Source organism: Gossypium hirsutum, chromosome A11, assembly GCF_007990345.1.
Source record: "Gossypium hirsutum isolate 1008001.06 chromosome A11, Gossypium_hirsutum_v2.1, whole genome shotgun sequence".
In the NCBI taxonomy this organism is placed as follows: domain Eukaryota; kingdom Viridiplantae; phylum Streptophyta; class Magnoliopsida; order Malvales; family Malvaceae; genus Gossypium; species Gossypium hirsutum.
The window spans coordinates 29,974,421-30,046,509 of NC_053434.1; the positions used below are offsets into that span (position 1 = coordinate 29,974,421).

The 72,089-nt window shown below is 34.8% G+C and overlaps 3 protein-coding genes across 10 annotated transcripts; 2 read left to right on the forward strand and 1 right to left on the reverse strand.

Annotated features, from left to right (window-relative positions):
• The first annotated feature begins 25,587 nt into the window (after nt 1-25,587).
• Nucleotides 25,588-30,192, forward strand: LOC107897105 (upstream activation factor subunit UAF30). Of its 7 annotated transcripts, none has more exons than XM_016822463.2 (8): nt 25,590-25,663; nt 25,768-26,108; nt 27,922-28,036; nt 28,145-28,319; nt 28,662-28,709; nt 28,981-29,028; nt 29,528-29,691; nt 29,851-30,192. In XM_016822463.2, exons 2-8 carry the CDS (start codon nt 25,783-25,785, stop codon nt 29,968-29,970), a joined length of 996 nt encoding a protein of 331 aa, XP_016677952.1. In that variant the 5' UTR covers nt 25,590-25,663; nt 25,768-25,782; the 3' UTR covers nt 29,971-30,192. The 7 variants fall into 7 exon arrangements, with proteins under 7 accessions (XP_016677945.1, XP_016677952.1, XP_016677967.1 ...); XM_041081791.1 differs by having other exon boundaries at nt 25,616-25,663; nt 29,858-30,192; XM_016822456.2 differs by having other exon boundaries at nt 25,588-26,108.
• A 9,315-nt stretch (nt 30,193-39,507) lies between these two features.
• On the forward strand, nt 39,508-44,053 carry LOC107897095 (protein misato homolog 1). Of its 2 annotated transcripts, none has more exons than XM_016822445.2 (10): nt 39,508-39,631; nt 39,739-39,824; nt 39,930-40,031; nt 40,238-40,283; nt 40,427-40,502; nt 41,113-41,476; nt 41,747-41,996; nt 42,323-42,565; nt 42,689-42,808; nt 43,200-44,053. In XM_016822445.2, exons 2-10 carry the CDS (start codon nt 39,753-39,755, stop codon nt 43,391-43,393), a joined length of 1,467 nt encoding a protein of 488 aa, XP_016677934.1. In that variant the 5' UTR covers nt 39,508-39,631; nt 39,739-39,752; the 3' UTR covers nt 43,394-44,053. The 2 variants fall into 2 exon arrangements, with proteins under 2 accessions (XP_016677934.1, XP_016677928.1); XM_016822439.2 differs by having other exon boundaries at nt 43,205-44,053.
• Nucleotides 44,054-45,566: 1,513 nt separating this feature from the next.
• Nucleotides 45,567-47,474, reverse strand: LOC107958570 (LOB domain-containing protein 36). Its single transcript, XM_041081793.1, has 3 exons — nt 47,367-47,474; nt 46,986-47,176; nt 45,567-46,720 (listed from the first exon to the last, which is right to left on the reverse strand). Exon 3 carries the CDS (start codon nt 46,694-46,696, stop codon nt 45,773-45,775), a length of 924 nt encoding a protein of 307 aa, XP_040937727.1. The 5' UTR covers nt 46,697-46,720; nt 46,986-47,176; nt 47,367-47,474; the 3' UTR covers nt 45,567-45,772.
• Nucleotides 47,475-72,089: the final 24,615 nt, after the last annotated feature.

Consider the following 72,089-nt stretch of genomic DNA (forward strand, 5'->3'; position numbering starts at 1 on the left):
ACTTTAAGAAAAATCTGGTATTGTTGGGCTAAACTAAAAATTTTGAAAATTTTATGGATAATAGATAAATGAGTCTTCTGTCAAGAAAAATTTATGGCAATTGATTTGGAGTTTCGTAGCTCCAGTTATAAAAACTTTAGTGACTGTTGCTCAGGAAGTCAGCTTATAGGGAAATTGTAATTATATTGTAAACATTAATGAAAATTTGCTAATGAATTATTTATTGATTTTTCTAAAGCTTACTATAATCTATATGTGTGAAAGTCGAATCCATATGTATTATATTCTGAAAGTAATACTTGAATAGTCGATTAATGACTAGTTAAAATTTGTTGAACTTAAGCTCAAGAGCATAGGGGGCAATTTCAGATAAGGGAAAAGAGAAAGTAACCGAGTAGCCACTCCGCAACTGTACCAAATATCCGAGGTAAGTCTTTGAGTAATGGAACTTAGTTTATGATTTGATTAAGTCATGAAATATAAGCATAACAAATAAACGGTGATATAATGATTCTACTTGAATTATATATTGAGGTGATTAGTTATACTTGTGACGGGTAGCCGAATGTGTATAGAGATCATGTTATAAAGCCAATCAAAATCATGCTCTTTGTATGTGGCTATTGACCCGAAATTGGTAAGGTTTGATAAGTGTCTTGTGTTTGAGCTTTAGTAATGAAAATGAAATATGGATGTGTCATGATTTATTGATATATGTGCATGATTATTCGAATGATATCCGAGCTAAGTCCCGAAGGCTTTTGTGCTAGTGACTATATCCGGGCTAAGTCCCGAAGGCATTTGTGCTATTGACTATATCCGGGCTAAGTCCCGAAGGCATTTGTGCTAGTGACTATATCCGGGCTAAGTCCCGAAGGCTTTTGTGGTATTGACTATATCTGGGCTAAAACCCAAAGGCATTTGTGCGAGTTGCTATATCCGGCTAAATCCCGAAGGTACTTGGGTTTGGAATTGAGCGATCTTGCTGTAATAATTTCAATTAATACGCTCATAAAATCCAAACGATAAGGTATGTTTCGTATATGCATCGGAAAAGTTAATTCCTTTTTAGATAGTATTCGCTCTATTTGTTAGCAACTTCCGACCTTTAGTTCGGTTTGATCCCCTGTGTATGAGTATACTAGTTGAAGTGTGAAGTAAGTATGATTTTGGGAATATGCGTATATGCAGCTATTCATTTAGTCATATGAACGCTATACTTTAGTCGTAAATAATTTCATTACTTGAACTTACTAAGCATTAAAATGCTTACTCTGTTACTTTGATTCTCTATTTTATAGATTTTGTTTGTCAGCTACCGGACTCGGAAGTGTCAAAGTCGAAGTCATCCACACTATCTAAGCCACTTTTTGGTACTCTTTTAGTTCAATTTTGAAAATGGCATGTATAGGGCTGACCCTTGTTGTTAATTAAGTACCCTTTGGTAATGTGTATTCGTATAGCCATGCGAAAATGGCTCGTATATTTCGAAGTATAACATTATGGTCTTGTGATATGGTTATTAAGTGGTGTGGAAATGTTTGGTAATGACTAGCCATTGGAATGGCCAATCATGGTCCTATTGGTGCTACGTACGTCATGACTAATCGGGATTACCCTTGATAATAATGTATGTCAATTTGCTATTTGATTCATGGAAAATTATGAAATAGGTAAAATTTACCTTAAAATAGATGCTGACAGTAGCAGTGACGTAAGTTGGAAAAATCACTAAAAATAGTAGGAATGGAATTAAATAGTGAATAAATTATGTAATCGAATCTTGATGAGTCTATTTTCATATGAAAGAAACGATACCATATGAGCCGTATTTTATGAGATGTTTAAGTTTTCGTGAAACAGGGCCAGAGCATTTTCTAGATCCCCTATTCTGATTTTGAAAATTTACCATAAATTAACCAGAGACAATTAGAAGTCATGCTTTATATGTGTAGATTCCTTTTTGAGTCTAGTTTCATTAGAAACAAACGGCATAAGTATTGAAGCTCTGTACACGGAGATATCTAAGTCGTAATGCATGAAGGTCAGAGTAGTCGAACCCTGAAACAGGGGAGACTTTAACTAATAAACTGTACTAATTGGCTCGACTAAAAATTCTAGAAAAAAATTGTAGATGGACATATGAGTCTAGTTTCAGGAAAAATTTACGGAATCAGTTTTCGAGTTTTGGAACTCGAGATATGATTTTTAAAGTAACTGTGATGCAGTTAGCCAGCTTGTCTGGAAATTTTAAAATGAACTATGTAAGTAAATGAATTAAGTCCGTTAACACCTCGTGTTCGACTCCGGCAACGGTCTCGGGTACGGGGCGTTACAATTTTATTAGTATCAGAGCCACGGTTTAGTCGATTCTAGGACTACCGTAATACGTTCGGGTTTAGCTATACATGCCATGATGTGTTTATTGATAGTGTGGTGATTTCTGACAGTTAAAAATGTGTTTACTTATAGTAATGGATCCCGATCCCAACCGAGCGGTAGCTGATGATGTTGAGAGTGTAGCGCCTGCTCCCGTGCAAGGGACAGCACCGGCAGACTCTCAACCTATTGCTAGTAATCAGAATGATGAAGCTAGACAGGCTTTTTATAGCGTAATGAATGAGTGGTTCAATCAGTACATTCGAACTAATACGGCTGTTCCACAACCCCCGTTCCCGACCAATACAACCCCTGCACCTGCGATACCTCCGGTAACTGACCAGATAAGGTTAAATAAGCCCCCAGTTGACAGAATCTGAAAACACGGGGCTACTGAATTTAAGGCTACAGGCAGCGATGATGCCAAGCAAGCTAAATTTTGGTTGGACAACACTATTCGGGTACTTGATGAACTATCTTGCACACTCGATGAATGCCTAAAGTGTACTATCTCCTTGCTATGTGATTCTGCCTACTATTGGTGGAATACGTTGATTTCTGTTGTGCCCAGAGAGCAAGTAACTTGGGAGTTTTTCCAAACCGAGTTTCGAAAAAAGTATATCAGCCAGAGATTCATTGATCAAAAACGGAAAGAATTTCTTGAACTTAAACAAGGTTCCATGTCGGTTACTGATTATGAACGAAAGTTTGTAAGGCTTAGCCGGTACGCTCGAGAATGCATTTCTTCAGAAGCTGTAATGTGTAAACGTTTCGAAGATTGACTGAACGATGATATAAAACTGTATGTTGGCATTTTAGAAATCAGAGAATTTGTGGTACTTGTCGAGCGAGCTTGCAAAGCCGAAGAGCTTAGTAAGGAGAAAAGAAAAGCTGATATGGGAGTAAAGGAGTTTCGTAAGAGATCTTCGGGAAAACCCTTCCAACAGTCTTCGAAGAAAGTTAGAGATGATTTAGGCCGGTCTAAAGGCACTTTGGGCTTTTCTAGACGAGATCGCGATCGACCTCCTGTGAGTACGCGAGTCACTTCAGTTGCCAGTGTTGGAAATGATCGTCGGGACAGGACAGAGTGCCAGTATTGTGGTAAATGGCATTCGGGGAGTTGTAGATTCCATGACTGCTCCTGTTATAAGTGTGGATCAGCTGACCACTTTATTAAAGGTTGCCCGAGATTGTCTAAACAGAATGTAAATCAGAGTGCGAACCTGAGTGCTACTACTGCTCGAGGTAGACCATCTAAAAATGCGGGGAATGCTAGTGGCGGTCAGAGAGGATCTAGAGACGTTACCACCAGATCTGAGGCTCGTGCTCCTGCCAGAGCTTATGCTATACGTGCACGCGAGGATGCTTCTTCGCCTGATGTTATTACCGGTACATTCACTCTCTTTGATACTAATGTGATTGCATTGATTGACCCTGGTTCTACTCATTCTTATATATGTGAGACTTTAGCATCCAACAAGACTTTACCTGTTGAGTCTACTGAGTTCGTTATTAGAGTGTCTAATTCCTTGGGTCATTGTGTGCTTGTTGATAAGGTGTGTAAGAAATGTCCCCTAGTAATTGAGGTTCCTGTTTTTTGGCAGACTTGATGCTTTTACCGTTTGATGAATTTGATGTTATTCTCAATTTGGATTGGTTGACCGTGCATGATGCGGTTGTGAATTGCAAAAGCAAGACTATTGATTTGAGGTGTGCAAATAATGAGATAATTCGAGTTGAGTCTACTGTCTTGGATGGATTGCCAACAATAATATCCTCGATGTTAGCTCAAAAATATGTGAGAAAGGGGTGTGGAGCGTATCTTGCATACGTACTTGATAATGAAGAATCATGAAAGAAACTTGAGTCGGTACCAGTGGTTTTTGAATATCCGGATGTTTTTCCCGAAGAATTACCAGGGTTACCACCTGTTCGGGAGGTAGAGTTTGGCATCGAACTTGTACCTGGGACTACACCGATTTCGATAGCTCCGTATCGTATGGCACCAACGGAATTAAAAGAATTGAAAGCTCAGTTGCAAGAGTTGACGGATAGAGGTTTCGCTCGACCAAGTTTCTCACCTTGGGGTGCACCAGTATTGTTTGTGAAAAAGAAGAACGGAACCATGAGGTTGTGCATCGACTATCGTTAGCTGAATAAAGTGACAATAAAGAATAAATATCCATTACCGCGTATTGATGATTTGTTTGATCAACTAAAGGGAGCCTCAGTGTTTTCAAAGATAGATTTGAGATCGGGCTATTATCAGTTGCGAATTCGGGATTCGGATATACCCAAAACTTCTTTTAGAACGAGATACGGTCACTACGAGTTCTTAGTGATGTCGTTTGGGCTCACTAATGCCCCTACGGTATTTATGGATTTGATGAATCGGATCTTCATACCGTTTTTGGATCGGTTTGTAGTTGTGTTTATAGATGATATTTTGGTCTATTCGAGAAATGAAACCGATCATGCTGAACACCTGGGGTTAGTGTTGCAGATTTTACGGGATAAGCAGTTATATGCTAAGTTCAGTAAGTGTGAGTTCTGGTTAAGAGAGGTGAGCTTCTTGGGTCATATGGTATCTGCATCGGGTATTCGAGTTGATCCGAGCAAAATTTCAGCCATACTTAACTGGATGCCCCCGAGAAATATTACGAGGTTCGGAGCTTTTTGGGATTTGCCGGTTACTACAGACGGTTTGTAAAGGGTTTCTCGATGATAGCCACACCAATGACGAAGCTACTTCAGAAAGATGTTAAGTTCGAATGGTAAGAAAAATGTCAGAAAAGTTTCGATCAACTAAAAACTTACTTGACTAAAGCTCCAGTGCTAGTGCAGCCTGAATCAGGCAAAGAGTTTGTCATTTACAGTGACGCATCCTTACTTGGGTTGGGTTGTGTATTGATGCAAGAAGGTCGAGTTGTAGCGTATGCGTCGAGGCAATTGACGCCACATGAGAAAAATTATCCAACCCATGATCTCGAATTAGCTGCCATCGTATTCGCTTTAAAAATATGGAGACATTACTTATTTGGTGAGAAGTGCCATGTATTTTCGGATCAGAAAAGTCTCAAATATTTGATGACTCAAAGAGATTTGAATTTGCGACAAAGACGTTGGCTCGAGTTGTTGAAAGACTATGAGCTTGTCATTGACTATCACCCGGGAAAGGCTAATGTGGTTGCGGATGCTTTAAGTCGTAAATCACTGTTTGCTTTACGAGCGATGAATGTACACTTGTCTATTCTATCCGACAATGTGTTAGTAGCAGAATTAAAGGCCATACCATTATTGATTCATCAAATTCGTGAAGCTCAGGAAGTCGATGATGAATTGGTTGCAAAACGGGCTGAATGTGTTTCAAATATGGAATCAGAGTTTCAAGTTAATGATGACGGTTGTTTGAGGTTCAGAAGTCGTTTGTGTGTTCCAAGAAATTCAGAACTTATTTCGATGATTCTGAACGAAGCTCATTGTAGCCAAATGTCGATTCACCCGGGGAGTACGAAAATGTACAACGATCTGAGACGTCAGTTTTGGTGGCATGGTATGAAACGAGACATTTCTGATTTTGTTTCGAAGTGTTTAATATGTCAACAAGTGAAAGCGGAACATCAAGTGCCTACAGGTTTACTTCAGCCGATCATGATACCTGAATGGAAATGGGATCGAGTCACGATGGATTTTGTATCTGGGTTGCCATTGTCGGCAAGTAAGAAAGACGCGATTTGGGTTGTTGTTGATAGACTGACAAAGTCAGCTCATTTTATTCCTATACGTACGGATTATTCCCTTAACAAGCTAGTTGAAATGTATGTATCTCAGATTGTAAGGTTACATGGAGTACCTATTTCCATTGTGTCAGATAGAGATCCGAGATTCACATCGCGATTTTGGAAGAAATTGCAAGAAGCTTTGGGTACCAAGTTGCATTTTAGCACTGCATTTCATCCACAGACTGATGGACAATCCGAGCGGATAATTCAGAAACTCGAGGATATGTTGAGATGTTGCATCCTTGAGTTTAGTGGTTCATGGGAGCGGTATTTACCTTTGATTGAATTCGCTTACAACAATAGTTTTCAATCAAGTCTTAAGATGGCACCTTACGAGGCTTTGTACGGTCGTAAATGCCGTACACCATTATTTTGGACCGAGCTCGGTGAAAGTAAAATTTTCGGAGTTGATTTGATTAAAGATGCTGAGCAAAAAGTAAAGATAATTCGCGAAAGTCTGAAGGCAGCATCAGATCGTCAGAAGTCGTACGCGGATTTAAAACGAAGAGATATTGAGTATCAGGTGGGAGACAAAGTGTTTCTTAAAGTTTCACCTTGGAAAAAGATACTCAGATTTGGCCGTAAGGGCAAACTGAGTCCGAGGTTCATTGGGCCGTATGAAATATCCGAACGAGTTGGTCCAGTGGCATATAGATTGATTTTACCCCCTGATCTCGAAAAGATTCACAACGTTTTTCATGTTTCGATGCTTCGACGTTACAAATCTGATCCTTCGCACATAATTAATCCCTCCGAGGTTGAAATTCAATCCGATATGAGTTATGAAGAAGAACCGATTCGTATCCTAGCTCGTGAAGTGAAAGAATTACGAAATAAAAAGGTTCCTTTAGTAAAAGTGTTATGGCACAAGCACGGGATCGAAGAAGCTACTTGGGAAACCGAGAACTCTATGAAAGAACGATACCCAAACCTATTTACCGGTAAGATTTTCGGGGACGAAAATTTCTTAAGTGGGGGAGAGTTGTGACAGCCCTAAATTGACCCTAGTCAGAAAGTGGTTTCGGGACCACAAAATCGAGTTATAAAAATAAAGAACCGTTATTTTCTATGTTTATTGTGCATGAACATGCATGTGTGAAAATTTCAATCTTTAATTTATTCATTTGAATGTGAATCTTTTTAATAGGACTTATGTGAGACAAATGTGAAATGGGATAGGTAATCCTAGAAGTGGTTCAATAATGCATGTAATCAAAAGGGTGGACTTGCATGTCAATTTCCCCACTTTGATAGTAGTGGCCGGCCATGACAATGAGGATAAGCAATATGTGATGGGTAATAATAATAAAATAATGTATTAATGGCGTAATTTATGAAAAAAAAAAGAAAAAGGGTGTTAAACTAATTAAGTGAATAAAACAAAGAAAAGAAATAAAGTGTTCATCTTTTAACATCTTTGGCCGAAAATTTTAAGAAGAAAGGGGAAGGGGAAACAAACATTCGGCCACTCCTTCTAGTCTTGAATAAGGTATGTAATTCATGGTAGCTTTTGAAATTGTTGAATGTATTAAGCTAGTTACTAAGTCCCTTAGTTAGCCCATGTCCAAATTTTGAATCTTGTTGGTAACATGAGTAATCGGTTATGAGAAAATGTTCAAGAAATGGTTGTTGTTCACGTTATTTGGATGAAAAAAAATGGTAGTTAGGTGAAGTAGAGTCTAACAAATGAGCACATATGTGCATTAGTTGCTAAATGGAGAAAAATCGGCTAACAAGTTGTGTACTAAGGCCGAATATGATTTTGGATATTATTGGGCAATGTATGTGTTTTGAATTGATGGAATGGAGAGGATGCTTTAATTGTGTTATGAACAATTATATGTTAAATTAAGGTTTGCTAAGCTAGCTATTAAGGTGAAATGCAAATGTTAGTATTTGATTGCTAGTGTATATATGTGTATTAGCCGAGTTTTGAACTTGAATAATGGTTTGAGCACCATGTGTTGTATTGAGATTGTTTGAGTGAATTTATAGATATTTATATGATGAATTCGATTGTTGATATACATGCTTAAATAAAATGTATACAAAGAATGTGTGAAAGAGTGATTTGGTAATAATCTGCTTGGGGACAGCAGCAGTAAGGTGATTTTGGAAAATCGCCATAAATTGTAGGAGTTGAGTTAGAAGCTGAATAAATTATGTCATTAAATCTTGAAGAGTCTAGTTTCTTAGAAATGAAACGATAAAAACAAAAGAGTTACCGATCTTGAGATATTTGAAGTATTGTGGGGCTGAGTCAAAATGACTACTAGATTCCCTGTTCTGTATTTATAAAATCAGTATAAATTGTACAAAAATGGCCCTAAGATAAAATTTATATGCTTAGACTCCTTAATGAGTATAGTTTCAAATGAAATAAATAAGAACATATTTTGAATTCTGTACAATGAGAAATTTAATTCGTAGTGAAGAGTAGTCAGTTTAGTCAAACAGTGAAACAAGGTGAACTTTAAGAAAAATCTGGTATTGTTGGGCTAAACTAAAAATTTTGAAAATTTTATGGATAATAGATAAATGAGTCTTCTGTCAAGAAAAATTTATGGCAATTGATTTGGAGTTTCGTAGCTCCAGTTATAAAAACTTTAGTGACTGTTGCTCAGGAAGTCAGCTTATAGGGAAATTGTAATTATATTGTAAACATTAATGAAAATTTGCTAAGAATTATTTATTGATTTTTCTAAAGCTTACTATAATCTATATGTGTGAAATTCGAATCCATATGTATTATATTCTGAAAGTAATACTTGAATAGTCGATTAATGACTAGTTAAAATTTGTTGAACTTAAGCTCAAGAGCATAGGGGGCAATTTCAGATAAGGGAAAAGAGAAAGTAACCGAGTAGCCACTCCGCAACTGTACCAAATATCCGAGGTAAGTCTTTGAGTAATAGAACTTAGTTTATGATTTGATTAAGTCATGACATATAAGCATAACAAATAAACGGTGATATAATGATTCTACTTGAATTATATATTGAGGTGATTAGTTATACTTGTGACGGGTAGCCGAATGTGTATAGAGATCATGTTATAAAGCCAATCAAAATCATGCTCTTTGTATGTGGCTATTGACCCGAAATTGGTAAGGTTTGATAAGTGTCTTGTGTTTGAGCTTTAGTAATGACAATGAAATATGGATGTGTCATGATTTATTGATATATGTGCATGATTATTCGAATGATATCCGGGCTAAGTCCCGAAGGCTTTTGTGCGAGTGACTATATCTGGGCTAAGTCCCGAAGGCATTTGTGCTATTGACTATATCCGGGCTAAGTCCCGAAGGCTTTTGTGCTAGTGACTATATCGGGGCGAAGTCCCGAAGGCTTTTGTGCTATTAACTATATTCGGGCTAAGACCCGAAGGCATTTGTGCGAGTTGCTATATCCGGCTAAATCCTGAAGGTACTTGGGTTTGGAATTGAGCGATCTTGCTGTAATAATTTCAATTAATACGCTCATAAAATCCAAACGATAAGGTATGTTTCGTATATGCGTCGGAAAAGTTAATTCCTTTTTAGATAGTATTCGCTCTATTGATTAGCAACTTCCGACCTTTAGTTCGGTTTGATCCCCTGTGTATGAGTATACTAGTTGAAGTGTGAAGTAAGTATGATTTTGGGAATATGCGTATATGCAGCTATTCATTTAGTCATATGAACGCTATACTTTAGTCGTAAATAATTTCATTACTTGAACTTACTAAGCATTAAAATGCTTACTCTGTTACTTTGATTCTCTGTTTTATAGATTTTGTTCGTCAGCTACCGGACTCGGAAGTGTCAAAGTCGAAGTCATCCACACTATCTAAGCCACTTTTTGGTACTCTTTTAGTTCAATTTTGAAAATGGCATGTATAGGGCTGACCCTTGTTGTTAATTAAGTACCCTTTGGTAATGTGTATTCGTATAGCCATGCGAAAATGGCTCGTATATTTCGAAGTATAACATTATGGTCTTGTGATATGATTATTAAGTGGTGTGGAAATGTTTGGTAATGACTAGCCATTGGAATGGCCAATCATGGTCCTATTGATGCTACGTACGTCATGACTAATCGGGGTTACCCTTGATAATAATGTATGTCAATTTGCTATTTGATTCATGGAAAATTATGAAATAGGTAAAATTTACCTTAAAATAGATGCTGACAGCAGCACTGACGTAAGTTGGAAAAATCACTAAAAATAGTAGGAATGGAATTAAATAGTGAATAAATTTTGTAATCGAATCTTGATGAGTCTATTTTTATATGAAAGAAACGATACCATATGAGCCGTATTTTATGAGATGTTTAAGTTTATGAGATGTTTAAGTTTTCGTGAAACAGGGCTAGAGCATTTTCTGGATCCCCTATTCTGATTTTGAAAATTTACCATAAATTAACCAGAGACAATTAGAAGGCATGCTTTATATGTGTAGATTCCTTTTTGAGTCTAGTTTCATTAGAAACAAACGGCATAAGTATTGAAGCTCTGTACAGGGAGATATCTAAGTCGTAATGCATGAAGGTCAGAGTAGTCGAACCCTGAAACAGGGGAGACTTTAACTAATAAACTGTACTAATTGGCTCAACCAAAAATTCTAGAAAAAAATTTGTAGGTGGACATATGAGTCTAGTTTCAGGAAAAATTTACGGAATCGGTTTTTGAGTTTTGGAACTCGAGATATGATTTTTAAAGTAATTGTGATGCAGTTAGCCAGCTTGTCTGGAAATTTTAAAATGAACTGTGTAAGTAAATGAATTAAGTCCGTTAACACCTCGTGTTCGACTCCGGCAACGGTCTCGGTTACAGGGTGTTACAGGGAATGGATTAAATCAAAGCCATACAGCTGTAGAGAGTCACACAGCTTGTTATACACGATCGCAAGAGAAGCGAACGACAAATCCACACGATCTGAGTAAAGAAACATGGCCTGTAACATCCTGAAATAGGGCCTAGTCAGAATAGTGGTTTTAGGACCACAAATCCTGTGTTAAAATAATTATTTCATGATCATTATAAGGTCTAGGATATGAAAATAAGCATGTGTTAAAGTTTCATGAAGAAATTCTAAGTGTAAGATATTCAATTGGAAATTAGGGACCAAATTGAATAAATTGCAAAACTTGGATTCTAGAAGTAATTTGTATGAAATTGATTTGGAATATTAATTAGAGGTCCTTAAAGAGTAATTTTCTCAATTTCTAAGTTTTTGGATTAAAATAGGCATGCATGGAAAATTTTAGAAGTTTAGTAAGGAAGGGCATTTTGGTTATTTGGTAATAAACTAAATAAAAAGCGAAAAATCAAGCTAAAATCATCTCATTTTCTTCTCCATGCTACCAAAATTCTAAGGGTCTCCATAGCTAGGGTTTTCCAACATTTCAAGCTTGATAGTAAGTCAATCCTAGCCCCGTTTTTAATGGTCTTCGTATTTTTGAGATCCTCGTAACTTGCTCTTTCTATTTGTACCCATATCTCATGCTAGGGTTCATGTTTAGAAAATTACCCATGCATGATATGTTTGTGTTTTGATGATTTATGAAGGAATACGAGAGTTTAAAGGATGGTAAACAACTTTTACTAAGCGGTTTTTCAAGGAAATGGCTTAAAGGACTAAATTGTAAAAGTTTTGAAAATGGGTAGAAAAATATGGAATGAAGGAAAAATATGGGCTGCTGTGAGTGTGAATAACATTTGGCTAGGCTTGGGTAGCCAAGGAATTACATGCATTTCATTATACAAGCCTTAGGACTAAATTGTAAATATTGTAAAAGGTTAGAGGCAAAATGGTCATTTTGCTCAGGGGTGAGTTTTAATCTTAAAACAAAAAATGTGATGTATTAATAATCAAATTTTATTGATATAGACCCCAAGGAACCAATTCCGGAGGTCGACCGTACAAAACGAAAGGTTTCAGAATAACCGAAATTCGAAACTGAAGCGATTACCAGGGAAGTTCGTATAACCCGAAGTAAAATCTTAATATACTTAAATATGTATGTTCTTAAATATATGAAAATTTAGATATTCAGTGCATGAAAATCCATGAAATATGGTAATGTAATTGAAAAGATGATAAATGCCCGGTTGAAAATGAAAGGGAAATCTGATGGATAAATTATGGCTTACATGACATGAGATCCTACATGTGTTGCAGAAAAGGATTTAGCCCGAATGGATAATCTGATGATCTCAAATAGAAAAGGTCTAGCCCGGACAGGTGTTCCTTGAGTGGTCGAGCCTCCCGAAGAATATGGGTGCATTAAAGATTTAGCCCGAACGGGTAATCCGACTGAGGACTAAATTTAGCCTGGATTGGCAATTCAGATCCGAGCTTATGAGAGAAATTGTCATAAAAAGGATTTAGCTTGGACTGGTAATCCCGACATTACTCTATGAGTTACAACTACGGGGAATTTAGCCTGGACTGATAATCCCGCCGTAAGATGTAAGGTCCGCAAGAGTGCATTCTTGATATGATCATTTGTATGACTTGACGGTTATTGGGCTATCCATTGAGATTTCCAAGAAAATTCAATAGGATTAACCTGAGAAATAAAGAATGGAAATATTGGATTGATGAGCTTATCTAAGACTAATGACATGATGTATTGTTATGAGACTAACTTGATGATTGAGTGCATGTGATAGGGAAACTATTTCATGCTTGTTGGAATTATTGCCTAAATATGGTTGTATGCTAATTAATCTGTAAGTTTACTTTCCAGTTATCTGGGCTTACTAAGCATATAAATGCTTAGCCCCTTCTCTTTTCCCTGTCTTACAGAGCTCGTAGACCCGTGAAGATTGGAAGACGGTTGGAGAATCAACACACTATCGATTTATCCCGCTTTGGTATATAGATACTTTTATTTTGTTTAATGGCATGTATAGGGTTTTTGGTCATTTTGTTCTATATGTCATTTGGCTAGCCAATGGAAGGGCTTAAATGGTGTACTTATTCTTTTGTATATGGCCATGAGATATAGCTTATATTGATGTAGGTTGTAAACCTACTAATGATGCATGTTTATGTTTAAATGTTTCATAAGATAGTATGATGAGGGTTATCATGGATGGATGATTGAAATGGGACCTAATAATTTGAGAGAGTGGACATAGCATATAATGGTATATGGTTGTAATATGGCTTAAGTGTAAAATGAAAAATGTGCTATGTTAATCCCTAATACGAAAAGGATAATTTAGCATGTACTAAACTAATGAAATGAGGTTAACATGCAATGGGATATGCCAAGGTTGTTGAAGAGTATAATTAGGCCATGTTAAATACCATTGAAGTCTTTAAGTGTGTATGGATGATAGAGGGTGACCAAAGGCTTGGAAAATTTCCCTAAAAAGGTCTACACGGGTAGACACAAGGGTATGTGTCTAGGCCATGTGTGACACATGGGCAGCCCCCATGGACGTGTTGCCTGGCCGTGTGTCTCCTGCACCTAAAATTTTAGGTTAGTTTGCATGGTAGTAACACACGACCAGAGACACGTCTGTGTGTCTCAACTATGTGGAGGACACGGCCTAGCACACAGAAGTGTGCCTTAGCCGTGTGCCTCAAAATGAATGATGATGTCATAAACAGAATGTCTGGGTTTTCGGACATGAGCGAGGGCACGGGAGTGTCTAGGTCGTGTGAGGGACACGAGCCAGGGATGTAACGCCCCGTACCCGAGACCGTTGTCGGAGTCGAACACGAGGTGTTAACGGACTTAATTCATTTACTTACACAGTTCATTTTAAAAATTTCCAGACAAGTTAGCTAACTGCATCACAGTTACTTTAAAAATCATATCTCAATTTCAAAAACTCTAAAACCAATTCCGTAAATTTTTCCTGAAACTAGACTCATATGTCCATCCACAAATGTTTTTCTAGAATTTTTGGTCAGGCCAATTAGTACAGTTTATTAGTTAAAGTCTCCCCTATTTCAGGGTTCGACTACTCTGATCTTCATGCATTACAACTTAGATATATCCCTGTACAGAGCTTAAATACTTATTCCGTTTGTTTCTAATGAAACTAGACTAAAAAAGGAATCCATACATATAAAGCATGACTTTTAATTGTCTCTGGTTAATTTATGGTAAATTTTCAAAATCAGAACAGGGGATCCAGAAAACGCTCTGGCCCTGTTTCACGAAAACTTAAACATCTCATAAAATACGGCTCATATGGTCATTTTGTTTCTTTCATATGAAAATAGACTCATCAAGATTCGATTATGTAATTTATTCACTATTTAATTCTATTCCTACTATTTTTAGTGATTTTTCAAACTTACATCACTGCTGCTGTCAGCATCTATTTTAAGGTAAATTTTACCTATTTCATAATTTTCCATGAATCCATTAGTAAATTGACATACACTATTTTCAAGTATAATCACGATTAGCCATGACGTACGTAGCCCCAATAGGACCGTGATCAGCCATTCCAATGGCTAGTCTTTACCAAACATTTCCACACCACTTAATAACCATATCATAAGACCGTAATGATATACTTCAAAATATACGAGCCATTTTCGCATGGCTATACGAATATACATTACCAAAAGATACTTAATTAACAACAAGGGTCAGCCCTATACATGCCATTATCAAAATTCAACTAAAAGAGTACCAAAAGGGCTTAGATAGTGTGGACGACTTTGACTTTGACACTCCCGAGTCCGATAGCTGACGAACAAAATCTATAAAACAGAGAATTAAAGCAACAGAATAAGCATTTTGATGCTTAGTAAGTTTTAAGTAATGAAATTATTTACAACTAAAGTATAGCGTTCGTAAGACTAAATGAATGATTGCATATACGCATATTCCCACAATCATGGTTACTTCACGCTTCAACCATTATATTCATGCACTCAGGATCGAACCTAACTAAAGGCCGGAAGCTTGTTAATCAATTAAGCGAATACTATTTAAAAAGGAATCGACCTTTCCAGTGCATATACGAAACATACCTTATCGTTTGGATTTATGAGCGTATTAATTGAAGTTATTACAGCAAGATCGCTCATTTCCAAACCCAAGTACCTTCGGGATTTAGCCGGATATAGCAACTCGCACAAATGCCTTCGGGACTTAGCCCGGATATAGTAACTCGCACAAATGCCTTCGGGACTTAGCCCGGATATAGTCACTAGCATCTTAGTCCAGTTATCATCCGAATAATCATACACATATATCAATAAATCATGACACATCCATATTTCATTTTCATTACTAAAACTCAAACACAAGACACTTATCAACCCTTACCATTTTCGGCTCAATAGCCACATACAAAGAGCATGGTTTTGATTGGCTTTATAACATGATCTCTATGCACATTCGGCTACTAGTCATAAGTATAACTAATTACCCCGATATACAATTCAAGTAGGATCATTATATCACCGTTTATTTGTTATGCTTATATGTCATGACATAATCAAATCATAAACTAAGTTCCATTACTCAAAGACTTACCTCGGTATCTTGGAACGGTTGTGGGTTGATTACTCTATTGCTTTCTCTTTTCCCCGATCCAACTTTGATCCCCTTGCCCTTGAGCTTAATATATATACAAGTAGAAGTATTAAATATTTTTACCAATAAGGTTTACTTGTTAATCACATTCGGCAATCACATATCAAACTCATTTTACTCATGTGGCCGATTATACTTGGTCATACATACACATAATTAAGTTATTTAACACCTAACTCACATAGCCATAGTGTACAAAATCTTAAGGTCCAAATATGAATACCCCCAAGTTCTCATGACTTAACCCCTAACCACATTCTGCCGAAAATCCTTTGAATTTCTAATAGCACACACACATATAATCAATTTGGAGACTCTATTAACCGAACATACATCCGGCAATAGTCTATAGCTCTCTCGGCCACTCATTTCACAACTTAACAAAGCTTCAATTCGAAATCATTAGCGAGTATCAATTAACTTAAGCTACCTTTAAACTTTTACTTATCACCTCATGCCAAACCATCAAAATGAACTAATTATAATTATATAAGTACTACCAAAACCAAAACCTATGCATAATATTATTTCTTATGCCCAAACCAAAGACCACATTTGGCAACTCATCCACCATTCTACCAAGCACAACCGATTACCCATTCTCTTCTTAAATCTAAATTCGGCACCTCCAAACAAAATGAGTTAAGAATCTCAACTTTCATGCTAACATAACCAGCAACTTAACACATCCACATATCTAACATGCTAATAGCATCAAGGCATCAACTAAAATTTTTAAGCTTCTTAGCCGAATCCTAACTCTCCAACAACCCCAAATCCAACCATGAGTTAGATAGAATTTAGACTAATCATCCAAGGGATGTATAAACTTCCAAAAGTAACATTGAACATACCTTAATCTAGAGAACCACCTTGGCCGAATTTTTCTTCATCTTCTTCCTCTAGTTACGGCAATAGAGGAGCAACCTAAGCTAACTTTGGTTTCTCCTCCTACTAACCACTATTATTTTATTACCCATATCCTTTATTTTATTATTTTTAACACAAAATGTTAACATAACATATTTATAATATGTTTTAACCCATAGCATGGCCGGCCACCATCTAGATTTTGGCTAATTTGACATGCAAGTACAAGCATTTTCTAACATGCTTTAATAGGCCACTTTAACATTTGCCTAGCACATTTCTAAATTTTCTCACACAAGTCCTATTTGATAAATTTCACATACTATATACGAAATTTAAGCATGAAATTTTCACACGTGCATGTTCATATATAATAAGCATTAAATATGACTGTTAATTATTTTCTTATGGCTCGGTTTTGTGGTCCCGAAACCACTTTCCAACTATGGTCAATTTAGGGCTATCACAAGGGACACAGGCGTGTGCTTGGCAGTATGAAAACTCCTGTAGGTTTGAAATGGAAATAAATCAAAATAATTCAACACGGGTGGGGCACATGGGCATGTCCCCAAGCACACGGGCGTGTGCTTTGCCTCCACACGGGCGTGTGAGGTATAACCCTAGGAATTTTACAAAAATTTTCTATAGTTCTCGATTTAGTCCCGGATTGCTTTTAATGTATGTTTTGGACCTCATAGGTCCAAAATGGGGACACTATGATGTTGTTTGATTGGTTTTAAATTAGAATGAAATTTTGTAACCCATATTTTCTAAAAATATCCGAGTATGTGTCTGGTAACGCCTCGTACCTTGTCCCGATCTCAGGTACGGGTAAGGAGTGTTACATGGCCTAGACACACGAGCTTATCACACACTGTGTAAATATTGGAGCAATTTTTAAAACATTTTATAACTTCAACGACTTCAGAGAGTCACACGGCTTGGTGACACGCCCATGTGTGTCCATATACACGGTCGTGTAATGATTGGACTGGATTATTATGAGCCACACAACCTCAATGACATACACAATTGAATGACACGACCATGTGACCTAACACGAGCTAAATACACGATCATGCCATCCTTTTCTGAAACCATAACTTCTATTTTCAACCATTCTCACCCATTTCCCTATTTTATGCCTCCCAAACCGCTCCACACCTTCGCCATTGATTTACTACTCCCCGCCGTCTTTTTATTGTCACCATTTGTCGCCTTGTCCTAACACTGCCAATTCCTTCCCTTTTTCTTCCTCCTCCTTCTTTCTTTCCACCATCATTCACTTACAATGTAGATCTCCCTCCAAACCCCTATCGCACTGCCCAATAACCACCACTTCATCCTCCCTCGACTCCTCATTTCACACAGTCGTTGTCCAAACAAACCACCATCGTTTTTTCTTTACCATTATCCTCTATATTTTTATTTTATTTTATTTTATTTATTATGTTTACTTTTCTCTTTATATTATTTTCTATTGTATATATATTATGCATCATTCTAATTATTACTTTATATTTTATGCTCTGTCGATATTGCTTGGTTCCCTACTTTGTGTTCTAGTTTGGTTTACTTTAGTGTTGTTGATAAGTTTGTTTACCTGATGACATTATTGCTCTGACTTTCTGTATGCTAGTGCTTTATGTCTGATAAATATTGTTTTTTGCAATAAATGAATTTTGGCTCCGACTCTTTGTTTTTACTATTTATCATGATGCTTGTGTGGTCATTGCTGAAATGAAAATTTTTGTTGCATATATATTCCTGCTACAGACTTTCGTTTCTTGCCAATTCTAGCTGTTGTTTCACTAGTCATTGCACTATCACTCCTATACGTCGAACTTGAAAATTACTACCCATTTAGCATTTCAATAGTTTGATACATCTTATTGGAAATTTTTATTTCAGGTACATAATGACAAATACAATAAGTAAGACTAAGTTACTTGTCCCCTCTTCTAAAAGGCGAAAAACATCAAGTGCATCTTTGTTTTTGGCTTAGACCATGACCACCAAATACTTATTTTTCCAATTCAGTCTAGGTCCATATGAGGACCAATACCAGTAATTGAAGGAGTGACCCTTAGGAGTGTGTAACACCTCTAACTCGTATCCGTCACCGAAATAGGGTTATGAGGCATACCGATCAAATCACAACATACAACATACATTTCTCGAACATAAAGCCATTATCACATAAACATTAATCAAACATAATCACACTGTCCCTTATAAGGCTCTACGAGACCTTAAAACATGCTAGAAAGAGGTTTAGGACTAAATCGATAACATTTGAAAACTTTGAGAAACTTATAAAATTTTCAAGCATACAAGGATCACACGCCCGTGTGAACAGCCCGTGTGCCTCACACAGCTATTAGACACGCCCGTGTCACAGGCCGTATGGAAACAAGGCATACATACTGACTTGTAACACACGGCCGAGACACGCATGTGTGCCATGGTCGTGTAAACTTGGGTCTCACGGCTGGCCACACGCCTATACACTAGCTCATGTGCCATACAAGGCCAGTAGACACGCCCGTGTGTCTAAACCGTGTAACTCACTGACTTGTTTTAACTAAGTTACAGTAGACACACGGTCGAGTCAAACGCTCATGTGCTCAACCGTGTGGGACACATATACGCTTGGTTTAAGCCACATTTCTCACCTGCATCAAGCATACCTACACCACATCATTTCATACCTTTTCAATATATTCAAAGGCAACCAAAGCATGCTATTTCATACACATTTCATGCCATTTATAAACCATTCATTCAACCCCTAAAATCATAACCAAAACATACCACATCAATATGTCATAACCAACATTTTTCACCTAATTTCTTTATGCATATTCTCACTAGGGGTGAGCAAAATCCGATTCGATTCGAAAAACTCGATAAAAAATTCAAATTTTGAATTAAATAGTTTGAGTTATTTGAGTTAATCAAGTTATTCGAATCAACTCAAATAAAAAATTAAGTTTTTTGGTTTAACTCGAATATTAATTACATAGTTCGAGTTATCCAAAAATCCGAATAAAAAAAGACAAAACTACGTTGTTTTGATAAATGTTTACTTTTTTCAAACTAAAAATTCAAAATAATTAATTTAAAAGGTAAAATTGCATCGTTTTGATAAATTTTTACCTATTAAGTTAAAAGACTAAATCATTATATTGTTCATGTAGTTAAATAATCTTGTACTTCATCTACTAGTTAAATAATCGGTCCATCTAAATGCAACATTAAGTCTAAATAATAGGATTCGTTAACTCGACTCAATTTGACTCGAAATTTTTTGACTCGATTTGATTCGATTCGAAAAAAATTCAAATTGAGTTTGGTTGCTAAAATAGGATTTGTCAACTAGACTAGCTCAAAAAAATTTTACTGGATTCGACTCAACTCGATCGAATACTCACCCCTAATTCTTACCATATTATCAACTAATTCATGCCACAAAACATACCATTTCATCATCTTTAAAACCAATTCACAATATGCCATTTTTCAACCATGACACATCATTTACAATTATCCAAATCAATTAACTATCTAGCCAATACATAAGCCATGCTAAACTTGCCAAAACATAAGGCATTATATACATCACATATCACTTACCAAATTCATAAATCTAGCCAATTCAAATGGCCAAATACACACCAACATTTACATCATATACAATCCAAACTCACATTCAACATTACCAAACACATTTTCACATAACTCAAGCCTATACATGCCATATAACCAAGTCACAAGTATATAAATACCGAAATCAAAAATCGGATAGTGTGATGCGATCTCCACTGACTTCCAACCCGAGAGAACGTTTGAATCACTATAAAAGATAGAAAATAACACAAAGTAAGCTATAAAACTTAGTAAGCTCGTATGATATTAAACTTATCTTATTGAATAAGCACATATTAAGCATTTACATATACTATAATATAAATTCATTTGATTTCATCTTTATACCAAAATTCCAATCACATAATTAACAAAACTTCACAAGTTTATTTATTTCTTTGCTCGTGTGGATCAATTACATTCTTATCCAATCATTCACATTTACATTTTTACAATTTAGTCCTTATCACATAAAATCACAAATTTCATGCAATTTCATCCTACCCATGCTTAGCCGAATTCTTCTTATTGCCATAGTAGCCCATATTTTCCAAATAATCACATTTTTAACCACAAAATTTAATATTTTATAATTTAATCCCTAATTTGCATTTTCATCAAAAATCACTTTATAAAATATGAAAATCTAACATCAAATATTCATATTTCACCATTAAACATCAAAGAACACATAAGCTCATCAATGGCAACTATCAAAATCTTTAACAGTTTTGAAATCAAAGACACGGGCTAGCTAGTACTAGTTGCAACGATCATAAAAACATAAAAATCATCAAAAACGAGTCAAAATGGACTTACAATTGAAACATACATGAACCGAATGCTCAAAGCTCCCAAACTAATCTTTTTCTTTTGATGTTCGGCTATGGAGAAAGATGATAGCATAAAAAAATGGTTTTTGTTTAATTTAATTAAACATTATTTAACATTTTATTAATTTGCCATTAAAATAAATTCATATTTACACAAATGTCAAACCAAATATCATCCACTAACTCAAAATTGGGCTAATTATCATATAAGGACCTCAAATTTAATCAACCATAGCAATTAAACACAATTAACATATAGAATGCCACTTTTGCATTTTACGCGATTTAGACCTTTTTCTCAAATTAAGCTATTAAACGATAAAATTAGCTCACGAAATTTTCACACATATATACAATCATACTGTAAACACATAAAATAATATTAAAATAATTTTTTGACATCAGATTTGTGGTTTTGAAACCACTGTTTCGATTTATCTAAAACCAGGTTGTTACAGAGTGGGTCGATGCATTGATTGGGATGCTCTCTAGGCAGTCAATTTTTCTGCCCGAATCTGTGTATTGATCGACACAACACCATGAGACCAGTTCTTTACCATTATGGAGCCTACTTATGCAAAACTCACACTAGAGTTCTACTTTACCTTTTTTTTTTACAACCAACTATATCAAGGTGGGACGAGCCTCGCACTATTTTATTCCAACTAGGGGGTACGACACATTACTTTAGCATCCCAGGTTTTGGAGCTACACTTGGATTATATTCCGACAAGTTTATGAGTACTCCCAAGTTTACGACACTTTCCAGGCAAGTCCATCGATTGGCTCCACACTATTGGTTTGATATTACCGAAATTGATTTGCCATAGAACCTGAGTCAGACGAAGGTAACAAGCTTACCCCTTGCTTTATGATACATCCATGTCATATTGGCATACATAGTGACGAGACGAAAAGAAAGCACAGGGGTCATAAGTATCGTAAACACATATTTTTTATGGAGCATGGATAATCGTCACCCGATTGATGTAGCATATTTTGTGAATCACTGTTGTCGTCACAATTTGGATCGGTACATGAAGGGACCAATCTGTATGGGTCCCTATGTGACTCATCTAGCGAGGTATTTTAGACTTTTCGATACTCTGGAGTAGTCCTCCTCCTTGAGACTGGTCGAATAGATGGCCCCTCAGGGATTGATTATTATGAACCACATGTAGATGATTCACCGTCACCCAAATTTAGTCCAAACTGGTTTACATTGCTTTGTCTAGATCCACAAGGTAAGCATAAGGAGCTTCTAAACGATAACCCACCTAGACAAGCATACCCATCTCGACCTATTCCTCCCCTAGTAATTCTACAGCTGCACATACTGTCACACTTGAGGACATATATTGCACACAGCAACAGCAGTCAAAGCAAGTCAATTTCTTACAGCAGTAGCAGGACCGTATGAAGGCATATTTACTGCAGTTATGCCAACACTTTCATCTTTCATCACCAGTACGCACGACTAACCCAGAGCCTCTTGATCATGATATTCCTCGCGATGTCGATTAGTGATTCTACCTAGTTTTATCTTCTACCTAGTTTTATCTTTTATTTATCATTTTTTTATTTGTACTTTTTTATTGTTATTTTTTCTTCTTCTTTTCCAAATTGCTATATTTTTTATGCACTTTATTATTGTTGCTATTTCAATTTTTTTGTTTATTCTATTACCTTTTTATCTTATTTTACTTTTGTCTATTTTCTTATTACTATGCATGGACTCATGTAATTAATTTAGGATCTCCTATGTTTTTAGATTTCACTATCTCGGCCCATTCATCCAAATTTAGGGCAGTTCCAATTCTCTTCCTCCCTTTCTTATAATGCTTTGCTTATTGTGATTAATTTTGTTTGTATATTGAGGGCAATATCCATCTTAAGTGTGGGGAGAATTTTATATGTTATGTGATATAGTCATTGAATTGTTGTTTGTGTTTAAATAATCTCCTTAAGTCTTATATTAGAGTTAATTTTTCTAAATTTGGAGTTTTTATTGTTCTGTTTGGGATTAATTTATGGATTTTTATGCTTGGTGTTATTTATAATTTAAGACACGAGAGAGTCAAGCATGATAAGTCATTTTTAGAAAACTATTATTTTAGGTTGTCTCTTTGAACTGAAGCATTATCTTAAATTTTAAATTTCTAAGTTTGACATCAAAACCATAAATTTTTTGTGAGCTTTTTAGCCTATAAAGCATCTACTTTTTCATGCTCATTTTATTTTGGTTGTGAGTATATCAATTAGATTTGTTATTCTAGAACTTGTTTTAGTTATACATATCGAGACCACATTATCGATTTAATATGCTGAGATGATAGAGGCACTTAGGGTTTAACCTTAAAATAGTTTACCTATTGTATTATCCTCTAGTAAGCCTCATTGACTCTAATCCATTTTTTTACTTATCACTCATTTATGTGAACCTGAAAACCACATTAATTTTGTAAATCACCATTTTTATTGACCCCCTTTTTATCAAGATTCAATTTGGTTAGTTGGTTGAATCGTTACTCTCACCTTTTGTATAAAAGCTCACATCTGCTCTTTATTTCAAATTGATTTAAATTCTTTTAATTCAGCAGTTGATTCTTTTGGTTTAGTAACCTATCAATTCGACTCACGATTGTAAACACCTTTTATGACCTTTTTCGTACCCTTAACGTAAGCCCCGTTACGACCTCGTAAAGACCTCTTGATTGGTGTGTCATCTTATTTCTATAGTTGTGGAGATTTGATTTTTAAGCGAGCCTATGATAATAACACTTCTTGTTTGACTATTGAGTGCACATTAATTGAACTTTAAACACCTTGAGTGCTTTGAGTGAACCTTAGTGAGGGTGTTAATTCTTGTTGAGTTTGAATTTCAAGTAAATATTGAGAAAAGAGAGACGCCTATATTTTTAAGCCTTAAAATTTTCTACTTGGATTGCTTGTGCTTTATAGTGTCATTTTAGTTTAAATTTTTAATGCATAATTATTTGCAGATTACCCTAAGACATTGTCGATGAAAATAATAAATTAAGGGAAGTTAACATGAATATGGGTTGAGAATTTTGCTTAAGGACAAGTAAACATTTAAGTTTTGGGATATTTGATAAGTGCTAAAAGTAACATGTTTTAACCTCATTCTTAACGCGTTTTGGGTTATTATCTGATGTTAATTGTGAATTTTATACGTCTAATCCTTTAAATTAATGTTTCAATGCTTAATAGAGCGCTTGAGAGCAAAAGAAGCGAAAAAATAATCGAAAACTGGAGCGTCGAAGCAAGTTGAAGGAGCCACGCAAGCTATACCTTTTCATACGGTTAAACCACACGGGTGTGTGATAGACCGTGTTGATTTCACAGGATTGCGCATTGAACAGTAGAAAATCACGATTTTTAGGTTTTTCAGGCAGTCTAATATATATATATATATGACAAAAATAAAATATATGAGAGGGGCGTCAAATAAACTCAAGAAAACAACTCGAAAAATACCATTGAAGTCGACTTTGAAGCAGATTTCCATCAAGATTGAAGATTCCTAGTTGATTTCTTAGGAAGTTATCATGAGTTTCTTTTATTCTTTCAGGTATACTGTATATTTGATTTTTCTCTTTTCGAGCATGAACTAATTTTCTAAATACATATGGGAGATAAACCCTACAATGAATTATGTCGTTTTATTTCTATTTTACACAATAAATACTTAGTTTCTTGTTCTCAATTATGTGTGCTTAATTCTTGGTTTGATATTTCTAGAGTATTAATCCATGTTCGATGTGCTTAAATCGGTGGTTGAAGAAAACCTGTTTAAGATTAGATCTTGCGTAATTGAGTGGAATTGCATACAATCCTAGAAATAGGACAACATAAATCTACCGAATTAGAGTCAAATCTAATAGGGGAATCCATAGCACAAGTTAGTGTAATAATAGGGGTTTAAATTAGAAAGAAATTTCAATTAATCAACCTAGAGTGAGTTGCTCTGATGCTCAAAAGAGATATTAATATAATTTAGAAATTTCTATGAATTAAAGTGCTAAGTAAGGAAATTGTGTAATTTAGATTAATAGTGACAAATGAAATCTAGATAGATTTTTTCTTGGATATTGTTTCGTTTCTTGGTTGTTATTCAATTTTTTTCTCATTTTGTTCTTTGTCGCGTTTGTTAGTTAATTAAATTAGTTAATATTAGTTTTAATCGATCATTTAAATTATTCGGTTAAATAATAGAAAAATAGTAATTACTAGTACTTGTAATCTTCGTGAAAATAATATATTTACTCATTGTAACAATAATATTAATTGATAAATACACTTGACTTAGTCAAATTTTTAATTAATTTCATGACCATCAATTACAAATATTTTTTGGAAATAGAAAATATATAATGGATAAATAACGCTGTCTAAAAATATAAGAATTCTAGTTATCTTAATATTGCGGTTGACGTTGTAGGCCCAGCCCACGTGATGCGTGTACAATGTGGCCATTTTTGTAGAAAAAATTAAAATGGCAAATCAGTAAGAATAGAAAGATCCTTGGGACACCTCAACTTTCAGTTCGCTCCAAAGTCCAAACGAGTAACGGGTGAGCCAACCTTTTTTTCTTTTTATCTCATTTATTTCTTGCTCTTCGATTTCCGCTCTTAAATGATACAAATTCTTCTACGCCACCTGATTCACTGAGTAAAGGAAACAATAACCGAAATGGTCTTGGACTCGGAGCTAATCGCCCGACTCTGGGAGTTCTTAGGTGAATCGGACCTCAACACCACAACTACAGCAATCGTGCGGCGGAGATTGGAGGAAGATTTCGGTATTGATTTGACGGACAGGAAGAAGTTTATTAGGGAACAGGTCGATTTATATCTCCAAAACCAGTTCGAAAATGCCGAAGAACAACAACAACAAGAACAAAATGAAGATGATCAGACGGATAAGATTAAATCAGAGGAAACCGACGGCTCTGATTCGGACGACGAAGAGGAGGAGCCGGAAAGAGCGAAGAACAAAAAGGCTACCTCAAAGAAACGGTCAGTTATTATTAATGATTTAGTAATTATACTAAATTTTACGCAACAGTAATTAAAGGGAATGCACGTTACTGTTTTTTCTTTTTGAAAAGATTTAGAGAATGCTTTGTTTAGAAGTTAATTGTGAGGTTACGTTGCTTATGGTTATGCTTTAGCTTTAACGGTGTGCTATGTTTTTTTTTTTTAAGATTTTTTAACAATGCATGTTTAATCGGAGAAAATGTTTTGAATGGAGAAATTTGACAGAGGCTGTTTGTATTTAATCTGAACAGGTTTTTAATTTAAATCCAACTCAGTGAGTCATTGCCGTGGAAGTCATCTTACAAGGTTGATTAATCATAGTTCTGTAAATAAAAGAAAAATAATAACGATAATGATGCGATTTCTTTTTCTTTTCCTTTTTATGTCTCATAAAAGTGAAGGAGACATATGTGTCTCGGATTCTATTTTTACTTTTAGAAACATGATATTTCTTAAAATTTCCCCAATTTTGATTTGGAAAAAGCTTAAGCAAATATATTTTGCCAATGAGGCCTTGTTGGCAAAGGCTGAGGTGTTGGGTCCTTGAGTACCTAAGTTTGAGTCTCCAGTCCCACCATGTACCGTTGCCATGTGTGGGTTTTGTCTGGTTATATACTAGTTCTTTTCCGTTTGTGCTTTGTGTTGATTTAATTTTACTTTATAGTTGCTCGGTATGTATTTGTTGTACGATATGTACTCTATTTGTACTTCTAAACTCTCCAAAAAAAGTTTTGGAGCTTTGACCAACTGTAATGAATTGCTTAACAATGAAATTGTTTGAAAATGCTTTAAATATGATCTCACCAGGCAATTTGATTTCCAAGTTCATGTTTTCTTGTTTGTCCTTTGACGCAATTGATCTTATGGAAACATTTTTTTCCTCTTGTCCCCCTTTGTCTTATAAGTTACAGTAAGATATTTGCTCTTCACCTGGAAACAATCCCTTTCAATTTGTGGTGCTGCTACATAAATTTTAAAGAAGAAAGTTGTGTTGTGTTGACTGCAATGCTTTAAAACAAGTGCAAGCTACTATATGTTCTCTCATTGTGGTTTAAATCTGGCCTCTAGAACAAGAAATATGGGTCCCTTTCTGCTTAGTGGTATGTGTATTTAAGCTCAGGTTATGTTATACAAATATTATGCCCATAAGTTGCAGTATGTTTGTTCCTTCCTTCTTTTTCGTGACTTAATCTGTTTAATTAGACTCTTGAAGATTCTCGACAATCTAAATTTTCATGTTCTCATTCTTTGATGTTTTGGGGCTGGGAAGAAGGAAATAGGTGAACTTGAACTTGTAATAAATGCTGACTCCATATTCTCCTTTCTAACAGGATAAGATTAGTTTTTCCTAAGGATGTCTTCCAGGTTGCTTTCAATGATTTCTTATCTAAGTTGCATTAAGTCTTACATGTTGGACAGACTTCTTGCTTCACTTTTGAACCAATAATATATTGTTTTGTAATATTAGCTAACAACAATTGCTGCTCTACCACCCGAGTGGCAGGACTCAATGAGTGGCTTTTGATAAAGCTTAAACATTTTCATTTCATGTGGAACGGTGAGCATATTTTAATGTGAGTTTTGCGTGAATTGTTGATATTGCACCAGCAGCTTAGAGTCTTTCTCAGATTTTGCTTAGAGCTTCCGTAGAATATACCTACACTAAGACTTTCTGTTTTACGCTGTCTTGCAAGCTTTGGAGTTTAGTAGGACACTTAATCAGTGATTGCAATTGCCATCAATCTATAGTTGTTAGTTTATGAATTTATTGTTGTTTCATTCTATAATATAGGTTAAAAGGAGTCAATAGTGAAGGTAAGAGAAGAGGAGGTGGTTTTAACAAAGTAAGCAAACTTTCCCCACAACTTCAGGAACTTTTAGGAGTCCCTGAAATGGCGAGGACTGAGGTAACTTAAAAATATCTTGAAATTTCGTTTCATTTTCTTCTTTGTTAATTTCATGATTAAGTCAAGGAGCTGCTTTGTTCTAAACTTTCTGTTTTATAATGGTGCTAGGTAGTCAAGCAAATGTGGGTTTATATTAGAGAGAAAAATTTGCAAGACCCAGTTAACAAGAAAAATATAATTTGTGACGAGCCATTGCATGCACTTTTTGGTGTTGAATCCATTGACATGTTTCAAATGAACAAAGCCCTGTCAAAGCACATCTTGCCCTTGGATTCAGACGAAGGTAAATAACCTATCTGTCCCTTCTACCATTTTGCTTTTGTTAAACTATTTTAGATAATGTCAGTTATATTAGATTTTGGGCTCAAACTATACTCTTTCGAAACTTGTAAGTAAAACTGCTGACTCCTACAGAATTGGCTAGTAACTGGGAATTGTCTTGGAAATCAGAAAAAGCAATTATTAATTGTAAATTTTTAATGTTACTCTCTCTCTTTCTCAGGAAACCGGGGCCTTGAATAAGTAAATAAAGGAAGAATACTTTTGCTTCTTGAGCCATATGCTGCAAATGTCTTGTAATTCAAACCTATCTTTTATCTAATATGATGTGCTGAATTTGTTTCAGTCAAGTCAATGGAGAGGGAAAAACCAAGAAAGCATGAGAGAGAAGAAGGTATGGATAGTAAATGATTAAATTAAGGTCTTCTCAAGAACTTATTTTGCATTGATAATTTGATATGTGAGGAGTATGTCTCACGCTCACAGCTTGTCTACCATTGTACTATTAGCAATACCTTGCACCTCAGGATTTGCTTTTTCTTAATTAAATTGAGGAAAAATAGTTTTGTTTCTTGTGCAATATGCTGCTATAACTTGAACCTACCTAATATCTAATATATGTGCTAAATTAACCTATATCGGCTTTCATGTTATTGTTGTTCCAGTCAAGTCAACGGAGAAGGAAAAGCCAAGAAAGCATGAGAGAGAAGAAGGTATGGATAGTAAATGACTAAATTAATGTCCTCTATACAGGACTTGTTTTGCATTGATACGAGGAGTTAGAATGCCTTATGCTCGCATCTTGTCTACCATTGTACCATTAGCAATACCTTTCACCTGAACATTTGCTCCCCACTATTGCACGGTTCATAAAAAGGTCTTTTTACTGTTGTTTCTCGAAAGAATGCTCTCTTTAAGTGATGTTGCAGAGATACTGTTTTGCAGCTAATTCTGGCTTTGCCGCATCCATTTAGATACAGTCAGAATGTTGCACTTTATGCCTTTTTTGTTCACGTATTTCTTTATATGTGTCCTAAACACGTTTTGAATCAGGTTTCCACCACTTATTATTACATGTTTTGTCTAATCCTTAACCCTGCAATGTGATGATCCCTCTAACCTTTATTTCATTCTTGTGCATGCACGTATCTCACTATTTTCAAAATTATTGGTTCTTACTGTTTCCGTTGCTGTCCATTTTGGTCTTTTCAGATCCAGATGAAGCAAAAGGAAAGGAAAAGCGACAGAAGGGATTTCTTGCTCCTCTTCAGCTTTCAGATGCTCTGGTAAAATTTCTTGGTACTGGAGAAAATGAGCTTACACGGGCTGTCGTGATCAAGAGAATGTGGGATTACATAAAAGAAAATAACCTCCAGGTATATCATTTGCCCACCCTGCAAAATAATATAGCAATATTTATATACCACAGTAGTGAGTAGCAATGTTCTAGTCATCATTCCTAACTGCATTAAAATACTAGGTTTGTAAAATAACAAGAAAATTTATATTCTAAACATAGCATTGGTTTAATGAAGGATCCAGCTGACAAGAGGAAAGTAATATGTGACGAGAAGCTGAAAGAGCTGTTCGAGGTTGAAACCTTCCATGGGTTCACAGTTACAAAACTCTTGGCTGCTCATTTTCTCAAGAGTTGAGCTGACCAGACCAGGCCAGACCAGAGCGGGGTTTTTGTAATTGTAAGAGAAACAAGGGGTTCCATTAATTGTTTTATTAGTTGAGGCCTTGCGTTTTATTAATTTAAGGTACAGAGTTGTTTGGTTGACAAACATACAACCGATCAGTAGCTACAGCTGAAGTTCTTATAACTTGTTTCAAAGTTCCAACAGAAAAATAAACTGTCAAATTCAATTTGTTTAGAGCTCAAGTTTTATAAGATTAACTTGCTTCAAATTTAAATAGGGAAATAAACTGATAAGTTCATTTTGTTTAGAGCATCAAATAAATAATAAAAATACGAATAATTTTAGATTTGGAGCTCAAATTAACTCATATATTAATATCAGCAAGAGAATTATCATTGCGTACGACTATTACATTTGCTCACTCTTTGAAATTTTATTATTAGAGGGTTTGGATGGAAATATTTTTTGAAAACTGATTTTATTAAAAGCAATGATCTTGGATAAGTTTAGGTGATTTGAGTTATAATTTTGCATGAGGATTAAAGTATTTCTTGAGTAAATTATTTGTTTGTATTTCATATTAATTTGGATAATATGATGCATCTAAGCATTATTGATTCTTTTAAAATAATCAAATATTTTAAACTTCAAATTCAAAACTTAATTAAATCATTTCAAATTAAATCGTTTCAACCACGCCTCGACCTTGACTCTTAATAAAAAATATTTGTCCTAAACTTTAACTAGGAATTTAATAGAAGACCCGATCAAATCCAACCCTTCCTTAATCTACTTTAATTGTTTTATTTTTATTTTTATTTTGAAGCAAATAAGATTACATTTTTTAACTTTTTATTTTTTATTTTAAAATATTTATTTATTGAAAACAAAAACTTAATATATACATATATTAAAAGTATTTTTATAAATATACTGAGAAGAGGTGGATTTACCTCAAACCCACCTCAACCCAACTAATTTTCCTAATTTCACTTGGCTCGACCCACCTTAACCTAATTTTTCAAAAATAAAATAAAATTTAACCCAAGCAAATCAAATTGAATTGAAACCATAAAATTCTATTCCAACAATATCAGTCAAATAACAATGGACGAGGCTGCCAAAGTAGAGAATGAGAGAAGAAGCTTTAGTGCAATTTTTATTATATTTTTTATGTTCATTTTACAATGTTCAGGGTTCGTGGCTACCCCTCTCAATAATGTTATATTCAAGGTTTGAACTTAAATCTTCCACTTAAAAAGTGCAATGTGCTTTACTATTACATCCAACCACTTATTAGTAGATTAAGTATAATTTTTTGAATTTTTAAAAATTGATGTTTATTGAATTATATCATTACTTATCTAACAATATATATAATTTGAAAATCATGTCATATTGAATCGGGGCATAGCATTTATATTTTAGTCGAGATTGGATCGATTTCAACGTATGGTTCCATTATAAAGAGTCAGGCCAGGGTGAGAAAAAAATCGTCCTATATCATTTCGTTGTCATCTCTAGCTTTTTCTCTCATATTCCCAGGCTTCAAATCTCACTCCCTTCCCTTCACTTTCTACATAAAACCTTCCCTCCCTTTTACCCAACACCATTTCATCTTATTTTAAATTTTAGAATAAATTACATCATTAGTCATTAAATTATAAGTAAAATTTTTATTTTGATTCATAAATTTAAAAAAATACAATTTAATCACTGAATTATTTAAAAAAAAGTTGATATAATTTTATAATGTTTGAATTTTAACTAAATTCTTAATGCATACAATACCGTAAACATGAAAAAATAATCAGCTATTGGGAACAATTCCTTAAGGCAGGTAGGTTCCTGCTTGTATCCTCTGTTAGCTACCATTATACACACTTCAATAACCATTGCCCTTTCTTTTAGGTGAAGGATGTTTGCCAAACTTCGTGGTTTCATATTTAAGGGAAAATGAAAATTATTAACATTATTTAAAATAAAGGGATAATGAATAACAAAAAAAAGTTTTAACATGTGTATCTTTACTCTTAAAATGTTTAATATGATATTTGAACTTAATTTCTATCCACCAATTTAGTACCTTCCTCTAACAGTGTTAAGTACTTACAAAAATTGCCATGTGGACTATTTAGGGAGTGTCATGTGTCAATATGATAAGAGGAAAAAGTTCAATGAGCATGAAAGAGGGACCTACATTTAATTTTCTTTTTTTCAAGGAAAAAATATTAAATAAACATAAAAAAATACATATATTAAAAAAATTAATTAATTAATTTTACACTTTTAACTTAAATTTAAAAAAAAACTCATTTGTATCTTTTCTCTTCCTCTTTTATTTTGTTTTTATAGAACGTGATTAAATTTTTTGTTTATTGTTACCGTTTGTTGTTGGATTACAGAAACCTCGGACAGATAGCCCAAACTCTCCTCTTCTTCTTATGCAACTTGATTTTTCAAAAGCAACCTCAAAACTTTCCCAAAAATCCCAAATTTTTAGGTTCTTCAAATTTCGATTTTGTGGTTTCAACAACAGATAAGTCCAATTTCGACATATGCCTTTCTTTGCCTCGAGTTGCACCTATGATTTTGGAACTTCATTTCCGTAAATCGGGTCCATAAATATTAAATATAAATATTTACGGTGTTGGTATAAAAGTTTATCAAAGTTTAGTCCTTCAATTTTGTTTATTAATTGCTTAATTAAGGTGTGAGACTAAATTGTAAAAGTCTTTATCACTATAAGTTTTTAATTGGCCAAAGACTTAGGGACTTATAATTAGCCAAAGGTCCAAAATAGCAATTAAACCAGTTTCTAATATATGTTAGTGGATGTTGGTGGATTAGAATATTAAAATGTGATTACCAAGTTAAAAATTAAGATTAATTAAAATAAAACAAATTATTAATTATGGTATAAAAGCCATTTTCGGTGGAAAGAAAGAGAGAATTCTCTTTTTCTTCTTCCTTCAAACCACCTACCATGAAAGAAATATGAAGCTTCAATTGTTTCAACTTTCAGGAACTAATTAGGTATTGTAATTAAGTCATTTTCTTGTAATTTTTATGTTTTTAAAGTCATGGGAGCTTGATTTAGCTAACCCATGTACCAATTTGTAAAACTGTTGAAGTTTTTGAAAGTTGTCATTGTTGATTTCTTAAAGATTTTTGTGTTAAATTGATAGATTTTAAGCTTAAATATGAAAAATGACTAAATTGTAATGATTAATTGTTAGTTTTTATACATAACGACTAAAGTGAATAAATTGTGAAATTTATGTGAAATTTATGTAATAATAGATATTAGACGGTCTATAGTGAAATCGGAACAGTAGTTTCGCGACCACAAATCCGAGTCCGTAAGGAAAATTATTTTAATATAATTGCATGATCTGCATTATGATAGGAATGTCATATAAAAATTTCGCTAAGAAAATTTTACCGATTACATGTCTAATTTGATAAATGACCAAATTGCATAAAATGCAAAAGTTGAGTTCTAATAGCTATAAGTATTAAATAGCTATGGAATTCAAAATTTGAGGCCCTTATATGGCAAATAGACCATTAAGAGGGGTTAGTAGATAAGTATGATGATTCATCCATGAAATTTAAGAAAAGAAAAGGACTAAATTGGAAAGTAAATAAATAAAAGATAATAAATAAAATAAATATCTAATATCATCATTTTATATCATCTTTCCCAATTCAAAGACATGGAACCCCTAGTTTTTCGGTGTTGAGTTCAAGCAAGTTGTTTTGGCTAAATTAGGTATGGATTATTGTCCCGTTTCTAGTAACTTTTATATTTCCGATATCGTAATAGCTTAATCTAGTTATCTCGGGATTAATTTGTAAAGTTATCAAAGTATTAAAGTTTTTCCATGGATGAATATGCATGAATTATGAAATTTATGGTAGAAAATAAAAGGTTGTTGATAAATAAACAACTTTTGTAAAGTGAATTTTGATGAAATTGTGATTTATGGACTAAATTGTAAAGATGTAAAATTTATGGAAAAATTCTGAATTTTATGACTTACTTGGGTTGTAAATGTTACATGTAAAAACTGGTTAGGTCTGGAATAAGGATTAAATTGCATGAATTTCATTTTCCAAGCCTAGGGACGAAATCATAATTAAATAAAAGTATAGGGGCAAAATGGTAATTTTGCCTAAGATGTGAATTAGATTGAGTTGAATGTGAATTTTATTAAATTGAGTTAAATTAACTCGTATAAATCCGATAGACCTAGTTTGAAATTGGATTGGGGAAAACAAAAAGTATCGGAATAATAGTCTACGAACACGAACATTGTCGAGGTAAGTTCGTGTAACTAAATTTTATAATTATATGTTTGAATTGAATGTTGTGTATGTGGTTGTGTTTTTGACATGTATGAGATTCAGTCACATATTCGAAAATGTTTAACAAGTATTAAATCCAGTTTGAATAAATAAAATTCGATGGATCCAGGGTTCCCGAATTGGTTGTGGTCCTGCATGTGTTTCGGACACACCATAGCTCGAAAGAGCGTCCCGTTATTAGCTATCATGAGCATCCCTATTATGGCCCTCTCGAGCTTCCCGTTATATGGTTCTTGCGAGCTTTTCGTTAATAGTTCTTCGGAGCATCCTGATTGGTTGTGATTTGTATTTGTTGTAGACACACCACAGCTCTTGTGAGCATCTCGATTAAAGGCTCTTTGTGAGCTTCCTGATCCATGGCTCTCCGGAGCTTCCCGATATGGCTCACTTGAACTTCTCAAGATATGGTTATCTAGAGCTTCCCGTTAATAGCTCTTCGGAACTACCCGTTATTGGCTTGTAAGAGCTTCCCGATTATGGCTCTTATGAGCTTCCCGTTATATAGCCCGAATAAGCTTCCCATTACATGGCTCACATAAGCTTCCTGTTATATGGCTCGAAAGAGGGCTTCCCGATTATGTGCTCTAATGAGCACCCCCGAATATGAATTGACGGATTTCAGATTCGTACACTTTATGTGTACCACCCTTGTATCCATTGATATTTTAAATGATTCAACAGGAAAAGTTCCGATATGAGATTATATGAATTCAAGATGAAATACTATGAGAAATACTTGAAATAAAAAGTTATGCTATGTACATGTTCATGGACAATTGGAGTGATAAATACATGTATGTGGAAATTGAATATTGATAAGCTCATTCATGTTTCTTGGTATTTATGTGAATTACATGACTAACATGCTTGATGAGGATATGTGTTTAGGAAAATGGCCAAATTGGCTTAAGCATCAAATGATTATTTTGTTTTATTTTCCTCTGTTCTATAGTAATTTGGAAGCTCGTTGGGTTAGAAGCTTGGCAGAGATATCATCACACTATCCGTCAGCTCAATTCGGTATATTTAGTAAATTAAATTTGGTTATAATGGCATGTATAGGTTAATTAGCCAATGTTGGCACATACATGTTTGGTTGTAACTAGCCATTTGAAATGGCTAGTGATTGATATATTTTGATGTATTTATGAGTATCTTTATCTAGTTAATGTGTATCGTAAAATGATTGAAGTAGAAGTGAGAATGGATTATGCATATGAATATTTGATCAAATAGGTAGGTAAGTAAGTTTGTATACTTGGTTATTTGAGGTATTATATAATGCATAAGACTTGAATTTGGCTTGGTTTAAATGTCTTGGATTGGCTTGTGAATGTGTTAAAGTGTTAATGTAGGTGGAAGGTAAATTTGGGTGAGAAATATGGCTTGAAAATAGCCCTATTTCGTCAACACGGGTAGAGATACGGGTGTGTATCTCAGCCGTGTGTCCTTTACATCCTTTAAATTGCAAAATAGAATGCTCAGGAATTTTCACATAGCCTGGCACACGGGCATGTGACTTGGCCGTGTGACTCAAGTCAGAGAGTTACACGGATACGAACATGGGCTCGGATACGGCCGTGTGCTCTATTTTGAATGCCCACATGGCCTAACCATACAGGCGTGTGTCCCTTACACCTTGATTAAATTTTAAAAATTTTGCAAAATTTTTTACGAGTACCCGATTTAGTCCCGACTTGTTTCTAATAAATGTTTTGGGTCTTGAGGGCTCATATAAAGGACTTTATAAATAATTTCTGACATGAAAATTAAATAATATGAAATGACTGTATTTGTTCTGTAAATTTCGGTAATGCTCCGTAACTCTGTTCCGATGATGGATACGGGTTAAGGGTGTTACAAGGTCCCTAAGGGATGTGATTAAGATCTTTTTTCAAAGCGAAGCTCAAAAGTGGAAGATATTGTTATTTCAGTTTCAAAGACTAAATTGAATCAAATGTAAAACTTAAAGGGGATTTAAAAATGGAATTAAATAGGTTCATGCATGTAACACCCCTCACCCAATTCGGTCGCCAGACCTGAGTTATAGGATGTTATGATAGTAATCGGAACAATTACATACAAATCTTAATTCAAAATTTCAAATAAACATGTAATTATTACACATATCATGCATCACAAACAAAGCTGGGTTTAATTCAAGCTTATAAAAGCTCAAAAATTTACCCGGAAATAAACAGGAATCAAATTGCAACAATTTCGAAAGATAAAGGCATTCATGTAAAACAGGGGCCACATGGCCGTGTAACTCTTTAAAGCTTTGTGGATCAAATTGCAAAAATTGCTTCAAAAGTTACATGGTCGTGTAACAAATTGTGACCATGTGAAATCTAAATGACCCAAATCTATAGCACTCACACGGGCGTGTGGCCAACCCGTGTGGCAATTGGGAATCTTGTGCTTCTAATTCTTCCTATTAACTAGTAGACACACGGGTGTGTGGACAGGCCGTGTTGTGCAAAATATGTCATTAATTCCTACTTCATACCAAACTAAATCAATAGCCTAATTGATGACCCAATGCACATTTAAACCAAATCAAAACCAACATAAACTTAATAGAAAACATACCAATTTATCACATTCTAAACACATTCAAGCATTATACCAATATGCCTCAAATGGAACCAACACATAGCATAGTCATAAGGGCATTACTTGTCACTCAAATAAGTTGATACCATTCCATGCCATTCAAACATGTACTTAAACTTATGTTACTAGCACCTATTAGTATCAAAACCATCTTACCCCAATGCCATTATGCACACATTAAAAACCCTCATATAAAAGCATTCAAACCCAACATCATTCTTTGCTCAAACTCATGAACACACTAAAAACATACACATATAATTCAAGTATTTTACTCATATCATGTTAAGATTCAAAACAAACATTATAAACATAGATCATTTCATCATTATCCAAAATAAACACTTAATCACATTTAAACCTAGACACATATCACATAACTAGTTCAAGAACAATCCAAAAGTCTACCGAGTTTGAAGCTGGATAGTGTGAGCTTTGGAGTGGTCCGACAGACACGTTTCGCAAAAATGCCAACAACAAATACAGAAAAATGAAATAATGTAAGCATTATGAATACTTAGTAAATTCATAGGGACTAAAATAGTAAACTCGCCTCAATTACTATTAATATAACAAATTATCTACTATACGACTTTCCTGTTTCCTCATTTAACAACAATAAGGTGAGATCATCATAAGCAAGTCTCAAAGCAATTCAATTTATATAGTGCCATTCAACTCAATTCAATTTCATTTAATCATTTAATCAGTATCATCAAATATTTATATACTTCAGTTACATTATTCAATCATCATATAACATATCAATTCGAAACACACATATCATTATTTCAGTCATATGACATTTTTAATTTATATAATTCAATCCAAATTAATACTATTCCATCAAAACCTTTTATCAAAAACAACATTTACATCATTCCAATTTCAAATAACCAATTCCAATTACAATCACAATATACAATATCAAATAAATTAATTTATTTTAACTTTAACCATTTAGCCTCATTTCAAATAACCAATTCCAATTCCAATTCCAATCACAATATACAATATCAAATAAATTAGTTTATTTTAACTTTAACCATTTAGCCTCATGAACTATAATAAACAAATACAGATACACGAGTAATCACCCAAAACACACTTGATTGCTCAAATAAGCTATATCACCCATATGCACACCTGGGCACCGAGTGCCAAACCCGTAGGCTACACATCCCTCCAAAAACACACCGAATCTCCATAGAGATAAACTCGGTAATCCATAACAAATGTTGGATTCTAATACAATCAATGAATTTCCCATACATCTATATCATATATCATACAAAATCTCGTATAGTGCGTGGATAACCCTATTGGCATGCTAATTGTATCCTATCCTATGTTCATTTGGGCTCACTACACATATCAAAACTACTCTTTACAATTCAGTCCTTTTTTTCCCACATTCTGTACCAATTTGTAAACAAATTAAAATACATTCAAATATTATAATTTCACAGTTCAACCACAAACATTACATGAATATACATAACTATATCGTATGAATTTATCGAGTAAGATTAGAGACAATTGAACTTACATAAAATTTGTAGTTACTGGGTTTCTTTTGGATGAGAGAAAGCTGAGAATGTTTTTTTAGGGTAAAAGAAAAAGGGTGTTTACCGCTTTTTTAGGTGTTTTTTTTACTTTTAAGAAAATGGTTTAATTGATTTAGAGTCCCTTAACTTTAATAGTTGATTTTATTTGGAAAAAATACCATGTGGCTGTATATAATTAATCCACATGGCGACTAGAGGTGTCATTGGGTCGGACCAAGCCAGGCCAACTAAAATTTTAGGCCCGTTTGCTAGGCCTGGCTTGAAAAAAAGCTTAAAATTTTGTCCAAGTCCAGCCCGGATAAAAATGTTGAAACCCGGGCTCAACCTGCCCATATTAATTTTTTATATTATTTTTTATATAAAATTTTTTAAAAAATATAATACATCAAAAATACTAAAAATATTAAAATAAATGTTTCCTAACAAATTGAAAATAAATTAAAAAACAATATGTACACTTAAAATAACATTAAGATAGGTGAAACTTAATAACCAAATGTCTCTAAAATAGTAACAAAATTAACAATAAAACAAAAGTTATACATTATCCAAACAATAACAACAAAATTTAGCAACATAGTAGTGAAATGGTAGCAAAATAGTGAAAAAAATAGCAAAAAAAAGAACAAGAATAGTAAAAAAAAGCTATAGTTTTTTTTTTTGTATATTTGGGCCAGGTTGGGCTCAGGCCAAAACAACCTTATTTGAGGCCCTGCCCGTTTTCTAAACGAGCTCATTTTTTTTTGCTCAAACCCATTTTTTGAGCCTATATTTTTACCCAAACTCTCTACTTTTCGAGTAGGCCTTCGGATGGATAGGTCTAATGGCAACTCTTGTCAGTAATTGACATCGTTAGAAAGAGATACTAGATTGGTAGATAGAAATTAAATTCAAGTATCACATTGGATATTTTGAAAATAAAAATACCACAATAAAAATTTTGTTAAAGTAATTAGGATTTTTTGTCATTATCCCAAAAGTATATAAATAAGGCTTTAGTAATTAGAATAAGAATTCGCTAGTATCTTAAAACGCCCGCACTATTGAAACGGCGCGAAACGTGTTCCGAGCGAGCTCGTTCTTTCTTTCTCTCCATTGCTTCAAACCCTAGATCGCTGGTAAGCATCTAAAATTCCCTCCTCTTTCTAATTCGAATTGTTTATCTCTGAAAAGACTTTCTAGCAAATTAAGGTACCCACTCGACATAAAAATTTCATTCTTTTAGGTAAATAAATAATCATGAGAGAAATTGTTACTGTCCAAGTTGGAAGTTTCGCTAACTTCATCGGTTCTCACTTCTGGAACTTCCAGGTTCAATTTATCTTTACTTATTTCCTTTCTTTTAATTTGATTATATTTCTTTTTCAGCTTGTTGAATTGCTTTTTTCTTTTTTATTTCCTTAACCAAAAATGAAGGATGAAATGCTTGGCTTAGCCGCGGATCCTTATGGTGATCCAGTCTTCAAAATTCAGAGTCTAAACATGGATGTTATCTACCGTACGGGTGAAACGCATCAGGTGCAACTTTGACCAATTGCTTCTGATATTATTATTGCCTAAGACAAATCTATTTTCATACCGTAAATGATTCAACCATATTTGTCTTAAAATTTGTTTTATTATTGCAAGGCTTATATGAATTTAGTTTTAGAATGCTTTGGAGTAGTTAATTGGTTGTTGCTATTTCTAGAGTTATAGTTATTTATGATGCTGTATATATGCAGGGAACTACTAGTTATACTCCTCGTCTTCTCTCTATCGACTTCCAAGGTGCTCAGTTTTTAACTAGCAAAGTTGATTTTTCTATCCTATATCTGGTTCCTTTTCTTTCAACTAGATTGCATGAACAGTGATGTCGATTTGTATATCCTTAATTTATATTCTACTGATGGGAGCTTTATAATACATCGTAGGATCCCTTGGATCAGTGAGTTCAAAGGGGACATTGTATAGCGAGGGTTCTAACGAACCATCTGAAGTTGTTACTTGGTGAGAGCTTCCTTCTCAACTAATTGCGTCAGTGTTTTTGGTGTACATTTTTATTTTGTTTTCTGTTGGCCTTTGTGCATTACCCCTTAAAAAAAATGGCATACAAAAGTAACTGTAATAAGTATGTTGCTTTTGCCTTTTTCAGTGACATGTAGATGGTTGAGTGTCAAGAGTTCAATATCTGGCACAAGCTGGTTTTTTATCGACGATTCTTGTTCTAAGTAAAATATTTACTGTTTTTCTCTATGAAGAATGCTTTCCTTGCAATGTAACAAACATAATGTTGTTTCAACCTCATTTTTACTAATATAAGTAGTGTTCTCTTTTAATCATAAAAAGAGCTGCATCTGATTTCTATTACTCACTACTTATGAGAAATGCTTATGATTAAGACTTTAAGTCTTAGAACTCTTACAAATATGTTGTAATGAGTCCGAAGCGGCTCCTGTTTTATTGTAGCACTTTATATCACAAGCTTGTAATGAATTACATAAAGTTCACAGTTGTATGTCTTCTGAATTTCAGGACTATGTGCTTTGCCCTTGTATGAGCTTTGAGTGCATAAGATTTCTACGTGCACTAACTTGATCCTCTTTGAAAGAATATGCAGGGCAGGACATGTTTCTACTCATGCATCTGAACCACAAAATAAGAATTTATTCTTGCAAAGTCTGTATCAGGAAGAGCAGGATGTTGCTTTGACAAATGGTAACAATGGTGAGGCTAAGGATTCTCAACACGAAATTCAGGATACAGATATAGTCCGCTGTTTAGATGAAGGAGTCCAATTTTGGACAGACTTCTCAAAAGTTCATTATCATCCTCAGAGTTTGTATGAAGTAAATGGATTGTGGATGGATGTTAAACAATTTGACAATTATGGAATTGGGCGGGATGTCTTCATGGAGAATTTACGAGGAGAAGAAATATGTGATAAGCTTCGTTTCTTCGTAGAAGAGTGTGATCATATCCAGGTAAAACTTTGACCTATGGTATGATTCTTTCCAGAAATCTTTTGCAGGACAACATTTAAGACGTTTTGTTGTCAACTGAATATGGATGACGAGGTCTTGTTAATGAACTTTTCTAGAGGTTTTAACATAACGATGCGTAGGATAATATGGTTTGGAAAGCCCTCATCATTTCCCTTTCATTTTAACCTTGTGCACCTCTTAAACATCATTTATATTCAGATTTAATGTTGCTGGTTTAATTTTTTTGTCAATCATTGGTGATGTCTACAGGGCTTTCAATTCATTGTTGATGACTCAGGAGGTTTCTCCCCTTTAGCTGCTGATTTTCTGGAAAGTGTTTCTGATGAATATACGAACACTCCAGTGTTGTTATATGCTGTTAGGGGTCCTAGTTCTCATATGAGCCTGAGTAGCAGGAAGCAGACAGTTGTAAGAGATCTTCATGATGCAGTATCTTTCTCAAGATTATCTTCTTTCTGTAAAATGATTGTGCCTGTTGGTTTGCCCTCATTGAGTAGGAGTAAGTCAAATTATGATTTTGGCTGTCTTCTATCATTTTTGTATTTGCTTCGTATGGTCGTACATGGTCTCAAATTGAATGTCCTTTAGAACCTTGATCCTCATAAAATATCAAGGATTTTCTGAGTACATATGTGCATATTGTTTTCTTTCTGATCATATAGCATATCTTATAATGTTCAGCTGTCAGCTGAATCATATTCTGTCAAAACACGAATGTCACTTTTTAATTTGGTTATGCTGATAGCATGACACACTTCAATAAAATTATCCTGGCCCTGATCTTAACCAATATGGACTAAAGATTCTGCTCACCTAATTTTGAAGGTAAAACTTCAACTTTCCTCAACATTAAAGATGAGAATCCTTACCACTGCAGTGCTGTGTATGCTGCGGCGCTACACTCTACAAGTCTCCCATTCCGCATGGAGCCACTTGGTCCTACCGCAGATTTATCTGATGTGTTTGGTGCTGTGGATGTTAATGGCTTTGTACAAATGCTAGCTGGACAATCTAGGCAGAATATGGTGGCCATTCTGGATGTTGCAATGCCAAGCCCCTGTTTGTCGGGCATGTTGTGAATGCCTCTCTCAACCTATGATATGAATTGCTTTTCACTTGCTCCTTTTTAGTAAAATCAATTAGGTATTGCTTAAGAAAACTGAGTTGATTGTTCCAAATTCCGAAATCCAGGGAAACAAGACAAGCAATCCTTGCTTAGGAATTTGCAGCCATTGACTCCCGAGGTTGCAGAGGATGTGGATGATCTGCAGGCTGTGGAATCAATGATCGTGCATGGAGCAATTGGGTCAGGTACCATTTAGGATTTGTGCATATTTTCAGATTAAGATATTTTAATTATAAATAATTCTCTTATTAAAGTCTCCTTAATATGCTCAGAAGCATTAGGCACATTACCACGAACTTTTTGAAAACTCTTGCTCATTAAATGCTTTTCCACTTGAATTAAGCTTATTATACATTTGACGGTAAGGAAACCTTGCAGAAGCCAGAAGGTGCAAATATTTTTATTACCTTAGCAGGATAGGTATTTTAGTGACAAATCATTTCTTGGTATAGATAATAAATTAAAAGCACCATTGGCGGTGAGGGTTATGTCTGTGTATGAAATATTGATTTTTATCTGAAAATTTCCCTCTGATGTGGCATTATCAACTCTGATAACTGAGATTATTTGTATTAGTGCAGGAGGTCATCGCTTATCAGTTTCTGAAGTTAAGAATGCAATCCATGGTGCATATGAATGTGCAACCACAAGGCCAATGTTCTGCCATCTATCAGCGGCTCGTTGCCCTCTCCCAATTCCTTTGCCATTCCCTTCAATCTTTGGTAATCTTGTCGGCCAGCATGGTGAGCTGCTGGGAAGCCCAATCTTAGGTTCTTCATCAAGAGGGTCACTTGATGTTCATTCTATCCCCATGGCTGCTAGAATGCGATCCAGCCGTGCTATCATGCCATTTTTGGAGAACAGATTGGCTAATCTTCATAAATTTGGTATTGAGCGAGGATGTCCCGGGACAGAGTTGCTTAGAAGTTGGGGGTTTGGAAAGGATGAACTGGAAGATATGGGTGAGACATTGTCTAAAATGGTTAGGGCAGTTGACCCTCATTCCGATATATCATCTGATTCTGACTAAGATCGTCGTGGATGAGAAGATAACGTACATTTTCCTGTTTTATGTTGTCTCTGATCAGTTCACCTGCATAGTGTTTGGGTTAAAATTATTCCTCACAAAGTGATTAATCTGGAAAGAGAGTTTTGCTGGGCCTGTGATGGAAAAAGGGGTACTTGTATGGGTGGTAATGAAGGAGATCATTTGCTTGTAACTTTCCAGTAAAATTAAGAGAAAAAAATGGTATTGGTTCATAAATTTTCAATTGGTTGCTGCCTACGTAATTTTATGCACCGATTACTAATTGAGTGGCGGAGAAGCATATACTTTTCGCTGCTAGATGTCAGCAATTGATTTTTCCCCCCTGGATTAATATATCCGTAACCTTCAGAAATGTTTCCTCTAATATAAACTTTTAGAAATATTCAAATCAGCGTCATTTATTGTCATTTTATTTTATTTTTGTTTTCAATGGTAACCGAAATTAATAAAAAGAAATTTCTTTCATTTTGTCCCAATTGTAAAGTCTGAAATGAAGAGGCTACTTACATGACCTTTCACATCTCAGGCCATATCTGCTTGGTTTAGCATGCTATAAGTCTATAAGGGCAGGCAGGATCCTCTTGTCTTTATTATTTCAGTTTTGAACCTTTCTGTCTGTGTTGACATCAGATGGCATTGGCATATCGCCTTTCCTTAAACTAACAAACATAGACACCCAAGCTAACCTATACGCACTTGTACCTGTCAATTTTATGGCACTGGTACTCTCTCCTATTTTATACCTTTCCATCTCTGTTAATTTAAATATTCTCGTTTTTAGAAAATATATATAACTACACATTCTAAAATAAAATACCAATACCAATTTAAGATATTACTCATGCATTACTTGTTTTATTTGATTATGAATTATTAAATGTTTATAGTTTTTTTTTATTTTGTAAATAATCATAAAAAAAAAGTTGTTTAATATAACTTAAAGCTGAGAAAATAACCACCCCTGAATATGAGTGCGGTGGGAAGAAAACGCAACAATGGTCAATTGCCCGTATTTTGTATTCGAACTTTTAATTCTTAAGTTCTTTCAAGGTTATTAGTAGGCCGGCTAATAAGGTTACCAATAAGATCAACTAGATAGGCTAGGACCTGGTTTAGTGCAAATTCCCCTCAGGGAACTCCATCATTTTGTTATTGCTAATGCGGCCTTTCCTTTCAAATAAAGACAAAAAATACAAGCTCCATGCCCGCCATAGAGAAACTACATCAAAACATTTCCTACTGTATTTGTGATAATTTATTATAAGACAACAAGATGTACCCCAATGGGTGCCCTATTAGGGTTGGAAATTTCAACCCCACTCAACTCATACCCACCGGTTCTATAATGAAACCTAAACACAACTCTTTTAGCAACATTACTAATAAGTACCACTGCATTCTAATTTTTATGTGCATATATATATATTTATGAAAATGGAGTAGGAAAAGAGGTCAATGTATTGATCTACCAACAGCACCAAATTCCCAGAAAACCAACTCTCTATCTACCTCCTTTAATTTCTCTAATTCATTCATTCATGCATGCATGCTTATTACAAAAATCTAGTGTTACTTTTTTAAAAGTTTAATCAAAGCCAAAAAGCTAACAACTAACTGTTCACTCATTTGACTGTTTTCATGGTAGCAGAATTTTCCTCATTATTTCATCCAATATTTGTAGAGAAGTAAATAAAATTTTAGAAAAATGAGAATTTTCTTTCAATATTTCATCATTTGAGGCTTCTGCTACTTTGATCAAATTATACCTATCTCTCAACTGTGAATAAACAGACATATATATTTCTTTTTACACAGTCGAGAAGAGTAATTCAAGCTCAATTTCCCCCATTTACGACATGCATTGCACAAAAAACTAACCAACACCCTTTCCTTCATTAATGCAAAGCTTATCTTGTTTTCAGTAAAAATAATAAAAATTAAACATGAAAAAACTATTAATATTTATATTGGAAATACTTTACCTTGAATCAAATTTTGGTTTCATCAAAACGCGGAAAGGCAGGCACTCAAGCTGCAAAAGTAAAACAAAGAACAAAAAACCAAAAAGAGTTTTTTTTTTTTGGGGGGGGGGGGTTGTTATTCAACAAGAAGGACCAATACTCCTACCCTCCTCGCTGCCCGTCATTTGCGGTTGGTTTTGCTGTGATTGTGGATGTTCTTGGGGTTGACCTTCTTGTGTTTGAAGCAGAAGGTGTGGTTGAAGTGAATGGCTTCCATGTTGTTGCTGTGGTTGTGTTTGAATCTGATAAGGGTTATCAAAACTCCCTAAAGCCAAAGAGGATGACATGGAAGATCCGGGTGTTATCTGATTGAAACCAGTTGCAGTAACTGAACCACCCCCATCAAACCCTCCTCTATTAAACCTCACAATCTCATGCTGTTGCTCACCCTGTTGATGCTGATGCTGATGTTCATATCCCCTGAACATTTCTTGTTGTTCCCTTGCCGCCACCGCCGCCACCAGTTGTTGTTGCGCCTCGAAAATCTGAGCCTGTTGTTGTGGTGGCTCCCTAATCACCAACTGTCCCCCATGGGAACCCGAAGCAGCGGCGGCCGTAGGAATCCCCATCATGGGCATCATATTGTGTTGCATCACGGCTGAAGAAGCGTTCCCAACATGTTGTTGCAAAAAAACATGCGGTTGTAAGATAGGGAGCATTGCTTGAGGGCCAATGTAAGTGGCGAGTTCTTTCTTGGCGTTGTTAAGATCGTGTTGCATTTGTTTGAGCTTGTGTTGCAAGATGGAGATGAGGCCGACGCAGCCGTAGACGGGGTCACGGAGACGAGCCTCGGCCTCGTAGGCTAAGGAGTTGACAGCATCCTCGCGTTGAGATGCGTTGAGTTCGTTTAAAAGCTTGGCGACATTGCTGGCACCGAACACTTTGTGGACGTTGGCGAATTTCTGGGGATTGTCAGGTGGGAAGTAAGGCGCAAAGACGCATTCTTGGGTGCATTTTCTACGAAGAAACTTGCACGCTGCGCAAGGTGCGTTTGACGATGACATCTTTTTTGTTGTCTTATTCTTCAACTGAAACCATCAAATGAACTCAGATCATCAATATTCATGGCGTTCCGCAAGATCTTAAAAAACACCCACAAATATAAAAAAAGCCATCTACACGAGATTTAATACACAAGTATTAAAAGTGTATTGAAATGAGAGTTGGAGTCAAGGAAGCTTCTTCATTTCCATAATCAAGGTAAAATAATATATAAATTTTATATACTATCAAGAACATTAAACCCCCCCCCAAAAAAAAAAATCCTATTTTTGGATGATTGGAAAAGCTTACCCTTTGGTAAACAAGAGAAACCAACAAAAGTAGGCAGGCAGTTTTCTAAGAACAAATCGCATATTTGCAAGATCGATCCTTCATCTTCGAAAACATGGAGATCAAAACCTTAAAACGAGAAGCAAATCATGTGGTGGTTTCTGGGCAAATCTTCATTTCTCCAAAATGATCAAACGGGTTCTCTTCTCTCACTGTGTCATTGGAAAATCAAAGAGAACAAAATAGATGGTCAAACAGAACTTTAACCTAATCCTAAAGACTAGAGCAAACAGATAATCATTTTCAAAATCAAAATCTTAGGATTCTAATTTTTTGTATGTTCCAAAATTTTGATAAATATAAATAAGTAAATGAGAATAAATTTATTATCATCAGTATCACCTTAAAAAGGTTCCTTCTTCCTCTGAGCAAAAATTAAATGCGTCTCTGAGTTACCTCTTTGTCCCTGCTTTCTCTGCCTTTATTTCCCAAATTACCCTTTTCTTGCATGTAGTTTTAGTTTTATAGATAATTAAAATGGAAACATTATTATGAGAAAATTACAATTAATTAGCAGATGAGGAAAATAATTAGTTATGATTTAATTTTATAGATCAATCTCAACTGCACTAGTTATAGGTAAATTTTCTTTTACATTTTTAAAAATATAAATATAATTAGAATTCCTATTGAAAATCACAAATTTAGAATACATATGTATGAATAATATACAATAATTAATGAAACGTACAGTTTATAACGAATTGATCATAATAACACATGAAATCAATATGATATTAAAATAAAAAATAGATTAAATTGTGAGTAAAACGAATTTTAAATACATAAATACATCATATTAATAATATTAAATTCACTACAATTGTTTATCATGATGTTCCTACACACAACTTTGGTGAGAAAAAAATATTTTATATTTATAGTTAATTTTTTATAATTTACTTAAGAATTGTTATTAGTGTAGTGATAAAGAATTTATTTATAAATCCATTAAATATGGGTTCAATCTCCAGACATGCTAATTTTAGTTCTTTTATTTTAAAACTATAAAAAAGTATGCAAGATAAAAAAACCCATTAAAATAATAACAATAGTAATTTAATAAAAGGGTATATTAGTCATTTCTTAACCCAGTTGGTACTCGATTAACCTGTGACATCAACTTAATTTGGGGTTTTATAACACCCCATACCGACCCGGTCGTCAAGTCTGAGTTAAATGATGCCATATTCGTTGTTGGAGCAACTACGATCTCAATACCACACAATTCAACAATTTATACATGTTATCATGATCCATATGTAATCACGACATGTTACATAAACATTTATGGGGTTTAAACTAGTTTACGAAAGCTCTTTTGATAACTCAAGGTCGATTGAAGACTAAATTGTAAAATATTAAAACTATTGGATTGACATCGCGACTTTGTAGGTCCATGGTCGCGACGTCACTAATTTCTTATTGTGACATCACTCACTATTTCTATAATACCTAATAACATAAGTTCACAACAACATGCTTGTAAAACTTGTTAACTTATCCAAGTTCATATAGTGCCAAATGCTTCATTTATATGCATGCTTCATTTATACGCATACTTATATTCAATCAACAATATCATTCAAAGTCCTCAAAAGGTCAATATGTTACATTTCAACACATATATGTCCATTTGTATGACATAACCATTTTGAACATTAGACCATCTATATAATTACTCAAACAATTCATTTGGTTAATTTAACATTTACCAATTCAAGATTTCAAAATGATCATTTACATTATAAAACTGACTCCAAACCCTAGGTACATGTCATATATCAAAACTAGGGGTGAGCAAAATCTGATTCGATTCGAAAAACTCGATAAAAAATTCAAATTTTGAATTAAATAGTTTGAATTATTTGAGTTAATCAAGTTATTCGGATCAACTTGAATAAAAAATTAAGTTTTTCAGTTTAACTCGAATATGAATTACACAATTCGAGTTATCCGAAAATCCGAATAAGAAAAAATAAAACTACGTCATTTTGATAAATGTTCACTTTTTTAAAACTTAAAATTCAAAATAATTAAGTTAAAAGGTAAAACTACGTCGTTTTGATAAATGTTTATCCATTAAGTTAAAAGGCAAAATCATTATATTGTTTATGTAGTTAAATAATCTTGTACTTCGTCTACTAGTTAAATAATCGGTCCATCTAAATGCAATATTAAGTATAAATAATAGATTCGTTAACTCGATTCGATTTGTCTTGAATTTTTTTTACTCGATTCGACTCGACTCGATCAAATACTCACTCCTAATCAAAACGTAATGGAACTATACAAACATTACCGAGTCGAGAGTTGTAGATCGAATGTTAAATCACCCCTCGAGTCCTCGAGATCTCCTAATACCTACACATGGAATAAACAAATCGTACGCTGAGCGATACTTTCATGTTTCAAGTTAATAATGAAATATAATTAACATGTCATAACATTAGTTCATTATACCATTAACTACCAACATCATCAACTAGTGTATTATGATTCATATACTATGATCTATGCCAAAAAATTCAATTAACATATCACTTATGCATACACATTCAAACTCTAGTTCATATAACAACTTTATATACCAATTCATTTTTCATTTGCATATAAACATATCATATCATGCTATCTAATAATAAGGTATATTTGCTTTTATTCCATAATATGCCAATTACACATTTCATTCTCGAATCTATTGATTTGTTCCATTTTCATATCGGCCCTTATGGCTCATAATAATTAGTTCGTATGATCTTTCACATGCTATCTTTAGTCGCGTTTCACATATATGTACATTCGGTACCATTTCATATCATCATTTCAGTTCAATTTCATTTATCAAGTTCATATATTATAAAATCTATTAACCAAACTCAGGCTCAAGACAAATATACGGATCTTCCAACCAACACACCAATTTGACACCTCAATGCATTATTGGATAAGCCAAAGTAAATATACTAGCACACATAGTGCATCATTGGATAAACCAAAGTAAATATACTAGCATACATAGTGCATCATTTGATAAACCGAAGTATAAACTTTTACACAATCTAATCCTATGACTGCTAACTATATCCGACTCTACCCGATCAGTTAATATGGTACCAATATTCTAATTACATGTTATAAACCAATTCACATATCATAATCTCATACATTTTCATCATCAATTCACATAATATACCATTTATCAGTTTATATCATGCTTATTTATACTATATTCAGTTTAGTCCAATTCTCGACATATTATAATAAAATACTAATAAATTCATATGACAAGTATAGGCTTACCTCGATAGTTAGCTTTGCACAAACATGTATGTATAAAAGTTTATATATATTGAACTCGAATCATAAAAGTACAAACCGAATCTGTCACTGATAACTCTTGAAAATAGTTACATTTCATGCCTTTAGACTTGGTTAATTGCCGGTATTTTGGTAAGTTTAGTTGTAATTTTAGGATTTTCCATTAGTATTTTTAGGAAATTGCATTAAAAGGTTTGGATTGTGCTTAAATGTTATTACATGTTACTTCTAATTGTTTGTGAGAATGATTTGTTTGTTAAGTGGCAGGTGCAGAATAAGGAAAAGAAGTAAATAAGTGAAGACTTGTCATGGCAAAAGGTTGGACAGTTTGCCAACACGAATGTCGTGGTAATGCCAGGAAGAGACCCAGTCAACACTTAACTGTTATCAGTCCTACTGTACGTGTACTGGAAAAATCAACCTAAAAGAGAGGAAAAAGATTATGGGATCATGGGATAATGGGTCTGCCCTAAAGTAGGAGATATAAAACCCCAAAATAAAAACTAAGAAAAGGAGATCTTTTTAGTGTACAATTAGAGAGACAATTGGAAAAAAAAAGATCATTGGACGAGAATAGAGGACAATGGTTAAGAACAAGGCAGAATCAAAAGGGAAAAGAAGCAGGCAATCCCTCTTGGCAATTATTAGGTATTGCAACGCCGGAGCTATAAGCTGGATAGCGATAGCTATTTTCTAAAGTTCTTATTTTACTTTTTTTATTTATTGCTTTGTGAATTGAATCGAGAAAGAATGATGTTGAATTTTATTCTGAATTTGGATGTTATTTTCCAGCCCATGAGTTAATCTCATAGGGTTGGGATTACTTGATGAAACCTTTATTTCCTTTAATGGCTAAAGCTTAGATTAGTTTTAATTTACTGTTTCATTCAATGGTATTTATGAATTACATGCGTATAATCTCTAGACATAGATGAATGTGCAGCTTGTTTATGAAATTAATCTAATACCGATAAGGTTAGGTTAGTTAGATCGAAATTGAATGATATGAGCGAGTGTTAGATCAAATACTTGTAGCAAATTCTGTACATAGCATTTCATATGGAAGAAGAAGAATAGAGGTAGGAACCAGACTTAAAGGCTATAGACATATAGTGCCCTAGGTGTGGCACCTCGAGGTTTAGCTCTCAAAAGAAGCAAACCACTGTAGGATTATTCCGAGCAGTAGAATAAGATTGATATTGCCGAGACATTATTGGTTAATAAGGGTAGCATCTTAGTAATCCTATCTTTTCGAATCAACATCGTAGATATTTTAACCTTTGCCATAGCATCTTTATTTTCACAGCTCTAATTGTTTACTTGATTGTTCTGTACATTTTATACATCATTATTCTCCTAATTACCACTACATTTTTATTACTGCTTTTGCCTTAACATTAATCTCACTTTACTATAATAACTTAAACAATTTAAACCTATCCAATCTTTGTGGAGATGATCTCACTCACAATTCACATTTCATATTCATATGCAACAATCTGTAACATCTCGAATTAGGGCCTAGTCGGAACAGTGGTTTTGAGACCATAAATATGAGATAGAAATAATTATTTTATGATTATTATGAGATTTATGTTATGAATGCATGCTTTTATGAAAGTTTCATGAAGAAATTCTATGCATAAAATGTCTAATTACATTTTAGGGACCAAATTGAATAAAGCACAAAGCTTGCATTCTAGAAGCTTTAAGCATGAAATTGCATTAGATTATGAATTATAAGGTCCTAATTAGCAATTTTACAAATTTATAAAATTTTAGACAAAAGTGGACATGCATAGAAAAAAATTGAAAAGAGAAACCCTAAGGGCATTTTGGTCATTAGGTAATTAAAAGAATAAAAAGGGATAAATCAAACCAAATTGTGTCCATCTTCCTCCTTGGCTGCCGAAAATCAAAAGACACCATAGCTAGGGTTTTGTTCAACATTTCCAAGCTCAATAATAAGTGTTCCCTAGCCCCGTTTTTAATGTTCTTTGCATTTTTGAAGTCCTGGTAACATGATCTACCCACTTCTAGCTATATTTTGAGCTAGGGTTCATGTATGGAAATTGACCCATGCATGAAATGCTTGTATTTTGATGATTTATGGAGAAATATGAATGTTTTATGCATGGTGAACATCTTTTATTAGGTGATTTTTAGTGAAAACACCTAAATAAGGGACTGGTTTGTAAAAGTGTAAAAGTGAGTAGTAATAATGTGAAATAAAAGAAAATATGGACTGATATGAGCATAGAAAAGGTTCAGCCAAGCTTGGGTAATCAAGAATATGCATGCATTTCATTTTACGAGCCTAGGGACTAAATCGTAAATATGTGAAAGTTTAGGGGTCAAAATGTAAATTTTCAAGAGTATGATTTATGGATCCGTTTGAATAATTTGAACAATAAATAAGTTAAATTTGACATTATAGGTGAAGAAAAACATGAATTGGGACTTGATCGAGGAAAGAAGAAAATATACGATGACTAAGCTCAATTATCATCGTTTTGTATCGAGGTAAGTACATGTGCAAATAATGTGGTATTGTAGTATGTTTTAATGCTTTAATATGATGTAATATATGTTTTATTTTAATTATGAGTTATATGCCTATTGATTGTTATGAAAACATTAATGTTATCGTGGTCGTTAACCACGACGTTATGAGCAAGTACGATGGAGATACTATATGCAAGTGCGGAAAATCCCATTTGAACTTTAGGAACAGTTTAGGATACAAGTGACATGTCACTAGGAACTAAGAAGTCTGAACTCATTGAGTGGTCCGGGTTCGTGAGGTATGTAGCATTCGAGCTCATTGAGAGGTTCGAGTTCATTATGGTTGCGAGCATCCGAACTCGTTGAGAGGTCTGAGTTCATGATGGATGCGATTCATATAACATCTGAGCTTGTTGAGAGGTCTGAGTTCATTATGGATGTGTTACATGTTATGTGGTAGCTTCAGCTACGTTTGTATATGTAGCACTTATGTGCAAGGTTTTTGCGTATCCAATAGTATTCTGAGTGTTTAACGGGTAAGGTAATGATTGTAATGAAAGTCCCAAGGAGGGCATAAGAAAGAAGTATGGTTATCGATACTCTACGATAAGTATAGATACGTACGCTAAACCTATGAGTAATGCTTTGATAAATATCGATTTAAGATGAGCAAGTAGGTATGAGCATATGATGAGTAAGAAAAAAGGTTTGAATGGAGAAAAATCTTTATGTATATGTTACCATGTTTTTACATGTTGATTGTTTATTAATTTTACATATTATTTGTATATGGACTTACTAAGTTTTAATGCTTACTCCCCTCTTTTTGCATCCTTTGTAGTTTCGCCAAGCTAGCTCGGGGATCGGAAGCTGTCGGAGTATTCAATCACACTATCAAAAGACTATTGGGTATAGTGAAATTATTATTTTGAGTATGGAATGTATAGGAACTTGGTCATTTTGTGATATGTGTCATGTTATTTGGACAATTTGTGAAGGCCTATGATGATGATGATTCTTTTGTAATGGCCATGTGATATGGCTCATATTTGATCATTTTGGGTTGTAATCTATTTACCCATGCATGCATGTATTAGTGTCTTGATGGTAGGATATGTTATTGCTTGGTGAATGCATGATAATAGTGTGGTATGTTATTAATTGATGAATGTGTGGTAAAGAGTGGATTAAGTGCTAAAGGTTAAAGGATGACCTAATGACTTAAAATGACTATGTGCATGAATACACAATTTGAGGTTATAGTAACAAGTTTAATAATGCATGAAATGGGTGTGGAATGCCTCTAAATGGTGTAACAAATGAGGGTGCAGTAGGATAACATTATGAAGATGTGAGAGTGCCATGGTGTGGAATGTTTGAGTGTATAAATATGTCATGTTGCATGTTGTAAAGTGTGTTTGAATGTATGAGTGATTGAGGGTGACCAATGGCTTGCAAAATAGCCTCTAAAAAGGTCTACACGGGTGGACACACAGGAATGTGTCTCACACACGGCCAGTCCCTTGGGCGTGATGCTCAGCCGTATGTCCCCAGCAACTAAAATTTCTAAGTCAGTTTGCATGGTAGTAAACACACGGGAAGAGACGCGACCGTGTGTCTCAACCGTGTGAAAGACACGTCTAACACACTGGTGTGTTCCATGGCCGTGTGCCCCTAAATAAGTGATGACGTCATAAAAAATGTCTGGGTTTTTGCACACGTGCGTGTCTAGGCTGTGTGAGGAACACAGGCCAAGGACACGGGATTGTGCTCGGTTGTGTGAAAACCCCTGTAGGTTCGAAATGAAAAATAATTTTTAGAAATCCCACACGGGTAAGGGACACGGGCGTGTCCCAAAGCACACGGGCTTGTGCATTGCCTCCAAACGGGCGTGTGAGGCTCAACCCTAGAAATTTTTCTTAGAATTCTCTTAAGTTCTTGGATTGGTTCCGGGTTGTTTTTAATATATGTTTTGGACCTCGTAGGTCCATAATAAGGACAATATGGTTTTGTTTGATTGGTTTTAATTTGCAATGAAATTTGATGACCCATGTGTTTTGAAAATGCCCTGTCTATGTACGGGTAAGGGGTGTTACATTTTGTGGTATCAGAGCTATGGTTTAGTCGATTCTCGGTCTAACCTAGCGTATTTGAGTCTAGCTATACATGCCATACGTATATATATATAAGTAATGATAATGTGACAACTCCTGACAATATTAAAATGTGTTTTCATATAGTAAATGGATCCCGACAGAGTAGTGGCAGATGACGTAGAAAGTAATGCGCCTGCTCCAGCGGAAGAAGCGGTGCCATCTGAAAGTAAGCCCGAAACTGTTAGTAGAGGATAAGGAGGCAGAGAGGCCTTTCTCCACATGATGAACGCATGGTACACGGAGTTCGTTCGAATGATCCCGAATGCTCAACCTCTCCCACCTCTCCCAAATCTTTAACCCCCACTTGCGATGCCTCAACATATGGATTTCATGAGATTTGCTAGAACACCTGTTGATAGAATTCGGAAACAAGGTGCTGAGGAATTTAGGGCAAATGCCAATGATGACCCTAAAAAAGCAGAGTTCTGGTTAGAAAACTTGATACGGGTATTTGAAGAATTGTCATGTACACCTGAGGAGTGCTTGAAATGTGCCATATCCCTGTTGAGAGATGAAACGTATCACCGGTGAAGAATGCTGATATCTATAGTACCGCCAGAGAGGGTTACTTGGGAATTCTTTCAAGAGGAATTTCGAAAGAAATATATTAGTGAATGGTTCATCGAACAGAAACTTAAGGAATTCTTGGAATTGAAATAGGGTCGTATGACAGTTAGCGAATATGAGAGAGAATTTGTCAGGCTTAGTAAATATGCTCAGGAGTGTGCACCCTCCGAAGCTAAGATGTTTAGAAGATTTGAAGATGGGCTCAATGAGGATATTAATACATTAGTGGGTATTCTTGAGTTGAAAGAATTTGTGGTACTTGTTGAACGGGCTTGTAAAGCTAAAGACTTGGTTAAAAAGAGGAAGAAGGTCAAGTCTGATGCTAGAGATACAAGGAAGAGGTACATGAGTAAGTCATTACCATCTCAGTCTAAAAAATTTAGAGAGATGTATTCTCGTTTGCATGTGTCAGCTGGACATTTATATAGGAATCGTAAGAAGCAGAATTCAGGTTTCAGATCTCAGGCTATGTCTGTGGCAAGTGTGGGTAATGTTAAACCTTTCAAGACTAAATGTCCACAGTGTGGCAGGTGTCATTTTGGAAACTGTAGAGCGAGTGAATGATATTATTTTAAATGTGGTTCTGTAGACCACTTTATTAAGGATTATCCTGAGAGGATAGAGAAAGAAAGAATTCAGAGTACAAGACCTAGGGGAAGACCCTCAAGAAACACCAAGAATGAGTCTGGTAGTAAGAATGTGACGCGAGATACAACAGTGAGGTCTGAAGCTAGGGCTCTGGCTAGAGCCTATGTCATACGTGCACACAAAGATGCAACTTCTCCTGATGTGATCACTGGTAAATTTTCTCTTTATGATACTAATATTATTGCTTTGATAGACCCTGTGCTCCACTCATTCATATGTGTGTATGAAATTGGCATCTAGTATAAATATACCTGTTGAGTCTACAAAATTTGTAATTAAGGTGTCTACCCATTAGGAAAGCATGTGATAGTTGATAAAGTATGTAAGAAATGTCCTTTGATGGTTAAAGATCATTGTTTTTTGGCCGACTTGATGTTGTTTCCGTTTGATGAATTTGATGTCATATTGGGTATGGATTGGTTGACACTACATGAGGCTATAGTGCATTGTAGATTGAAAGTTATGGAATTGAAATGTGAAAACGGTGAAATTCTTCGGGTTGAATCAGATGATACAGATACTTAAGAAAGGGGTATAAAGCTTATTTGGCATATATATTGAATACAAAATAATCCTAATTAAAAATTGAATTAGTGCCGGCTGTGTGCGAGTTTACGGATGTATTTCAGGAGGAATTGCTGGGTTTGCCTCCAGTTAGAGAAGTGGAATTCGATATTGATTTAATGCCAGGAACGAAACCTATATCTATTGCTCCATATAGGATGGCCCCAACTGAATTGAAAGAATTGAAGTCACAGTTGCAAGAGCTGACCGATAAAGGTTTTGCGAGGCCAAGCTTTTCACCGTGGGGTGCTCCTGTATTGTTCGTGAAAAAGAAAGATGACTCCATGAGATTATGCATTGACTACCGGTAACTCAATATGGTGACAATCAAAAATAAGTAGCCTCTTCCAAGGATTGATGACTTTTTTGATCAACTGAAGGGAGTGACGTGGTTCTCTAAGATAGACTTGAGGTTCGGATACTACCAGTTACGAGTGAAAGAGTCTGATGTGCCTAAGACTGCCTTTAGAATGAGGTATAACAACTACGAGTTTCTTGTTATGCCATTTGGGTTAACGAATGCTCCTGCCGTGTTTATGGATTTAATGAACAGAATTTTTCGGCCATATTTAGATAAGTTTGTTGTGGTGTTTATCAATGATATTCTGATTTATTCTAGAGATGAGGCAGAGCATGCTGAGCACTTGAGAACTGTTTTACAAACTCTGAGGGATAAACATTTATATGCCAAGTTTAGCAAAAGCTAGTTTTGGCTTCGAGAGGTTGGGTTTTTAGGCCACATTTTTTCCAGGGATGGTATACGAGTTGGTCCCAGTAAGATTTCTACTATTTTCGAATGGAAGCCACCGAGGAACGTAACTAAAGTTAGGAGCTTTTTGGGTCTAGCTAGTTATTATAGATGGTTTGTGAAAGGATTTTTGATGATAGCCACCCCAATAATGAGATTGCTGTGAAAGGACGCTAAGTTCGAATGGACAGAGAAATGCCAGCGGAGTTTTGAGAAATTGAAAGCATTGTTAACCGAGGCACCAGTGTTAGTACAATCGAAATCAGGGAAATAATTTTTGATTTACAGTGATGCGTCCTTGAATGGACTAGTTTGTGTACTTATGCAATAAGAAAAGGTGGTAGCTTATGCTTTGAGGCAACTGAAGCCCCATGAGAAGAAATATCCTACACATGATTTAGAGTTAGCCGCTATTGTATTTGCTTTGAATATTTGGCGGCATTACCTATTCGGGTAGAGATGCCATATCTATTCAGACCATAAAAGTCTTAAATATCTGATGACTCAAAAGGACTTGAACTTGAGGCAACGAAGATGGCTTGAATTGTTAAAAGATTGAGAACTTGTGATAGATTATCACCTTGGTAAGGCCAATGTAGTTGCCGATACCTTAAGCAGAAAGTCTTTATTTTCTTTGAGAGCTATGAACGCACAGCTAGCCCTATCTCATGATGGTGCTACTCTAGTAGAGTTAAAAGCTAGACCGACTTTTCTTCAACAAATTTGTGACGCTCAGGAGGCTGATAAAGAGTTACAAGCCATGAAAGCTCAGTGTGAGTCTGGCAGTGAATCAGATTTTCAAAGAGATCCTAATGGTTGTCTGAGATTCTGTGGAAGGATTTGTGTTCTGAAGGATGCTGAGTTGATTCAGAATATTTTGCATGAGGCCCATAACGAAGGTATGTCAGTTTACCCGGGTAGCACAAAAATGTATAATGATTTAAAGAAAATGTATTGGTGGAATGGCATGAAAAGAGATATATCCGAATTTGTATCGAGATGCTTGATTTTCCAACAAGTAAAGGCTGAACACCAGGTACCTTCAGGTTTACTTTAGCCTATCTTAGTTCCCGAGTGGAAATGAGACAAAATTACTATAGACTTTGTGACAGGCTTACCGCTAACACCGAGAAACAAAGATGCCGTATGGGTAGTGGTTGACAGACTGACTAAGTTGGCTCATTTTATACCGGTACACGTTGATTATTCACTTGATAAGTTAGTTGAACTTTATATTTATGAGATTGTGAGACTTTATGGAGTGCCTTTATCGATTATTTCGGATAGCGATCCGAGATTTACTTCGCAGTTTTGGAAGAAGCTATAAGAAGCTTTGGGTACAAAGCTAAATTTTAGTACCGCTTTTCATCCACAGACTGATGGACAATCCGAGAGAGTAATTTAGACACTTAAATATATTCTTAGATGTTGTGTTCTTGAATTCCAAGGTAGTTGGGAAAAGTACCTACCTTTGGTTGAATTTGCCTATAACAATAGCTATCAGACGAGTTTGAAGATGACATATTATGAAACATTGTATGGATGTAAATGTCGTACACCATTGTATTGGACTGAGCTTAAGGAGAATAAGATTCATGGAGTAGATTTGATTAAGGAGACTGAGAAAAAGGTGAAAATAATTCGTGATAGTTTGAAAGCGACATCAGATAGACAAAAGTCGTATGCAGATTTGAAAAGAAAAGAAATTGAGTTCAAGTTGGCGACAAAGTATTCTTGAAAGTATCACCATGGAAGAAGGTTTTGAGATTCGGTAGAAAAGGCAAGTTAAGTCCTCGTTTTATAGGACCGTATGAGATTACAGTATGGTTTTCGTGTATCCAATAGTATTTCGAGTGTTCAACGGGTAAGGTAACGATTGTAATGAAAGTCTCGAAGAGGGCATATGAAAGAGGTATGGTTATCGATACTCTACGATGTGTACAGGTACGTACGCTAAACCTATAAGTAATGCTTTGATAAAGATTGATTTAAGATGAGCAAGTAGTTATGAGCATATGATGAGTAAGCAAAAAGGTTTGAATGGAGAAAAATCTTTATGGATATATTACCATGTTTTTACATTTTGATTGTTTATTACTTTTACATATTATTTGTACATGGACTTACTAAGCTTTGATGCTTACTCCCCTCTCTTTCCATCCTTTGTAGTTCTGCTAAGCTAGCTCGGGGATCGGAAGCTGCCGGAGTATTCGATCACACTATCAAAAAAACTATTAGGTATAGTGAAATTATTTTTTTGAGTATGGCATGTATAGGAACTTGGTCATTTTGTGATATATGTCATGTTATTTGGCTAATTTGTGAAGGCCTATGTTGATGATGATTCTTTTGTAATGGCCATGTGATATGGCTCATATTTGATCATTTGGGTTGTAATCTAATTACCCATGCATGTATGTGTTAGTGTCTTGATGGTAGGATATGTTATTTCTTGGTGAATGCATGATAATGATGTGGTATGTTGTTAATTGATGAATGTCTGGTAAAAAGTGGATTAAGTGCTAAAGGTTAAAGGATGACCTAATGACTTAAAATGACTATGTGCATGAGTAGACAATTTGAGGTTATGGTAACAAGTTTAATAATGCATGAAATGGGTGTGGAATGCCTCTAAATGGTGTAACAAATGAAGGTGCAATAGGATGACATTATGAAGATGTGAGAGTGCCATGGTGTGGAATGTTTGAGTGTATAAATATGTCATGTTGCATGTTGTAAAGTGTGTTTGAATGTATGAGTGATTGAGGGTGACCAATGGCTTGGAAAATAGACTTCAAAAAAGGTCCACAAGGGTAGACACAAAGGGCATGTGTCTAGGCCGTGTGTCAGCCCCTTGGGCGTGATGCTCAGCCGTGTGTCCCATACACCTAAAATTTCTAAGTCAATTTACATGGTAGTAAACACACGGGAAGAGACACGGCCGTGTGTCTCAATCGTGTGAAGGACATGACCTAGCACGCGGGCGTGTGCCATGGCCGTGTGCCCCTAAAAAAGTGATGACATCATAAATAGAATGTCCATGTTTTTGGACATGGACGAGGACACGGGTGTGTCTAGGCCGTGTGAGGGACATAGGCGTGTGCTCGGCCATGTGAAAATCCCTGTAGTTCAAAATGAAAAATAATTTTTAGAAATCCCACACGGGTAAGGGACACGGGCGTGTCCCAAAGCACACGAGCATGTGCATTGCCTCCATACTGGCGTATGAGGCTCAACCCTAGAAATTTTTCTTAGAATTCTCTTAAGTTCTCGGATTAGTCCCGGATTGTTTTTAATGATGTTTTGGACCTCGTAGGTCCATAATAAGGACAATATGATTTTGTTTGATTGGTTTTAATTTGGAATGAAATTTGATGACCCATGTGTTTGAAAATGCCCTATCTATGTACAGTAATGCCTCGTACCTTGTCTCAATCTCGGGTACGGGTAAGGGGTATTACACAATCACTCGTCTACGACTCTCATCTTTCCTTTCTCTTGTGATAGCTTGATGTTGTCTTTAGCTACGTTAGATAATTTAATAATAAGAACAATATCAGATTACATCCAAATCACATTAAAATTCATAGTCAATATTTTTTTTCATTTTATTCCGTTTAGTCCCTATACTCGGGATACACATATTTTTCAATATCTAACATCAGATTAAAATCCAATTTCACATTCTTTCATTAGGGACCTTACTTTCTACCTATAACATAATTTCATGACAGTTTTAATTTAATCAATTTAGTCCCTAATGTCACAAAATTATCTAGCAAGTTTAACCTAACTTTTAACTTAGTCGATGGCATAATCTAAGTTCGTTATCTAAAATCTCTCCTAATTTAAGCCTAATTCATCAATTTCTTTCTAATGACAACTTTTTAAACATCTAATAATTGATCAAATTAACCTATGATCAAGCTCCTATGATCAAGAATCTATAAAAATTTAAAAAAATAGAGGAAGAAAGGCTTGGTTACCTTTGCTAATTTGTGGCTGAATGCTTGAACCAACTTAAGATTTTATTTGTCTTTTAATGGCTACGGGTTGAGAAGAAGATGATAATATTTTCATCTTCTTATTTTTTTCACTTAGTTTAATATATATAGTATGATTAGTAGATTAATTAGTTTAATTAAGTATGGTTAATTAATTATTAAGGCATTTTTATATTTAATTAAATTATAAATGGTGAATATGAAAAATAATGGTTTAATAATAAATTTGGCCCTTTGAATAATTGATAAATAGGTTTTCAAGCATTTCCTGAATTAAAACTCAATAGCAATTAGACTTTTAGAATTTAGTCATTAAGCTTTAATTAAAAATTTTCTCAATTAAATTACTTAATCGATCTTCAATATATTTTCATACCAACTTTGTACATCTTCCTATTTTATTCATACAAACTTGATTTATGTAAATAAGGTTTCGAAACCGAAAAAAGTTGAGTACTCGAGTTTGACACTTTTTATGATATGATACCTGTGTTATTTTTTGTTCAATTCGGTACATGTTTTTGCCAAAAGTTATATATTTTAGTACTCAAAGGTAAAGGTTTTAACCTTTTAGTTTTTAATTTGAGTTTTAAGGTTGATTTGATGAAAGTTGATATACTATTATTATATTTAAAATTTTCATGATTTTGTTAGTAGAATAAATTTAGTGTTAAATTTGATTTTTTTTTTAAATTTTGCATTGAATTTATCAAATACAGTCCGATGAATGTGATTTAATTTATGTTTTAGGGTTGATTTGATGAAAGTTAATTGATAATATTATTAGCTAATTTTGAATTTTCACCAAATTAAATCTAAAACTTGAATTAAACACTAAAAAGTTAACACTAATACCTTTAAGTACGAAAATGTATAACTTTTTTCAGCTACAAGTACCACATTTGACCTAAAAAACATAGGTACTACATTAAAAAAGTGTTAAACTCAGGTACAAAATTATGTATTAAACCATTGTAAATATATGTTTGAACAACTATAAAGTAGAATAAAAGTAATATATAGCATAAATGGATGAAGAATCAAAATATAATCGAACAAAATCCATCAATAATAACTATGTATGATGAAACTAAAATTTCAAAAGACAGTTAGAGAAGTAGCCTAAGGGGGCAGGTAGGGGCTTTGGCCCCAGTAGATTGGAGAATTAATTTTTAGCTCTTCCCATAAATTAAAACATTAAATTTATGTCTTTTTTGTTCCCTTTCATTGAATGGAACAATTGCATTTTTCTTATAAAAGATTAATAATTTTTATTTTAACTTTTTTGGGAAATTTTTTTAGCTTTGGCGTCTTTAAAATTCTATAGTTTTATCTCGCTCCTAATTGAAATTTCTAACTTTACTTGTTGGCAATCTCACATGATGGGACAAAATATAAGCATATTTTTTGAACTATCAGTGTACTATATGTAACATCTTGAAATAGGGCCCAGTCGGAATAGTGATTTTGGGATAAAAAATTTGACATTGAAATATTTATTTAATGATTATTATGAGGTCTAGAATATGAGAATATGCATGTGTTAAAGTTTCATGAAAAAATTTTATGAGTAAGGTGTCCAGTTGGAAAATAAGGACCAAATTGAATAAATTGTAAAACTTGGATTGTAGAAGAAATTTTTATGAAATTGATTTAGATTATTAATTATAAGGTCTTAAAGAGAAATTTTCGAAATTTTTAATTTTTTGGACAAAAATGTGCATGTATGGATGAAATTTTAAAGAAAGGGCTTAAGGGCATTTTGGTCATTTGGCTAATTAATGAAATAAAATGGGAAAATGAAGGAAAAAATCAGCCATTCTTCTCCCTCATCCAGCCTAAATTCTCAAGCCCTACATAGCTAGGGTTTTCAACATTTTCAAGCTCAAAAGTAAGTGCTCCCAAGCATCATTTTTAATGTTCTTTGTATTTTTGAAATCCCGGTAGCTTACTCTCTCCATTTCTACCCATATTTTAAGTTAGGGTTCATGTTTGCAAAGTGACCTATGTGTGACATGTTTATTCTTTGATGTTTTATGGAGGAATATGAAAGTTGGATGTGTGTTAAACATCTTTTCCTAGGTGATTTTTATGAAAAACCCCTAAATGGACCTTTTTGCAAAAGATGTAAAATATGTGGTAGAAATGTGAAATAATGGAAAAATGTTGGCTTCCATAAGAGGGAAAAACATTCGGCTAGGCTTGGGTAAGGTAGAAATTGCATGCATTTCATTATACGAGCCTAGGGACTAAATCGTAAAAATGTGAAAGGTTAGGGGCAAAATGACCATTTTGTCTGGGGTGAAATTTAGACTCGAAAGGAATAATATGAGGTATTAATGATTCATTTTTATTGTTATAGACCCCGAGGAACAAATTTCGGAGGTCGATCGAGGAAAACGAAAGGTTTCAGAATAACCAAAACGCAAAACCGAGACGAATACCAGGTAAGTTCGAATAACTTAAAATAAACTCATAATATACCTAATTGCATGTTTTATGAATGTATGAATATTGTATTTGATGATGGCATGAAAATCTATGAAATGTGTTATTAATAATGACATTATGATAAATGTCCCGGTTGAGGTTAAAAAAGAAGTCCGATGAGTAAACCATGAGTTACATGTGACTTGAGATCCTTCAAGTGTTGCAGAAAGGATTTAGCCCAGACAGGTAATCCGTTGATCTCAAATATAGAAAGGATCTAGCCCAAACGGGTGTTCCTTGAGTGATCAAGCCTCCTGAAGAATATGTGTGCATTGTGGATTTAGCCCGGATGGGTAATCCGATTAGAGTCTGAATTTAGCCTGGACTGGTAATTTAGATCTGTGCTCATTAAGGGTGTTTGTCTCTATAAGGGATTTAGCCTGGACTGGTAGTCCCAACATCACCTTATGAGTTGATATTACGGGGGATTTAGCCTAAACTGGTAATCACGCCGTAAGATGCCAGGTTCGCGGGAGTACGTACATGAGATGATCGCTCTTATGACTTGACTGTAAATGGGTAATCCATCGAGTTTCCAGGAAACTCAACGGGATTAACATGAGATATAAAAATGAAAACGTTGAATGATGAGCTCATCTTAGACAAGCTACATGGTGCATTGTTATGTGACTATCTTGTTGATTGAGTGCATGTGATAGGGAAACCATTCGGGGCTTGTTGGTCTTATTGCCTAATATAGTGGCATGCTAATTAATCGGTAAGTTTACTTTCTAGTTATTCGGGCTTACTAAGCATGTAAATGCTTACCCCTTTCTTTTCCCTGTCTTACAGAGCTCGAGGACTCATAAAGATTGGAAAACGGTTGGAGATTCAACAGACTATCATCTTGTCCAACTTTGGTATATAGATACTTTTATTTTGATCAATGGCATGTATAGGGCTTTTGTTTATTTTGTTATATGTGTCATTTGATTTGCCAATATGAAGGCTTGTAAAGGTATACATGTTCCCTTGTATATGGCCATGGGAATTGGCTCATTTTGATGTAGGTTTTGACTTACAAATTTGTGCATGTTTATGTTCAATTGTGCTAGTGAGGATGAAATATGGCCTACCACATTTCCATACATGTAATGTGACCAAATCACATGGGATGACTAGGTCATAATTGGCAATGAGTAATAATAATGAGCCAATCTTAAAAGTACTTTAAGGTACATAAATCTTTAATACAAGGGGAATAACCCAGCATGTGTAAAATCGATGAGATGAGGTTTACATGCAATGAGGTTTATCAAGGTCATTCAAGATGTATAATTAGGCCTTGTTATGTATTATGGGAACCTATAAGAGTATAGGGTTGATAGAGGGTCACCAAAGGCTTGGAAAATAGCCTAACAAGGTCTACACGGGTAGACACACGGGCGTGTGTCTAGGCCGTGTGTGACACACGGATCGCTCCATGGGCGTGTGGTATGGCTTTGTGTCCCCTGTACCTAAAAATTTTAAGTCAGAATGCATGGTAGTAAACACACGGGTAGAGACACGGCCATGTGTCTCAACCGTGTGGAGGGCACGGCCTAGCACATGGGCGTGTGTCTTGGCCGTGTGCCCCTAAATGCATGCTGACGTCATAAACAGAATGCTCGAGTTTTTGGACACAGGCGACCACACGGGCGTGTCTTGGCCATGTGAAAACCTCTATAGGTTCGAAATGGAAAATAATTTTTAGAGATTCAACACGGGTGTAAGACACGGGCGTGTCCCAAAGCACACGGGCGTGTGCATTGCCTCCACACGGGTGTATGAGGCTTAACCTAGAAAATTTTCTAAGAACTTTCTCAAGTTCTCGGTCTAGTCTTGGACCCTTTTCAATGTATGATTTGGGCCTCGTAGGCTCATAATAGGGACACTAAGATGTTGTTTGAATGGTTTCAAATTGGAACAAAATTTTATAACCTGTATTACCCGAAAATGTTCGAGTACATGTCTGGTAACACCTCGTACCTGGTTCCAGTCTCGGGTATGGGTAAGGGGTGTTACACTACAACTTAAGTGTTAAAAATTAGATGCTTTTACTAACAAGCATCGGATGTTACGGCAAGACACATTGTACTCTCAAAGAAAGAATAGGGTTCGAACCTTGGAGATAACATGGTTTGTGTATGCAATGTATGAATGTAAAATGGTGCTAATTTCAATAATGTTAATGATTTATGAAAATTAAATCAAATTAAAATTTCATGTATAAAATCTTACGAAACCAAATTTTATGTATAAAAATGCAAATTGAATCAAAATTTATGTATAGTTTTAATATTTGTCCTGTAAGATATCTTTGTTATTCAAGATTAGGTTAAATTGAAGACTTTTTCCCTTTTATTATTTTATCTAATAAAATTTATTACAATATAAAATGGATTCTCACTTTGTATATTTTATGTCACAGTTATCATTGTGTTTTACTTAAAATATTTCTTTTAGGCTTAATATATGTTTTGCATGAAATTTTCACTTTTTCCGTTTTATTATATTTTGATAATTTTGTCCTTTTTTCTTTCATTTTGTTCATTTCATCCCTCTTTGGCTTTTTTACTAATTTTCTTTTCTTCGCATTTGATTGGCGTAAACAACCATGCGAGATTTTTAATAGAAATGGTCAATAGGCTAAAGTGACACATGGATCGAAAGTAAAATGAACAAAGTGATAGAAAAAATAGTAAAAAGGCTAAAGTGAAAATTTTATTGTAGTAAAAATGATAAAAAAATATTAAAATATTATTTATTTTTTTAAAGGAAAATTGATTAGTTCATTCCATGAATGTGACCATATAATTCAGGGGGAAAAACAACAAATACTCGTCGTAGGTAGTGAAGGAAAAGCTCCATCAATACAACAAATGCTTCAATATTAGCATCAATAGAAAATTATGCCACATTAACAATTGTGTAACACCCCGAATTTGGGCCTAGAAGTATTGGCCCTTGAGTGGGGGTCCGTAAGGAGGTTGTATATAGGTATTTAATTGTGCAATGAAATGAAACAATTAAATGTTTGCTTTAGTGGTTAATGGCTTTGAGAAGTGTTGGAGAAATCTTGGGTTCAAACTTGGCCTTTAGCAAAAATTTTGGTATTAAGTGAAAAAAACCTGGATGCTTGGATGAGGGCTTTTTAAATTATTGTGGTAAATAAATGACACAAGGAAGCATGTAGTCTAGTGGTTGTGGCGTCATTAAGGTTGTATGGGAGCTTGGGTTCAAGTCTTGGCTCTTGCAATTTATTTTGTTTTTTTTAAGGGAACCTGGACTTTGGCCTTTAGACCTTATAATTAATTGGGGATAAAATATGACACAAAAAGCCTTGTGGCAAGTAGCGTGTGGAGCATCTGAGGGGAGGCATGGGTTCAAATCCCATGGCAAGTAAGGAGCATTTATTTTGCTAACAGGGGGCGGCAAGAGTTGGTGTTGAATTTAAACTCTGATGTTGGAGGGATCCCACATCGGGAAGCTAACATAAGAGTGGATACAAAGTTGGCTTTAAATAGAGGGAATCATGAGGAGAGTAAAGGTACCTTTCTTGGCTGATCCCTTTCGCTGTATGGCGTGCTCGTTGGGTTGGGCGTCGGCTAAGAGTACTCGAAGCGTGGATTAACTCCAGTCTCCTATCAGGTGTGTATTTCTCACTACTCTAGCTGTAGGATGGCTACTTCGGGCCGCGATGGGCCGAAAGGGGCCATGTGGGCTCAATGGGCCTACGGGCCCAATTGGATAAGTTGTTTGATTGTGTATTAAATATTAGACTAGGCTAGGTGAATCTCATATCTGTGGCTAGATTTGGGCTAAAAGGGCCACACGAGTGTGTGGGCCCATTTGGGCCGAGAATAGGCTTTAGGCCCATTTGTATTGTTATCCCTGTTTAGAATACTTTAGTTTACTAAAATTACCGAAATACCTTTAGTTTGTAAAAATACTGAAATACCCTCGATTTGTAAAATTACTGAAATACCTTCGACTTGTAAAATTACCAAAGTACCCCCGATTTACAGAATTACTGTTTTACCCCCGATTTACATAATTACCGTTTTACCCCTGATTTACATAATTATCGTTTTACCCTTGACTTACAGAATTACTATTTTACCCTCAATTTATAGAATTACCGTTTTACCCTCGATTTATAGAATTACTGTTTTACCCTTGATTTACAGAATTACTGTTTTACCCTCGATTTACAAAATTACTAAAATACCCTTGGTTTGTAAAATTACCAAAATACCCCTAGTTTGTAAAATTACCAAAATACCCCTGATTTACAAAGTTACAGAAATACCCTTGACTTTCTAAAAATTATAGAAATACCATTGGTTTACAAAATTACTGAAATACGCTTGGTTTGTAGATTTACCAAAACACCCTTGTAGGATGAAATGACTAAAATACCCCTATTAGGTAAAAAGACCGTAAAGCCCCTGTAGGGTAAAGTGACCGTAATACCCCTGTATGGTAAAATGACGAATATGCCCTTATGTTCCGTATGGCTGATGTACTTAGGATTTACATATATTGATATGGGATTAGTTAAGTTTGAGTGACAGGTGGTGGTCATCGTAGGCGATTGATTTTGGAAACGTTTCAACTTCAACCCGTAACAGGTGTGTACTAACCCTCGTAATAGCTTAGATTAATATTTGCTGAGAAGCCGAAATGCTAAAATACCGGTATTTTGGGAACTTGTAATGTTGCGTTTGGGTATATGGTAAAATGACGAATATGCCCTTATGTTCCGTATGGCTGATGTACTTAGGATTTACATATATTGATATGGGATTAGTTAAGTTTGAGTGACAGGTGGTGGTCATCGTAGGCGATTGATTTTGGAAACGTTTCAACTTCAACCCGTAACAGGTGTGTACTAACCCTCGTAATAGCTTAGATTAATATTTACTGAGAAGCTGAAATGCTAAAATACCGGTATTTTGGGAACTTGTAATGTTGCGTTTGGGTATAGATGCGATAAATACAATAAGATCGGTGTTTGGATCGATGGAACAGGTAAGAACTCAATTTTGTGCACGATGGTAAGTTGGGCCTCAATGGGCTGAAATTGGGCCCAATGGGCTTTCGGACCCATTTGGGTAGAATTGATAGAAAATGGAATTTGGAAAAGTTGCACGTTAACACGGTTAGTATTGTTGTAAAATTTGGGTTAAGTAGGCTAAATCAGCATTCGTAGGGCCCATTAGGGGTTTTGGGCCCAAAAGCCCGAATTTGATAAAGTGGGTTAAAGATCATTGTTTAAACACTCGAAAATATTAATAATTGTAATGAACATGGAAAACCCTGATATTTGGTAAAATTACGACAATACCCTTATAATATGAAAAATGACTGTTGTGCCCTTGTGGGCAAGTGACTAACTTGGACTGTGTGGTTGACGGATTTGATTGTGAATATATGTTGGTGATATGAATGACTTGACTGTGATTGTTTAATTCAAATATGGGCATGACATTCTGTATACATGACATGTTGTATTGGGTTGGGTTTTTATATGGATGGAGGAAGTGCAAAAGGGCTTATGCCCCAGTTTACCGAAAAGGGCTTATGCCTCAGTTTACCAAAAAGGGCTTATGCCCCAGTTTATTAAAAAGGGCTTATGCTCCAGGTTACCGAAAAGGGCTTTTCCCCAGTTATTAAAGAGGCTAGGCCTCTAGATATATGATAAAGCAGCTATGCTGCCAGTGGTGTGTTGGTTGGGTGGGTTGAGTTATTCCCCACATGGTGTGTTGGTTGGTACGGGTGGAGAGGAGCGGATGGTGGGTTGAGTAGTCTCCCCAAATGGGCTTGCATACATTCATTGGTATTTCATGTGATATTGAAATGGGCTTGCATACATCCATTGACATTACATGTGATATTGAAATGGGCCTATGGGCCATACCGTTTACAGTAAAGGTTTCGGCCCAGTGAAATGATTTATGAAAAGGCTTTGGCCTAGTGATATGATTTATGAAAAGACTTCGGCCCAGTAATCGTTAAACGAAAGGCTTCGGCCCAGTATATGTCAAGACTAAATAGGGCTTTGACCCAGATTGTACTGATACTGTGTTTTCACTGTTTGTTTGTTATTGGGATTACACACTGAGTTTTCGTAAACTCACCCCGTTTCTAACTGTGTAGGTAATCCCTAAGCTTAGATGGTTTGGAGCTGCGAGGGACTCGGAGATGGCCACACTACTGTTTCTGTTTTTTTTAATTGCAATAAGTAGCCGATTTATTTCTTTATAAGTTTTATCTTATTAATATTATTGTTTGGTTTTGGGTTGTAATAAGGCCATTTTAATTATTTTTCTAGGATTATTTTATTTTTAATAACTTTAATCTGTTTGTTAATAAATGGGCTAGACTTAGGACGTGTTTTCAAAATGATAATTGTTTTCAAAATAACACCACGCCACGATTATTCGATTTATCAAAGATTTCAACTTAAATAAATTACAACTCGATTTAACCAAGTGTGGCAATGGTTGTGGGCATGTCTAGGATTGGATCCATTAGAAGAGCTTGGTACTTAAGCAGCCTTCATGGCTCACCTCCTCTATTACGGATTCCTACCTGGTGCCCAGCTCCCATTCACTTTGTTAGCTTAACAAAAGTCAGTTTTTAAAGCACTAAAACGAAACATGGGTTTTTAACTTCAATGTGGCACATCAGATTCAGCCATAACGTCTGGGCCGGGTTTGGGGTGTTTCAAATTGGCTGTATCACAACTCAAGCACGACATATTTGTAGTGATTGGAAGCACTTAATATATGGCACCCTAAACTCGGCGGGGACGATCTGACCCGAATTTCGAACTTCACATTAGCCACCGAAGCGACTCTCTGTTTAAACCACCACAAAACACACCAACCGACCAATCACACCACATAATTAATCATGGAATATTTAACAAAAACATAATAAAAATACAATTAATCATGGAATAATATCACTTTCATGCAACATATATTGCACGCTTAACACAGTTCACATATCATTCATGACATAGCTTACATAAATCATTGTTCGCATATTTTATTTAACATAGGGCGCACAATAACTTAGATTACATATAATACAACTCAAAATCTCACAATACACAATTTAGCAGAATAATACAGTTTGTCATATTAATACAAATCAAAAAAATTAACACAATTCTCCATAATAATATAATTCACCAAGTTAACATGGTTCACAATATAACACATTACAAAAATATAATTGGCTCACACTACAGTTGAGCTTGCACTTAGTATTTCACAGTAATATAATTTTTCACCAATTAAAGCTCACAATATCATAAAACTCATAGTTCACTTACGGGTTCGTGCATGTGTAAATTTGTATTATCAATAGAATTCATATGTATACAAATCCATATTATAATATTTATTTTTATATTCGTTTGCAAGCATTACATAACCATATACGAATATATATTACATTTATATACATACCTATTTAGCGACCTTTGTCACGTCAAATTTTAGCATATATTAAAAGTCTCATATATATTTATTTATACTAGATAAAACAAAACCTATAAACCTATATATAATATATTTATTAAACCCATGCATATAATATATATACAACCCACCCGCTTATATATATGTATATTACCAAGACCCTTTAACATATATTCTATATATAAAATAAAGCCCATGTATATATATTATAAGTTCATGCATTTTGTACCATTAAAATCACACAATATGCATACCCAACACTCAACAAAATTGCAATGGTTTGCACTAAGAGAAACCAAGGTTCGCATACTAATTAAGCAAGGGATTCACATATGTTACCTTAGCCTGTGTACTGGAGTTTAAATGTAGTATATCAAACCACTCACCTTAGCAACCATCGCTTCAACTTCCATGCTCAAGTAAGTTTCTATTTGCATTTGTCCATGGTTGTAGAGACTCCCAAATGAATTGACACTTTTCATACATATCAAACACATTATAAAGGCATTACTAACATCAACAAACACCATTAAATCATTCCAAAATCCTAGATCAAAGCCTTTTAACCTCTATTTTGAAAATTTAAC

Excerpts from the sequence above, each read along its gene's own strand:
- LOC107897105 (XM_016822456.2), top strand. The coding sequence starts at position 25,783 with ATGGTCTTGGACTCGGAGCTAATCGCCCGACTCTGGGAGTTCTTAGGT. Across the intron at positions 28,037-28,144 it reads CTGAAATGGCGAGGACTGAG|GTAGTCAAGCAAATGTGGGT; the intron begins GTAACTTAAAAA and ends TAATGGTGCTAG. Across the intron at positions 28,320-28,661 it reads GCCCTTGGATTCAGACGAAG|TCAAGTCAATGGAGAGGGAA; the intron begins GTAAATAACCTA and ends AATTTGTTTCAG.
- LOC107897095 (XM_016822439.2), top strand. The coding sequence starts at position 39,753 with ATGAGAGAAATTGTTACTGTCCAAGTTGGAAGTTTCGCTAACTTCATC. Across the intron at positions 39,825-39,929 it reads CTCACTTCTGGAACTTCCAG|GATGAAATGCTTGGCTTAGC; the intron begins GTTCAATTTATC and ends CCAAAAATGAAG. Across the intron at positions 40,284-40,426 it reads TCTCTCTATCGACTTCCAAG|GATCCCTTGGATCAGTGAGT; the intron begins GTGCTCAGTTTT and ends AATACATCGTAG.
- LOC107958570 (XM_041081793.1), bottom strand. The coding sequence starts at position 46,696 with ATGTCATCGTCAAACGCACCTTGCGCAGCGTGCAAGTTTCTTCGTAGA.